At 41.7% G+C, this 72089-nt stretch overlaps 2 protein-coding genes across 3 annotated transcripts; one reads left to right on the forward strand and one right to left on the reverse strand.

Annotated features, from left to right (window-relative positions):
• Positions 1 to 321: 321 nt before the first annotated feature.
• Positions 322 to 28959, reverse strand: TAF15 (TATA-box binding protein associated factor 15). 2 transcript variants are annotated; one of them, XM_075264788.1, is made up of 16 exons: positions 28784 to 28959; positions 24229 to 24271; positions 21751 to 21802; positions 21388 to 21478; positions 17808 to 17892; positions 17235 to 17437; positions 15166 to 15283; positions 7844 to 7878; positions 4102 to 4134; positions 3915 to 4021; positions 3603 to 3732; positions 3328 to 3453; positions 2811 to 2901; positions 2622 to 2707; positions 2348 to 2441; positions 322 to 607 (listed from the first exon to the last, which is right to left on the reverse strand). In XM_075264788.1, exons 1-16 carry the CDS (start codon positions 28791 to 28793, stop codon positions 568 to 570), a joined length of 1344 nt encoding a protein of 447 aa, XP_075120889.1. In that variant the 5' UTR covers positions 28794 to 28959; the 3' UTR covers positions 322 to 567. The 2 variants fall into 2 exon arrangements, with proteins under 2 accessions (XP_075120889.1, XP_075120888.1); XM_075264787.1 differs by having other exon boundaries at positions 17235 to 17440.
• A 16307-nt stretch (positions 28960 to 45266) lies between these two features.
• RHBDD2 (rhomboid domain containing 2) lies at positions 45267 to 54079 on the forward strand. The gene is made up of 4 exons (XM_075262767.1): positions 45267 to 45504; positions 49020 to 49421; positions 50860 to 51010; positions 52997 to 54079. The coding sequence occupies exons 1-4, from the start codon at positions 45309 to 45311 to the stop codon at positions 53295 to 53297; spliced, it is 1050 nt and encodes a 349-aa protein (XP_075118868.1). The 5' UTR covers positions 45267 to 45308; the 3' UTR covers positions 53298 to 54079.
• The last annotated feature ends 18010 nt before the right edge of the window (positions 54080 to 72089 follow it).

Raw genomic sequence — 72089 nt, forward strand, 5'->3', positions numbered from 1 at the left:
ACTACAACTCCCAGCATGCATACTGGCTCTGCTGTTCTGGGAACTCCCATGGAAGTGAATGGAGCATGCTGGGAGTTGTAGTTTCACAGCAGCTGGAGAGCCAAAGGTTCCCTACCCCTGCGCTAACCCCTGATCCATAAGGACCTGTGGGTTGGTTTAGTGTCCCAAATCTACCTGACAGTTTCACCTGTCAGCTTCTCTAAACACCAAACAATGTTGTTATTTTACATACGTGTCATCTTCTCAGCCTGAATTTATAAAGAGTCTTACAGACAGGTTTTTGAGATATACATGTGTAAGAAAAAAAAAAGTCAACAAGAGTAAAAGCAAAAAGACACACCTAAAAAGAGCTTCTTTTATTGTATTACAAAAACACTTATTTGGCAATATTTTATATTCTTATGTGTCAAATTGAAGAAAGAGGGGCAAAGTTCTGTAATTTAATGAATTTTTAAGAAAAAAATACCTCACATTTCTGGGAAAGAAAACAAATCAAATAAGAGAAACTTGTAACTTAATTCTAAGCACTCTGATGCCACGTAAAGTAGAAGACACAGGAACTTGAAGCTAGTAAGGCCTGTTTCGCTGGTCACTTCTAAAGTCATTTCTAAAACAAGACGAACAAAATGAATACAAATAAAGTCAAATTCAGGTATCTTTGAACATCACTACAGATATAAAACAACTAAAAAACAAAATTCATACTAAATATAACCTTAAATATAAGTGCCATATAAGTGTTATATATACCGATAAAAAATAGAGGAAATAGTTTTCTTCGTTATATAGCTTGTATGCTTGTTTCTCCTTTAGTTTGCTGCAATTTACAAAAAAGCAAGTTTTTTCTTTTTTTTAAACTGCATCATGTCCGCTGCAGATATTTTTCTGCAATGTGTGAATGGGATTAAACAAAATCGCAGCGTTTGTTACGGGGAAATGGGGCAGATGTTCTCGAAAATATTTAGAATATCCTCTCTACAAAGTTCCTTCAAAAACTGTTTAAGGCTGGGGCACCCCGGTTCGAAAACAATGTGATTTACCTGCGGCGGACACAACCATGGCGCTTTACAGTAATTGCAAAGTGGATGGGATTCTTGTGAATCTCATTCCCACTTTGCATTAAAAAATGTAGTGCACACATGCTGTGATTTTCTGAAACCGGCACATTTTTGGAAATCGCAGCATGTCAATTATATCTACGGAAACGCTGGCAGCTTTCCCGTAGATATAATTGTAACAAAGTCCGCGGAGGAAAACTCTCTGTTCAAAGCGCTGTGGGAAGAACCACAATGTGTTCCATCAGGGGTGTTTATCAAGTAATTAATTTTTATTGATGAATATAAATACAAATTTTTATTTTTTATTATTAGTAAGAGCTCCATTTCTGTATTTTCTTTTCTCGATGGAAATATCTATCAATATGCTAATTTCAAATCCTGCAGTGAATGTCACTTTGTGCAGCATGTGGATGATATCTGAATTAGGCTGCTACAGTAGATCACAGAGTGTTAGTCGCCAGCAAGTTTGCTACTGCTAAGCTACTGCAGGCTGGGGACACATGGAACGAAGCGTTACACTGAAGTAAACTAACAGACTCACGACTAAGGGTAACTTTACATGTACACATTTCAGTGAAAATGCTATTCAACCAGAGTAATGTCAATGTTAACTGTAAATAGCCGTTATGATATAATGGGGATTTACCCCATGTACCAAAAAAACTGATCCAGTCTGCTCACAGTGCACATAGTATAAAACAGTCATTCATGTGTCACCTGTGCTTCCATTCATTCAATGAATGAATCACAGAATGAATGAATGTCCACAAAAACAGACAGGAATAGGACGTGTTCTGAGTTTTGTGGCCCAGAAATGACTTGGTCTGTGTGCCATCTGAGAAAAACCAGAGTAGCACAAGGTCACGTCAAAGGGACCTTACGCCAAATTGCTAAGTTTGAGCTATGGTTTTTGACTATTCTGGTGGTACATGCAAAGCACATGTTTAACACACCTACTGCATGACTGAAAACTGTGGCAATGTCAAGTAAAACTGGGTAGCAATTGGTGTTCGATCATCAGCCACACAAGAGCTATAAGGGTACCCAATCTTTCTAGAAAGTCAGTGCTAGAAAGATTGTAATACTTGTCTTCCTATTATTATCACTCTACAAAGATCAATTAAAATGGATTGTATTGGTTTAAATTAACCTGGTGTGCATTTAAAATACAGGTGTGAGAAGGGATTATTGGCTGTTTGCCATATATTCTAGCAAATATGACTCAATAGGGGTAGATTACTGGTAATCATACAGATGGCAAAATAGCGTTTATTTTACAAAATAATCACCTGCCACCCATCTTTCCTCCATAGCCACCTCTATCACCACCTCGTCCACGTCCTCGATAGCCCCTATCTCCACCATAGCCACCTCTTCCACGATCTGTGGGGGGAGAATGTAACAAAATGAATACAAGTCACACAATCTGTTCTTGAAGTGATTTTATGCTAAACTACAAGAGGACTGCAGTGTGTGCACACATAACCTTAAAGACAATGCACCTTATTAAAAGTCAACGTTCACTTATAAAGTTATTTCACTTAAAAAGGAATAAAAACTAACCTCCACCTTGCCTAGAATCTTCTGGTCTGGGTTCACTGCACTGGTTACAAGAATCCCTTCTCGCAAAGTTTACATTCCCACAAGAACTGTAATATGCCAACAAAGATTGTGTTAACTTGAAAATTAAAGTAAAATGATATATTCTTTGAATACAAACAAACAAAATAAAATCAAAAACAAAACACTTACGGATTTGGGCACACCCAGTCTCCACCTTGTGGTCCACCACTGCCTCCTCTGAAAGAACCACGGCCACCACCAAAGCCACCACCCCTATGACCTAAGCAAAGAATTTTTTTTTTCTAGTTACAGTATGTTAGTTGAAATTTAAATGTGAGCAAAATCTTGACAACAGACGCTTAAAATGGTTACCAAAAAATTATTCCATTACCATAATACACATCTAATATTTCAAACAAAATACTCTATTTAAAGGGAACCTGCCAAGTGTTTTTTCCACTATAAAACCTGGCCAAATCATGTGCAGGATGAAGTGCTTATCATTGGGGCACCTTTGTAATCTTTAGGGTGCAGTAAACTGAAGTTATAAATATTTGAAAGCAAAAATGTTTTAAAAAACAAAACCCTGACATGCTCCCTTTAACATCTCCAGAGATGTATTTAAACACACAACAAAGTAATAGTGAGCTTGGAAAAATCATCAACCCATTTGATAAACTATTCAAGAGTTCCTAAAATGACTTACCTCCTCCTCGCCTACCACCACCACCTCCTCCACCACCACCACCACCACCACTACCACCTCCTCTCAAAAATTCAGGCCGCCGAGTAGCAAAGGAGACTTTGATAACATTGCCCATAAATTCTTTTCCTGTGTGAAAAGTACAGAAAAAAAAACCACTGAGCAGAAATTAAGCAGGAAGCAAAATCCAGGAGTGTGTGTAAAATGCAATAGCTGAAACAATAGCAGCATGACTATTAAAAAACAAAACATGTACATACACATGAAAATTATCTTACCATCAAACCAATCAATAGCCGCTTTGGCTGAAGGAGGATCATCAAATGAAACGGTCGCTTCGCCTTTAGATTTGCCAGTTTCCTTGTCAGTATAAAGATTTATCATTGGCTTTCCAGTTTTCTTATTAGTCTGAAAAATTAAGCATAACTGTGTTCTCAAATCTGTGATGTCAACTTCTCTGAAATCCTTAGTCTTTATTAAAATGTTTCTATAACATTAACATTTAACGATACAGAGGTAAATCTTTATTCAATGAAAAAGCCCACACCCTCCCCACCCAAAAAAAATATAAAAACACCCACTACCCTCACCTTTATGATGCCAATCTGTTTGAAGAAATCTGCCACTTGATCTGAATTTACATCTTCTCCAAGTCCTTGCACAAATATAGTGTTGTTGTCAGAGTTGTCCTGATCATCTATGAAACATAAAATACACCATTAATGCCCAATACTTAATAATGTATGCCAAATCTCTAGGTGGTTTAAATCTTCTTACCTGTCTCAGGTTTATTACCAAAATCTCTGGATCCTGAAAAAGTACAAAACAAGGTATTGGGAAAATTTTAAAGTAATTCTAGGTAATACATTTACTTCCAGAGTAACTAAAATAACTAAAGCCTCCAGCTAAAAAGTTATTTAAATGACTGCAGATTATAAAACATTCATATAGCCATTTTACTGTACCAAGCTGTCTGGTTAAAAGAATATAAAAAGGGGCTTGTCCTCAAAAAAGATTTTTTTCATACTGATCTGCAGGGGTCCCACTCCACACAGATCAGCTGTTTCAGGACCTGGAAGTTATTGCAATGGACAGGAAGTAATAGGAGCAGCACATCAGCCATACCTATTACTTAAATAGTACCATTCTTCACTGCAGCTTCTTCCAATGCCTGGAGGCTGCTGAAACAGTTGATCTTTGTGGAATCTAGTTGTTGGAACTCCAGAGATCATATACTAATGCCTTATCCTGTGCACAGGTCACCAGTATGAAAAGACCTTATGCAGCCGGAAAACCCCTTTAAATATATATCTTTTAGGGACATCAGTTGTGTTTATCCCACCACATAGACTTAAATCCTACCCACAGGAAAGGAGATAAGCTCTTGATCTCTGGGGAAGGTGGGGCGGCTTCCCCAGCAATCACAAAAATAAAGGCTCACAAATTCCTCTAAGACCATATTCACGTGACTGTTCCTTTTATTTTCATGGATGTTAGGTATGTGAAAAACGGATGTGTTCATCCATTTTGAATCTTATTTACATTCCCACTATTTTTTTTTTTTTCAAACCAAGTGTATTCATGTCTCTCTTGTTGTCTGTCAAAACATCCAAAGAAAGTATGGCAAGTTTTTTTGACTACTGTATAAAAGATTCATCAAAATAACAGCCGTGTGAATATGCCCATTCACTTTCACTGTTTATAAAGAATGGCAATGACACGGCTGTTTCTCACAGTCACATGAATAAGGGCTAAGTGTTCCAGGTCAACTTGCTGGCCCCTATTCTAGTGATTGCTGAAGGACTCCCTCTAAGCCTCCTTTCCCCATCCAGCAGTGAGACACCCCAACTACATGGGGACAATCCCCTTTAGGCCGAGGTCACACATAGCAGAAACACAGCCGTTTTGGCTTTTGTGGGAAAACATGCAGTGCTTTGATGTTCCAGCAAACTGAATGGAATTTCATTTAATATCCACACTTTGAGAAAAACCACACTGCAGACAATGCAGCATCTTAATGCCATCTGCAAAAACACCATTTTCACCACAAGGGGAAGGAAAAAATGAAAATCACAGAGAAAATCTGTGAAAACACATTCAAGGTATTTATTTTCCCTGCGTTTTGCCAAGTGTGGCCTTAGCCTTCAGAAGTTTTTCAGGAATATGATATTGATAATCTTTCTTCAGGAGAGGCCATCAGTTGTAGACAATAAATGCCAACAAGCCAGCCAATAAGCTTGCAGTGCTTGGGTAAGGTCCCCTCCCTCTTCACAGGTCAGCGTCATGTCCACTAATCAAATGACCATTCAGTAACTCAGTCTCCTGTAAATGAATGGGGCTGAGTTGCAATACCAAGCATAGCCACCATACAACATATAACACTGTGCTTGGTAGTGAAGAGGCCACAGCAATCATTATCATAGTCCAAGAAAGCCGATTTAACATATTCTCCCCTTCCTGCACAATCACAAAGTTTAGTTTCTCTGGTAGTTTGGAACATATCTGAATTTACATAACACTACTCCATCCATTACAGGAATATCTTTATTATGGGGATAATGTCACTCCTTCATGAGAGACCACCTTCTCAGGTGTGTGGAGTCTTACAAAAAGCCATTTTAGCTCCACTGGGGGACTATGGGAAGAATATGCAGATCTGTTTCCCAAGATGTAAATAAGGAAACAGTGCCTCTGTTTGCTGCCCTCTAGGGGAAACCCCCTTGAAAATCATGCCCGACTTTCCAACAAGCCTTTGCTGCAATGATGCAGGATTTTGCCAAGTCAGTATCCCAGTATCCAGGGATACCGACTTGGCAAAATCCTGCATCATTGCAGCAAAGGCTTGTTGGAAAGTCGGGCATGATGTTCAAGGGAGCTTTCCCTAGAGGGCAGCAAACAGAGGCACTGTTTCCCTATTTACATCTTGGGAAACAGATCTGCATATTCTTTCCAGGAATATCTTTGTGAAAAATAAACCAGTTTTTTTCTACCACATCGCTCTAAGTCATGTGAAGACCTTTCTAAATGTACCCTTCTCTCTAGTAGTACATCGTAACTTACAAAAAGAAGTTTTATAATGTCCTGCACCCTACATAAATGAGGCCTGAAAGGTTTTTCTAAGCACTGGAAAAACTGCTATACTGGCTATAGCTCTCTGCACCTCAGAGCAGTAACAAAACCACGTCATCACTAAAGATGTCAAGCACATAGATCACATGGGCTAGAGGTTGATAGTCCCATCCTAGTAAATAGGAAGATGTAAATGGTCACGTGACACGCAGTAGGGGTGCAAAGGAGACACGCTTTGGAAAATGTAATGCAGGAGACTGAGAATGAATGAGATATACAGAACTCAGACCACAATACTCTGTCCGGAAGTGTCCTTTTATCTGCGACTCAGACTTCTCTCCTTTAATGTCATTGACACCTCCTGTGTCATCGGCAGGCTTCTCTAAATCTAGTACTTGTAGCTTATTGCCCTAAACCAGCGCTTGTACACCGGGAACTTCCTCTTGTGAGTAGGGTCTTTAGTTCCCTTCTATATATGGTAGGTGGTCTCGTTCACATACGACACAGGACAATTTCAAACTTCTCCTATAAGTTATGGGGTACAGCTCAGGACCACTTTATTGCAGTGATGACAGGTTCTATTTAGTGGCTATATATGTATATAAAATGTTTTAGGAACATTCCCTCTTCAATTAAGAGGGATAAAAAAATAAAAATAAAAATGCAGGAATAACCAGAATGATTTTGATATTGAATAAAAGTTTCGCTGTAAGTGATTCCACAGCTAAGGGCTCGTTCACATCTGCGCCCGGGACTCCATTCTGCAGGTTTCCGTTACCTGCACAAAACAGGGCAGGAGACGGAAACCTGCCGGCATCTTTCAAACCCATTCATTTGAATGGGTTTGAAAAGTGTTCGGCCATGAGTGCCGCTGAGCGTTTTGGGTAGAATCCATGTTATCTTGGATATTGGATAGCTGATGAATATGTATGCCTTTTTTTACTGAAAGTTTAAAAATTTCAAGTCCGACAGTACATTCCCAAAACAAACCTGACCAACAACTAAGAGAAGGTAGGACAAAGTGTCATGGATTTCCACACAGTAGGATAGTCTGTCTGATTTAGGCTTAAATTAGGAAGCAGCTATCATTTTAATGGGTTAGACTCACATTAGCAACCACCAAGGTGATCTTCCTATATAGAATATTATAGGATAGGATTTCATTTCTCCTTTTATTATTGAAAACCAAGAACTTGCTTTAATTATACAGTGAACAAATGTTTCAACAAGTGATTCTCAGCAGAAGTAGAATAAGTAGTAAACAAAAAAAACAAAACTGTTGTGCTGGATGCATCTTCATAGTCCTTACCCTAGAAGCAGTCAGCACACTTGCCTTTTGAAGTCTCTTAGCACAGATATAAGATAGCATTTATTACTGGCCTGAAACAAGCTGAGTCCTGTTCAATGCAACAGGAATTCCACCGAACGGATCTATTTTCTGGGCACTTACCACCAAAATTTTTGAAGCCACCTCGGTCGCCACCGCTGCGGAGGAAAAAGTGGAGACATGATTTTTTTGCCCCCCTTTACCACAAAGGGCTGCTGAACTTAGAAACCCCAAGCAGCTGTCAAGACCAGTGTAGCTTCCCTTTTATATCCCCATGTATACTAGTATTAAAAACAAAGACTTTACAAATTAAAGTTTCACATTGAAAATGAAGTCTAAAGTCCATTCTTCAGGCAGCATTACAGAGCAGGGGGAACTGAGAAGACATATATGGGTATGCGAGGGCGCAAAAGAGCAGCGTGTGTGGAAAAAAAAGTCAGTGTACTCATTCGTTGCTCTCTCTAGATGCAGGAGTTGTGTGGGTGGTCCTAACTGGTGACTGGCACACTTCCTTGTATCAATGTAAAAAGAGACAGCTGCTAATAATTGAATAGGACCACCCATACGTACTGTTAGGCTGAGGCCCCACGTTGCGAAAACGCAACTTTTTTTGTTTCAGATTTTGTTGTGTGATTTTTTTGTAGCTAAAGCCAAGAGTGGCTACAAAAGGATTGATAAATATATAGAAAGCTCTTATACGTCTACCTTCTGCTCAATCCACTTCAAGCTTTGGCTCACACCAAAATCAAACTGAGAAAAAAAAAACAAAAAAAAAACTGCATTTCCACAAAGTGGGAATTTAGCCTTACACTGAATTTTCCCCACAAATCTGCTCCGCTCCTCCTGCTTTATACTATGGAAAAGGGACTGCATTTTCAATGTCACAGGTGTGCTTTAAAGAGGTTCTCTGGGATTAATAAATTTTGTTCAGTCACCAAAACTGCAAAAATGCTGTAACACAGCAGAGATGTCAAAAACTGATTTACAAAGGATGAGCTGGGGACAGTTTGCTTTATGTATATCTTTAAAGGACATATTCATTCAAAAGTTAATAAAATGCTTACCACATTTCAAACACCTAAGGAGGATGAGCAGTTTTGTGCAAATAAAACGTAACTTGCTGTATAAGAAAAATCTATGCAACCTATTAATCTACCTTTTGGTTTTCCTGACTACTTCCACGTTCGCCACTTACTGTCAGTGAATCAATCTGTGTTTGTCTTTATGAAAAAAAAAAGGCTGAAAATGTGTTTCCTATTCATTCCAGATACTAGTCTAACCAACAATCTGCCAGCTACAATCATTGGCACAAATCCTTCCTTTCCTGGACCTACACTGTTAATTGAAACAAATAGCAGCTTGGAGGAAATTAAGTGAGGATGGGTTGCTATTCACACACAGTAAGCAGAGCTATGAAAGATGGTAAGAAACTGAAAAGCAAACTAGATAAATAGGTTGTATACATTTTCATAATACAATGCTGCTACAGTACTGCTGTAGTATCTATTATATCTCCATTTTAGTCCAGCGCTATATTAGGTTTCCTACTCTAGTTGTATTGCTTAAGGCGGCTACTTTTTTTTATTTTACATTTTAATTTAAAAAACACTTTGACCTCAATTTAAAGGATAGCAGCAGTGGTTATGGGATAAAGGAAGTAACACACTGTTAGCCATGGTCATCAAACATTAACAGATTCTATTCTGTTTCTAGGATGTAAAATTATGATGCAGGAGTTTTTCCTCCAGCAATATCATGGAGGAAACAACAGATACCTACAGACCACATAGTCAATGGAGTCCCTTTGTAATGTTTGAACAGCAGTGGTTTCAGTTTACTCTCAAACTCAGAATTGCCAGGAAATGAAACACCGGTAATAGAGATGAGCGAGTACTATTCGAAACTCCAGTTTCAAATAGCACGCACCCATAGAAATGAATGGACGTAGCCAGCACGCAGGGGGTTAAGCGGCCAGCTGCCGGCAAAGTTTGTGTGCCGGCTGCTTCCATTCATTCCTATTGGTGCGTGCTATTCGAAACGGCTGTTTCGAATAGCACTCACTCGTCTCTAACAGGTAACTATATAGTCATGTCTTTAGAGCAGGAAAACCATCTAGTATAAACTATAATGTATTAGTTTCTAACTTTCTCTGCTTCAGTATCACTCATTAATTGAACCCATAAAGGAGTTGTCCAGTTTCAGCACAAATATTGTTTATACAATGAAAATTTCTACATTATTCCAACATATTAATTTCCTCAGTTTTCTAGATCTCTGCTTGTAGTCTTTGTTTACTGCTAATAGATAAAAATCAGCCCATGGTCATGTGATTGACACATGGCAGGGCTGTGGAGACAGTAGACCAAGCCACAGGCTCCAAATCCTCTGTTTCCACAGCCCAACTCAGACTTCAACTCATCAGCGGATATATAAATAGCCGACAGCCATGGTCAGGCAGAAACCGCAAAATCTAATGACTGAACTCTTATGAAATATGCAAAACACTATGAATCTATTTATACCATATTAATAATTAGCTAAGTATAATATAAATCTTTTGACATTGGAGTATAACTCCCCCCCCCACACACACACACACACCTGGCTCCGAACTCAACCTGCACAAAGATACACAGCTTGCAACAAGGCTACTACAGACCACTGAGCTGTGACAGTAATGACTTGTCTCTGTCTCTATCATATGACCAAGGACTGGTTTGTATTCAATGGAAGAAAACAATGATGAATTAGTACAGAAAGTCTATCGGTCAATCGGATACCTTTTCATTATACAAACAATAACATTTGTTGAAACTGGACAAACCCTTTAGAGTGCACCAATTATATAACCACTTTCTATAAATGAATAGTACAAGTGACTATAAGAAACTTTGTACTATATCTTCTTAAAGAAAGGTTTCCTTCATCACCGATTAGACATTTCTGCTCCCCCTTATATTCACAGGCTATTTTTATCCGTATAGAATGTGACCCTCCCACACAAGTCTATGGATGGCAAGGAAGAGGCAGCTGCTGCTAGTTTTATCTAAATTTATCGCTTCATTTATGTGTTATCTTTAAGACACAGCAGTGTAAAAAGATATGTGCCTTTTCCAACAGCACTCTACATAGACTTCTATGTAAAGAGTCACTAAGCCTTAGAAGTGGAGAAGGAAACTTTTTTTTTAAAGAAATAAAACAGTTACAAAGTTACAAGTCCTAGAAGATGATAAAGAAAAATCAAATCAGTCAAATAGATTAGACTTGGTCAATTATTTACAGAAGAAACTGATCCAATCTTGTATATTTTGTGAGTGACAAAAGTTTGCGAACCCTCAGGATTGGCAGATTTGAATGTGAAATTAGTCAGTTATTTTCAATCACTGGAATAACAATCGTGTGAGAGGGGGACTGGATTTACTTAAATAGGACATTTCATATCCTCAGGCACTTGTGGTTTTATATACCGTTAGAAAGTCAACAGTGTGCTGAATTCATTACACTGTCAGTTTTCTCATTATGTGCCCCAGGGCTGGAGATATCTCTGGAGATACCTTGTTATAATGGCACCGATCTTTGTCCGCTGTCAGAAGGGCGTTCCTACAGTCAAGCTGGACTGAATGCTTTCCCCATGACAGTACTCATCCATAACCGTATACTGTCAGAAGGGATGTTCCTTACTGCCCAGCGATGACATTAAGCTGTGAGGAACGTCTTGGTTCTCCATCTAATTAATAGGAATTGAAAATCTGATGTAGTTTTAGGTTAAATTTATGGAGAAATATAGAAAACTCTAAAGAGATCACAAACTTTTAGGCACCACTTTATATTCACCTGCACTATTCTTATTTATGAAAAGGAAGATATGCTTTTTCTCTAAGGAAGGAGGTATTACATCTAGAAGAGTTCTCCAGTCATGTAATGCTGATAGAAAATACCTGCAAAGTCTAGGACCGCAAGGCAGGAGTGATGGAAGCAGTTGCGGCTCAGTGGGGTGCGTGTATTGCGTCATCACTCCTTTCTGTCACGTAATACAGTTTGTATTATACATATAGACGCCGCATTCTGTGTAGGAACAGGCAACTACTTGAAGGGTTTGATAACCTCATTAAGTCTCCACCACTCCTGCCTTCCGGACCTCTACTTTGCTGGTATTTACTAACCTCTTTTCATCTGAACTTTATTTTTTGGACTATCTACATTATGACATAGCTCTCATATGATCTATTTCCCCTAGTCTTCCGGCTATAGTTCTCTGCTCCTACTATTGTATACATCCTCTCTCTATTTGGCCTTTTCTTGAGTTATTTTATTGCATATACTATTACATAGGACAAGTATACATGCAATGTGCTATGTATTACCTTACATAATATGTTTTACCTTTTAGGTTTCAGTCGAAGCCCCATGCTATAATTCACATCATCCCCCATGAGTCTTATAGATTGTTTATTTTTTGCTCTATATACAATATCCTTTTTTGAGCATTCTTTATTGAGTTACTATATTTTCATCTGAATATATAGTTATAGGATTGTAATATATGCATTCTTCCCATATGTGTTTATTGCAATGACTGTCATGCTTATTTAGTACTCACCACTGTTAATGCATGGTCTTAATACTGTAGTCCATTTTACCTACAGTTTGTAGGTGAGAAAGGTCAAATACGGCCAAAATATCTTTCATAATCCGCCAGAACAATCTTACCATATATGGATGATCACATATTATGATCCGTCGCATACAATAAACTTTGGTTACGCTTAATTTGCCTATATGAATTTATGTCTCCATTTTACAACGATCTGCACATCGTTGTAAAGGCTCCTGTTTTGTATCTAATAACACAGGTTGGAGGATGTTGATGGCTTATTGCTCCGCCATCAGGACAAACAGTTTATTATCTTTCTATGTAAACACAAAGATAACGGACTTGCAGTAAACTCAGTGTTGTCTGTGTAAGTGTCCTCTCCAACCCTGTGTAATGTAATGTACATTTACAATGCACATTATTTGATCTACATTGTTATAGATTTCTAACAATCATAAATCAGGGAAGACGCGTGATTCTGAGCTCTGACAATGGCTGCTCTGATTGGAGCTCTAAATCATACCCTGTCTGACTCTATGGAGCTTAGACAGCACATAAGGTGATAAAAGTGCTGAACCAGAGGCAAGTAAGAGTCCAAGCAATGGGATATTAACCATAACTAACAAGAAACAGTAACAGTTCAACAATGAACTGTGATCACTTTTCCATTTTTCACATCAATGTACACTGTTATTTCCTTTAAAGGGGTTATCCAGTTTTTAAAAACTTTAGGCCAAACAACAGTATGGACCAATACAAATACTTCCTTATATATTCTGGTTAAATTTAGCACCATTTAGCTGCTTTACTGTCAGGTCATGTGACCACAGCTGTGACGTTTTGTATAAATGCTCAATACTTTCCTCTCATGTGAGCAGTTTAGTCAGCAAACAATACATCACAGCAGTATGTAACCTTCTTACTGCCTGAAGCCACTCAGTGACCTAGCATGTGCGAGCAACTTATTACCTGCTCAAATATGCAGTGCTTTATGGACTGAAGAAATGTAACACCATAGACCCCTGGAACACACAGGAAGTGAGTGTGTTCTGTGGTTTAATTCCAGGGGAAAGTGGAGAAGGGAGAGGTACACAAAGAGCGAGAGCAAGAAGGTGAATCATGGGAAATGTAGTTTTTCCATAGATTCAGTGCATGAAAATAATTACCAGGATACAAGGAGCATCAAGTAAAGCCAAGCAAAGGGCACACAATGTAACTAAGTATCAATGTAACAATCAAGTAACAATGTAAGAGATCACTGCTGTGGATGTATTTGCAGATAATTTAGGAAGTTGGATAACCCCTTTAACCCTTAAGTACTATCATGGTTTCTATTATAATGATATGCTTATGATAGTGGTGTATGATAGACACCATGATAGTACTTAAGGGTTAAAATGCCTTAGATTTCACGATGTAAATCAAATTTTTGATTTAGGTAGGTGGGTAGACTCGAAAAGCATAGATGGCAACTGCGGTACATATCGCTGAAACAAAGTTTTGACTGCGAACAGCCATTTATTTAGCTTGACCTATAAACATCTGCTAACATGCCAGAAGAGGTCATTATTGTGTGTGATCTGAGCTCTGATCCCCAAAGATCTGAGCCTTTTTGTTCTAATATATTTGGATCCCCAAGTCTAGTCAGAATGTTTATGTTTTTCAATAGAAATAACTGTATTACAGTTTACTACTGCAAACATGTATTTTAAATGACAGCCTTGGCTATTACAGCAAACACCACAGAGTACAGACCTCCAAATTACATCTGACATGCCAGGAGATGTATTAAAGTGAAGTTTCACTTTAAATCTGTATGTTACAAAGAGATCTTGTATTTAAATGATCATTAACCTCTGGACAAACATATTTTCCTCTGTTTTTATTCTCGTCTATTTTCAGTTTTCCATGAGCAAAAGGGCAGCTACTATTTCGTCGTTCATCTACTGCAAAGCAACTCTTTCTCAGAAGCAGTAGCAGGATCATGGAGGACATTACAGATAAGTACTAGTCTGTATTAATGTAAATAAGTCATTTCAGGTGAGAAACTTATCTGTTGCTCATTCCTGTGGTCTGTATGTGTCTCTCCATCTCACTCAGCTCCTTCTTCCCATTTCATACAGCTGGAATCTCATACAGCAGAGATTACAGCGTGAATGTCAGTTTTAGGGGTAGCAGACAAGAGGAGAAAGAGGCATATTACTCAGATAAGATATTTCAAAGTTTCTTATACTTGCCTGTACCTATTAATTTAGGCAACATGCAAATGACCATGAGTTGGGTCCATAGTTGAATGACATGGACAGCAAATGGATGATATCTGGGTGCAGCCCATGCGTAAAGTTAGTGACTACTTAAACCAAATGATCGCAAGCCAGTTTGTTTTGCTATTTAAAATGAGATTAAAGATTCATACAAGATCTGTCTAAACACATAGTGCACTGTACATACAATAAAACCCTATGTCCAGCATTAACAGATATAAAGTTATGCAGGTCCACCAGAGTGAGTGACAGCACTTAGCACTTGCATAGCTCCATTTCAGTTAATAAGAGGGGAACTACAATGAGGCTGAACTTTACTGCCATGGTTTCAAAAACTTGATCATGAAAACATCTACTGGCTACACAAATATTTCAATCTAAGTATATTAAAATTACTAAGCTTTCTCCTCCATGTGAGTACACATGAGAAATATAAGAGCAGCATTTAACTTACAAAAATCTCTCATATTTCCAGAGTTTGAGAATATAACGTGCTGATTATAATAAGGGTTATGCGGCCATGAATACATAAAAACAAAATAAAAAACAAAAACAACTTCACAGTGCAAAATAAGATTTCTACTAACCTCATTCCACCGTGTCTATCTGAGTCATAGCCACCACGCCCTCTGCCACCGCCGAAACTTTGGGACCCACCATATCCTCGATCACCACCATACCTGCCGTAATCCCGACGGTCATCATCTGCATTGAGAAATATATTGTAGAAAATGTGAAAAAAAATAGAAAAGAAAAATAGGGCACTCACCAGTCAACGGATCTAAAAACAGCAAAATTTTATTTCATCCTTAAAATACAACTTCAGCCATTTCTACCATCAGGACAGAGAAGATGGAATGATACAAAAAAGAAAAAAGCACGATCGTTTCGTGCGTCTAGCACTTCGTCAGGCTTCCTACAAACTAACACCAACACCCTTATTTAACTACACATGAGCAGGTTGACACACCTATTCGTGACCTATTACCTCAAATGTACAAAAAGCATTAAAAAGTTTTAAATACTCCTTTAAAATCCATTTGCATCATTACAACATTGGCCTTTATTTAAACTTTCAATGATACTGATTTTATACTTTAATCTCTTCACTCCAATTCTCAGGTTTTTTATTTATTTTTACTTGCGTGCCAAAGGCACTCAGCCTCCTTCGTGTCTATACACACCCGATCCCCTGTTCAAACCAGTCCCTCAGAACATATTACTGTGAGACAGAACCGGATCTTTTAAAGAAACATGCCGACATCTGAGCACGTGTATAGGCACTCAGCCTCCTTCATGTCCATACACACCTAAACCCCTGTTCAGACCAGTCTCTCAGAACATATTACTATGCACGGCTTTTTTCTTTTTTGTATCATTCCATCTTCTCTGTCCTGATGGTCGAAATGGCTGACCTTGTATTTTAAGGATGAAATAAAATTTTGCTGTTTTTAGATCCGTTGACTGGTGAGTGCCCTATTTTTCTTTTCTATTTTTTTTCACGTGCCAAATGTTGATGTATTTATAATAGTGAGCACCACCAGGGATCTTTTTCTGAGCCCATATGCAGTTTTTGCCTTTACCTGCTTATAAAGCAGTTCTGCCTCAGCTGCAGTAGTGCCACTTTTTTGCTCTTTTACATGCACTATATTGTAGAAAATACAAAGTTTATATAGAGTAAAACACCAAAAACACACAATATACATCTAACAGCAGGTAACTGTTTTATAGAAGGTGAAAAAAAAAAGAAAAAAAAAGTCTAGTGCTAGCCTAGTACTCCAGTACCATTGCTGCAATGGCCCCTACCAGCCCTTGCTTACTCTTCTGTCACTGAACACAAGGTATACACCCAAGGGATTAGTGCATCAATGACTTTATGTAGCAGTTCATTGTATAAAATACTATATAACTCTTAAGTTCAGAAGTCTGCCATCATCCTTGCATTGTCTAGCTTTTAGTAAGTTATTGCTTATTTTTTTCTAGTTATCTGATTGTGCTTGTTCGCTTATGATCTTTCCTTTTACTAAAGTCACCTAAATTAGTGCTGTGTGTATTCTTGTGCTACTATTCTTAGAACCCAGCGTAAAACACTAAGCACCCGGCCACTTAGGTAAGTGACTGGCCGCAGCAGTCACACGTGTATATCAACTGTAGAAAGAAGTAAACAAAGACCAGAGGGGAGCAACAAAGTGGTGGCATTGGAGAGGTTAGGCTTTAAACAGATATTTTTTTTCCCCCCAACCATTTCCTGCTATTAGGAAAAATATATTCTGTAACATATGCCACACAGAAGAGGCAGAAAAGCCTCTTGTCATAAGTATAGGCCGAAAAACCACCTAATTTAGATTCTTTCTGCAGAATATTTATAGATTTTTGTAGACTGTATTCAAAAATGAAACACACAGATATTACGGGAACAAATCCGTTGTACATGAAGACACTAGGAGGTGCTTGGGACAACTATCCTCGCATATAGGCAGTTTAAGCTCATACAGAATTGTTCATGAACATAACTGTCCCAAAAGTCAGGTTTTTCTTTTTCTTTTACAATTGGACTCATTCATTTTTATAAAAACAACAAACTATGCTGAGTATAAGGCTATATTTTAATTGAAAGTGCCCACTAATAGCAAAATGCGTAATAATGCTACATTACCTTGAGAAGAATGGCTAAAACCTTCTTTCCTGGAGGAGTAGGACTGCTGCTGACCACCATATCCTGATGATTCATAGGATTGATTTTGTTGCCCATAACCTGCCCTTGGCTTCTGCCCATAGTCTTGCTGGTCATAAGAATCTTGAGACTGCTGAAAAGATGGTCTGCTGTTACCAGGCTGGTTTTCTTGCGATGAACCCCTGCTACTGTGTTAGAAAATGCAAGTAAGATTATTGCAATAAACATGCAATACAATTCAGTTTTGCTTTCAGAGGGAACATTTGTTGATTTTCTAAATGTTTAAAGCTTTAGTTAATCCTCCTCTATGCTATTCTAACCATTAGCTGATGTATCGGCAGTAACTGCGGAGTTTCTGCCCCTCTTAAAGGGGTATTCCCAACTTGCCTGTTCACCAACTAGCAGGCTGTGTACTTTTCTGGAATTGTAGTTGTACATGACCCCTATATAATGGAACACAAACTTATACAATCAAAGTTGGAGAAAATTATTCCTGTGGTGGGGGTGGGGGGGAAGCGCATTACAAAATCAGTTGGAATTATTTACAAATCTCACCCTCCTACTGACGATTCAGAAGTTTGTCCATATCCGCCATAAGACTGCTGACTTTCATAGGTGGCCTGGGAAGATTGGCCATAACCTAAAAAAGTTCAATAAATAACACTATGCAAAAAATATATCTCATATATATAAAAATTAGTTTGTCTGTTCTTTACGTGCGACCAAACGATTGGACAGATCTTCACCAAATTTGGCACACATGTACATTAGGTGTCCTGGAAGGTTTTAGACCAGATGTCAGATTTCTTGGATGTACCGTTCTTGAGATACAGTATTCCCAAAAAATTACCAGCATCAGCCAATAGAAGCCTGCAAGTCTCTCATATTCCATATGCCATACACACAGTCACATGTCCCTTATCAGGCAATAGAAGCTCACATGTGCTTAGTCTCCACAATCAAACAGCTTTACTCCAGGTAACCATTTGTCTTCATTGCTATAGGTTAGCTTTAAAAGGCACAGGGCGCTGTGGAAGACACTGTTACACAAGTTCACATACACACAACTTTACTCCAGGTAACCAAGTTATTAATGACCTGTCCTTAAAAATTCAGTCCTTGACATGTATCAGTCAACTTCACATATAATTTACCAGATTTCCATAACACAGCCATAAATAGACTGTACTTATACTGGACTGCCATCCTGGATGTCAGCATTCTTAGAAATTGAAACTTATTTAAACTACATACAAGCAACACACAAAATAGACCAGTGCCAATTTGTATGGGGCCACTACACAAACAAAAAATGAGATATACCCATGCAAAGTGGGGCTTTCTACTGGTATATAATATATATTACATTTTGAGAGTTCAAAGTTATAAAATTCTGTTGAGCATTAAAAATATCCGGAAAGTGCATTAGAACGAGCCTTGTAGGACAGACATAAGATTTGTGTATTTAAATGTAGATCTAGAAGGTAAGGATGGTCAACATTTGGACAGAGAATGTGGTTTACGTGTTTAGGGGGTGGCAGCCCCACATACATCCAGAAAAACAACAACTGATTGTCACTCCACTAATTTGTAGACACAATTAATAGTGATTTATTCATATGGAACATAATTGTGATGTGTTTTTGCTGTAAATTAGGCCTCCTGACTGTTATAAACCACAATTATAGACAAAGTGTCACATACAAATTTCATGTATATAAATCACTGAATTAAAGGGGGTCTGTCAGTATAAAATTGAGATCTGCACTAACCACAGTACTTAGTAGGGCTGTCAGCACAGTTAACTATATTTCTTTTTCAGAAAGTATCACTGCGTCATTCTTGTACAAATAGCCTTTTTACCTCAGATGAGGCAGACGTTGGCAGCTTCTTTCAATTCCGGGTGCAGTGTGTCATCAGACATGCACAGTACAGTTAGTGGGTGGAGCTGAGGAGCAGTCAGCAGCAGCAGAAAGTGAAACTCCTTCATAGATACGCCCCAAAAGCCCTTATCTGCTCATTTGCACAGGGATAAGAGGACGATTTTTTACAAGAACAGAGCAGCAGTCCTGAAAACAACATTGTAAACTGTACTTGTCTGTTGCCACTTTTTGTATTTGGGTGTAGTTCCCCTGTGCCGCTTGAAAACTCTCCAGCGCCGCCGCCTTGTTCTCCACCTCTTCTCTCCTCTTCGATCACTGGAAAAAGGCCAACTGCGCATGTCCGTCGGACAATTTCCTATGGCCTCTCCTGTTCGGCCATGGGAAAATGGCTGACTCGCGCAGTGAGCAGTTGGCCATTTTCCTGTGGCCAAACAGGAAAGAGAAGAGGCGGAAAAACAAGGCGGCGGCGCTGGAGGGTTTTCCAACACCACAGGGGACACTCCCAGTGCTGCAAGAAAAGTCATTACCATAATGAAGAAACCGGGAACATATACTGAATGGCGGCGCAGAGAAGACTTCTAAAAATAGGGGAAGATTAGCCTTTCTTAAGGCTATTCCGATGTGGATTTAACTGAAAACTGGACTCTAATGATAGAATCTCTTTATTGGCAGATAAATTGACAGTTACACCTTAAGTGAATTTTAGAAACTGAAATGGAGTTTTCATACTCATGACCCATCAATAGGATAGGTCATTAGTATTTGATCTGCAGAGGTCCAAAACCCGAATACCACACTGATCAGCCATTCCAGCAGCTTCAAGAAATTGGAAAGCTTGTGGACAGATAGCAAGCTTCATCTGATCACATTCAAGTAATACTGTTATTACTTAGATAGCAGTAGCTTATTCACGCTCTCCATCCACTGTACAAGCTTCCAGAACACCTGATCTGTGTGGAGTTCAGGTGTCAGACCCACACTGATCACATACTGATGACCTATCTGGTGGATAGGTATATCTTGTAGATAATGAACCGTCACTCGGTGATTTCTGCTGGTGCCCGGAAATGGCTTCTCACGGCCATATCAACATAGTATAAGAAATTTCCGGCACTCTGGGGATATGCTTCCAAGTGAAATTTTTATTGACAAAGAAACGTTTCGGTCCGGAAGACCTTCGCCAGTTTGTCGGTGGGAAGTATGAGAAATAGGAAGACAAAAACGAGATGTATAGGACACACTTCTTGCTGGACCTCCTATACATCTCGTTTTTGGCTTCCTATTTCTCCTACTTCCCACCGACAAACTGATGAAGGTCTTCTGGACCGAAACGTTTATTTGTCAATAAAAATTTCACTTGGAAGCATATCCCCAGAGTGCCGGAAATTTCTTATACTATCTGGTGGCTAGGTCGCGAACATGAAAACTCCATTTGAGGCTAGAAAACCACTTTAAGCTAAGGTCCCATTGTCGAAATGCAGGTTGTTGTTTTTTTTGTTGTTGCATTTTTCTGAGCCAAAGCCAAGAAGGACTATAAAACGAAGGAGAATTCATAGGAAACTTATAATTCTACTCAACAGACTCCTACATTTGGCTCAAAAAAAAAAACGCAGAAAAATCAGCAACGTAGTACTTGACTTAAAGGGGTTGTCCCATCTCAGTCTTTCTCCAGGCTGCATGCAGTATCTGCATCTCACTTCCTGTATTTCTCCTCTCTCCCCCTGCCTCTTTCTAAATGGGTTGGAGAAGTCTCACAACTCGTATACAGATGATATAATATGCAGATTCTTGGACAGTATGATATCTGTGTGTTTACATAGATAAACTTGGCTTTATCAGCAAAACTGCAATTAGCTGAACTATTGTTCTGCACTGAGCAAGTGAAGTCACTCGTCCTATCTCCAAGGTCCCTGGTTATAGCAATGCTGTGTAAACAATGGGAGGAAAAAGGTCACATAAACAGGAGAAAAGAGCAGAATTTCTAAAGCAATATATTTAGGAAAAGTCTTCAATTTACATAAGCTACCAATATACATAGGATCCTTGAGATGGGTCAACCCCTTTATTAAGAGAACTGCCTTTTAAGAGATGCTCTCATCCAGCCAATTATCCATACCACTTTTGGTTGTTGTTGAAGTTGCTCAGATCCTGACAAATGCACACTTTTTCAGTTTATCACCCCAAATGTAATACAGTTAACAGCTGACGACATCTCACCACTCGCTGTTTAGAAAAGAAATTTAAGAAACTACCTTGCTGACTCTGGCCATAGCCTGGGTTGTAAGCTCCATAGCTTTGCCCGTATGCTGCAGACTCTGGTGCTTGTCCATACCCAGAATAATCCTAAGTATAAAATACATTAACTTTAAATAAGCTAAATTTCTACTAAAGTCTTTAGAAGTCTGCAATAACATCATATTTAATTTATAGCGATGCAAAGGTTGAAATCTAATGCAAAATTTGTGACAAAAAGGTATACAATATACAAATAGTCGGTTTTGGGTCATTTTATAAACTGACCTACAACCATCAGAATCCAAACGACAGATTTTACAGTGTACGAGTACATGGATGTTACTAAATTTGCTTTTAAGAGCTGCATTTTGCCCATCTACCTGAGAGGTTGGTCCAGCACCTTGACTCCCTGGATTACCATATGCTGAATAGCTGCAAAGAGAAACACAGAATATATGAAATATTATGGTTATGGCAAGGAATTACAATTGCATACAAGACTAGCTATGCCAATTCTTTTTCTTTCAGCCATATTCAAAAAGTGTTATGTTCCACAAAATGGCATCAATAAAAACATCCAAAGCTGCGAAAAATAGGCCGTCTCATGGGTTTTAGAAAGTAGTGCTGAAAAAAGATGACAAAAGAGGGTTTTTAACGTTAAAAAGTAGTTAAACTATTAAAAAAATAATGAAAATACAAATTTGGTATAAATTTAATTGCATCGACCCTTTGAATGAATTTATTAGGTTATTTAAAATTTCATGGATTTGGGCACACGCGGTGTTATATACCGCTGGAAAGCCGACAGTGTGCTGAATTCAGAGCACTGTCGGCTTTCCCGATCTGTGCCCTGGGTAAAGAGCTATCGGTGCCGGTACCGTAGCGCTTCACAGTCAGAAGGGCATTCCTGACAGTCTGTCAGGAACGTCCTTCTGCACAGCAGCGGCTATAGTGCTGTACTGTGTGAGCGGGGAGGAACGCTCCCTCCCCTCCTGATAATACTCGTCTATGGACAAGCACTGTGAGGAGGCGTTCCTCCCCGGTCTCAGAGCACAGCGCTATAGGCACTGCTGTGCAGAAGGACGTTCCTGACAGACTGTCAGAAACGCCCTTCTGACTGTGAAGAGCTACGGTACCGGCACCGATATCTCTTCACCCGGAGCACAGATCGGGAAAGCCGACATTGTGCTGAATTCAGCACACCGTCGGCTTTCCAGCAGTATATAACACTGCATGTGCCTAAATCCATGAAAGGTCCTCTTTAAGCCAAAAGGTAAACTGCGCAAAATTTACAGCATAAGTGCAATGACATTTTTTTCTATTCCTTCCCAGAAAGAGTTAATAAAAGTTAATCAATGAGTTATATCTATCCCAAATTATGCAATTAAACACTACCAATTGTCTTTCAAAGAAAAAAAAAAAAGCCCTTACAGCTACACTGAGAAAAACAAAAACAAAAAAACATTATAGGGCTGTGTATGTAACGGCAAAAAACAAAATGGATGGTCAAGGCCAAGAAGAGGCCTGTTACTGTTTACATCAGCATTTGGGGAGACCGCTTGGGGGCCCCTCTGAACGGAAACCTATATGCTTTAAAAAGCAGTTACCTAAAGAAACCACATGGACCCCAAAGACTATGTCGAGGTCCGTGTGGTGTCTGCATGAAACACGCGGAGAAAAAAGTGCTGCTTGCAGTACTTTTTTTCTTCGCATTTTTTGTGCAAAAACCACATGGACCTCATTACAGACTAGGGGGTATGTTTGTTTTATGGGGTTTTTTTTTCTCCTTTCAATTCAAATTTTTATTGCAAATTTTCCAACAAATCTTATCCATACAACAGGGTCTGAAACTGACCCAGATACAAAAAAATATAAAAACTACGATAATTCAGACAAGACAAAAAAAAAAAAAAAACACTGGACCACCAAGGAAACCTCTACAGTAGCCCAGTTGTAAAGGGTGTTAGAGGGTAGAAGAAAAAGGAGGAGAAGGGACTAAGGCAAGGGAAAGAGGGGAAGAAAAAAAAAAGAGGGGAAGAAAAAAAAGGGGGGGGGGGGGAGAGTGAGCAAAAGGCAGACCAACTAGGAGGTCTGCATCTGGTGGACCATTGGTCCCTTATCAGGAGGGAAGAGCAACAAACCCGTAGGAGTAAAGATACATCCGCCCGCGGTAGTCACGAACCGAATGTTCCCCCCAGAAGTCTAGATCCAAGATCCTTCTAGATCCAAGTCTAGAAGGGAGATCCACACGAGAGATATCCGAATTCGCCCTCACATGGCGAAGAAAGGGTATTAAGGTCAGGACAAAGATGAGGGGTGACAGGGGGCAACTCTGCCTGGTGCTGTTCAAAATAGAAAAAGATTGAGAGAGTAACCCATTAAACCTAACCATCGCCAATATAGAACTAGGATCCAGTTCACCATATTCTCTCTGAGGCAGACGTGTAACAAGGTTTCCCAAATAAACTGTCAATTAACCGTTGAAGGCCTTTTCCACGTCTGTAGAAAGAAGCACAAGAGGCTTATTCAACAGCCTGACCCCATGAATGAGATTGATGGCTTTAGTGGTGTTGTCCCTAGCCTCATGTCCAGCCATGAAGCCAGCCTGGTCAGGGTAGATAATGTCGCCTAGCAGGGAGGGATAAACGTGACTCGAGAATCTTAGCTAGAATTTTAAGGTCGACCTTTATGAGAGATATGGGGTGATAAGTCTGAGTGGTTTCTTTGGTAACTGCTTTTTAATGCATATAGGTTTCCGTAAGGGGGGTCCCCAAACGCTGATGTGAACCGGGCCAAAAAGGTTAAAGCCATAGCCTGTTGAATAAGCTGCTTACACGTGTTACCAACTTGATACATACCCTTGTTGACTTTGCCCTCCATAACCGCCATAGTTTCCAGGATCTGAAAATAAAGAAAAATATTCACTGAATTTGTTGCAAACATTTTAATTCCTATTCAGGTAGACTGCATTATCATCATCATCCACTGTAAGCAAATTCTTAGGCCTGGTTCACATCTGTGTTCAGTATTCTGTTCAGGGAGTCTGCTTGGGGACCCCCCCAAAAGAACACCGAATGCATTAAAAAGGGTTATCTAAGAAAGGACACGGACCACATAGACTATAATGGGGTCCGTGTGTTTTCCGCAAGAAGCATGCGGAGAGAAAAGTACCGCAAGCACCACTTTTCTCTCCCTATGATTCATGCAGACACCGCGTGGAAAACACACAGACCCCATTATAGTCTATGGGGTCCGTGTTCTTTCTTAGCCAACTACTTTTTACGGTATCCCATTTGGGGGGTCCGCATGTAGACTCCCCAAATGAAATACCAAACGCAGATACGAACCAGACCTTACAAGATTCAGATAGGAGCATCAGATATGATTAACCTGAAGTCTGTATTGAATGGGGGGGGGGAGGGGAGTAGTATTTTCAAACGCTGTATTTTTCAGACTATGAGACGCACCAGACTATAAGATACACCTAGGTGTTAGAGGAGGAAAATAGGGGAAAAAAATTTGAAGCAAAAATTGGCAAAATATTTAATATATAGGAGTTGTAGTTTGCAACAGCTGCAGGGCCACTTTGACAGGTGTTCCTGCAGCTGTACGGAGATGCATTGGCATCTGTTTTTGCGGGGCCAGGTGAACTTTTTAGTTATAACATTTTGGGAAATGTCTATTGCTTTGATCACTTTTTAGTCAAATCAGAAGCAAAACAGTGAAAAAAAAAACCAAAACACAGTTTGGCACTTTTGATTCTTTTTCCCACTATGACGTTCACCCTAAGGGTAAAATATTGTATCTTTTTAGACACAGGAATACCTAATGTGTATGTGTTTAACATTAATTTTCTACTTTTATCTGTATGCTTGGGAAAGAGGGTGATTTAGAACTTTTGGTTTATTTATTTTTTCCTATTTTTACTTGATTCCAAGTCCCATAGACCGCAATACAACTGTGTTGCAATCCATGGCATATTCTGTACATTGTTGTTGAGGCTGGTTGTAGACCAACCTCATAGTAATATTACTATGACAGGCCTGGGAGCCTTCATTAGGCTCCCGGCTGTCAAAGAAACAGGCCGGCTCCTGTGATCTACCTGCCCAGGAGCCGGCCTGCAACTAACAAGGAACCACTGGGCCCCGGGCAAATTTAATATCTTTGGGGGGAATTATAGGTTGTAATGCCTGCAATCAGAGTGAATTCTGTTTTAAGCATTAGCTCAGTGCCTCTGCTGTACATTACAGTAGAGACATGGCAGCTATAGTGACTGCTCTGCAGCAGAGTGGCCACCATTATCTTTACAGATACGGCATCCGCTGTAATAGCACATCTGAAGCCAGGAAGGGGTTGTGCCACCAGGGCAAGCCCAGAGCCTGCAGCATTGCCCCACTCCTGCCACTGTAGGAAGCCCCGCTGCTGGAAGCTGGCGGCAGCAGGTGTGGGGCGATGCATTCAGACTATAACATGCGTATCTCCTTTTCCTCCCAAATTTGGGGGAAAAAAGGTGTGTCTTATAGTCTGAAAAATACAGTACATGCTTAGAATCACTACCTTTCCAAGCAGAAGTGTTCAGATAAACCTGCAGGGATCTGGAAAATAATCTGCTCTGTGAATGTCAGGAAAGTGCAGGGACATACAAACATTGTATTGTAACTGGTGGTTTGCGACTTTTTAAAGCCACTTTTTGCACTGTCCTTACCACTTTTCTCAAAGTGAATGGGAGGGCCCTTTTGTGACACAAATGACGTCAGAAATCTACGTTGGTCATAATAAATCCCCTTTTCATTGTTCCAGAGCATTCAATGTTGTTACTTTTGGAGTCTGATATGCTATTTAGACTCTGTGCTGTCAGGAGGGCGGTGTCAAGCAGGAGCAGACAAGTAGTGTGATTCTGAGCTCTGACAGCGGCTGCCTCTGACTGGAGCTGTGAATCACAACCACTTGCCTGACACCGCCCTTTTGACATTACTGAGCTTAAATAGCACATCAGGAACCAAACCTATCTACACTTGCTGCTCGGAAAAGGTGAGGGCTACAGAGGAAATTCTGACTGTGCTGGAATCAGTGCAGTGACACCTATTCATAAATGCTAAGCGCTTGAATTGGGAGTTGATAACCAATCATTTTAAATCCAAAAGATATTGACTGATTTCTAAAGTGCATGGAGAAACATCAATGTCACTTAAAGAGGACCTATCATCAGATTGGGCACAGGCAGTTCTATATACTGCTGGAAAGCCGACAGTGTGCTGAATTCAGTGCACTGTCTGCTTTCCTGATCTGTGCCCCGGGTAAAGCGCTATCGGGGCACTGCCAAAATGTTAAAGGAGACGTAGAAAGAATAGTCTTTATTTGTGATCCCTATTTGTAAGCACCACTGTGCTCTGTATGTATATGGGCATATTCCTCCTATGAAATAATTAGTTGAGGAAGCTCTATGCTACATGTTTAGTGTCAGTTTAGTCAGGTCCCCTGAAGAGGGGTGTAGACACACCCTGAAACGCCGCGTAGGGACTGTAAGAGTAATATCTAGGTTCAGTTTGGGAGTGCCCTTGTTAGGGCGGGAGCTAATGGGGTATGAGGGACAGTTACCCAGGGACATCTAGGGTCTGTCATGTTGCTGATATCAATCATAACAATACCTCACCTCCTGAAGTTAAGGTAAGATCGATCCATTTTTTCTTACTGGCTTAATATCGTGCGTTGTGGTTTGTGATCTATTTACAAGTAACGCAGTGACAATGTTACATGCTGAAAACATTGTTTCCAACTGAACCAGTGGGATCCTGTGTAGGTGATTAGCTAACAATTTTGTCAATAGTTTATTTACGTATGCTGACAGCATTTTTAAGGGGTAATAATTAAATATTAAGGTTTAATATTTTTGCATCAGTGCTAATTGGTACATTCCTGAGAGTCAGTCAGGAATGCCCTTCTGACGGTGAAGAGCTATGGTACTGGCACCGATAGCTCCTTACCTGGGGCGCAGATCGTGAAAGCCGACAGTGTGCTGAATTCAGTGCACTGTCGGTTTTCTAGCGGTATATAAAACCCCATGTGCCCCACTGATGAAAGGTCTTCTTTAATGTTGGAGGAGAAAAAAAACCCATGAGAAGTTTAACATTTTGAGTCCCAACATGACAAGGACACACAGGCAAACATCCTAAAGATGTAGGATGGTTGCCTTGTATAGCTGTTTTTTTCCACTCCTGATATTTCAGTCAGGAGAGAATACTTGGCCAATCCCATTAACCATGACCCATGTCAGGAGAGGTGAAGGGTCTTCAAATGAACAGGAAAAGCTGAGTTATCAAATACTGCAACACATACATGGATTAAAGAGGTTGTCCAGTCAAATGGATACATTTTATAGAGGCCAGGGGTCACGTGACCTGTGAGCCCAATCAGCGGCCTGAGGAACAGACCTGTGATATCACAGGCAGTGACATCTCCGGTCCTTCGCCGAAGCTGCTGATTGGCCTTAGCAGTCACGTGTGGTTGGAACTTCCACCACATGTCAATGCTGCACCCGAAAACCCGGACTGTGCTGCAAGGCAATGGGGAAAGGAGTTTTTTTTTTTTTTTTCTTTTCTTCACTGCTCCCAGCCTATTTAAAGATTAAATTTAATATCCAGTTTTGCGTGGCCAACCCATTTAAGTACTACACTGAATTTCACTTATGGTCTCACCCAAGGATTGTCCCCAGTGTAAAATCCTGAACATACACAGGTTTGCTGTATTGAACATGGCTTTAGGCCACACTCACTTGTAACATATTTGTTGCAAATGTTAAGTGCTGTGAATGTAGACTTACTGATACAACACATATATTCCAGAAATAGGTAACAGAGAGGAATATGACTAGAAGATCACACAGCACAATAACTGATTGTAATAGCACTGAAGCCCTTAGGTTAGGCATACACACCGTAGGCAAAACAAGACCATTTACAAAGTTATAACAGATATTTCCCCTCAAAAGCAGTGAAATAATAGGGTATCTGCATATCTGCTGTCTATTTTCATAGTGTATGCAAGTGACTGAAGTAAGACTAGCAGCACTGGTGGTGCACACCCTCACCAAAGCTTTCCAAGGGGCCACATAGAGTTGGTCATGTGATCTGACCACAGCAGTGCTGTTTATGCTCAGGAATCGGCATGTATTACTGGTGTATGAGAGGTGATAGAACAAGAGCACAAGCAAGTTGTTTACAGCCTGAGAAGCTACTCAGGCAATACACGTGCTCTATACGACCCTGCCCCATTATTAGGCTAGACGCCGCGAGAGGGACCCAGTCACCCGCCTCCTGCAATCTACTTGTTATGCACTGCTGCGTCACTCACTCCACATCCTCCAAACACCAGGCCTCGGTGACACTTATATGGCAGAGCGCACAGTCTCCCTACCTGAAGACATGATGGCGCCGATATGGAGGACACACAGGAGCAGCAGGGAAGGGAAACAGCACTGCGCTCAGCTCCGAGAATCACGTCACGTCGGAGAGCGTAAGAACGGCGCGAAATGGACGTGCGTCCACACGCGAGGAGGCTCGGCGCTGAAACGTACAGGAAGGAAATAAGTGACGTAAGCGGGGTCTGTGGTCACGTGGGGGGAAGTTTTACGTGCGTCGCAAAGTAGCGTAAAGCGAACCTATGAAACGGAGGCGGGCAGTCCGGAGTTGCTCCCGGTAGGGGCGCTCTACCGAAACTTTACTCTAGAGCGGTCACCGGTAAGGGAACTCTATTAGGGTGCATTCCCACGGAGTAAAATGGAGTGTAATTTGGAGCGTTTATGTAAACGCTCCGTATACGCTCCAAATTACACTCCATTTTACTCCGTGTGAATGCACCCTTAAGGGTGCATTCAGACTACGTAATGCCGGGCGTGTATGAGAGCCGTACACGCCGGCATTACGGCAGACTGCCGAACACTTCCCATTCACTTCAATGGGAGCGCTCGTAAACGCCGCTGTTACGAGCGCTCCCATTGAAGTGAATGGGAAGTGTTCGGCAGTCTGCCGTAATGCCGGCGTGTACGGCTCTCATACACGCCCGGCGTTACGTAGTCTGAATGCACCCTTAGGGTGCATTCACACTGAGTAAACGCTAGCTTATTTTGTAAAGTAAAATTACACTTGTAAATTTTGCTATCCCATTGACTTCAATGACATTTTACAGGCGTATTTTTACAGGCGTATTTTTTACAGGCGTATTTTTACACTTGTAAAAAAATATCATTGAAGTCAATGGGATAGCAAAATTTACAAGTGTAATTTTACTCTACAAAATAAGCTAGCGTTTACTCAGTGTGAATGCACCCTTAAGGTGATACACGCCCGGCGTTACTCAGTATGAATGCACCCTCAAGAGTCACCTCACTAGTGAACGCTCTAGAATAAAGTTGCGGGCGGGAGCCCCTACCGGGAGCAATGCCAGTCTAGAACATTTCTTGGTGAGTTGACTAGCTTGGAGTTGATTGGGCTAGAACCAACACCAATCTAGACAGCTCATTACTGAAATGACTAGGAATGGAGTTTCTTCCAGGAGCTACCACAGAAAATCCATTCAAGCTCTAGAGCTGCAGAAGGATTATCATTAGGAATGAGGAGAGAAACACATTCCTGGGTATATATACAAGTTTTATATTATGTAGGGGTGCTATGTACTATATTTATAGATCTCTCAACTTTTGGAGAACAGAAAAGGGAGAAAATGTGTGGTAAATTTAGCTCCGCCCACTTTACATTGACGCCGCCTTTTCATTTTCCATACGCCCCCGAACAGTATAATCCGCCTACAGTCACCTATATTATATTCCCCCCACATTATAATGTTCCCTTCCAACTGCCCCACAGTATTAAAGGGGCTCTATCAGCAAAATCATGCTGATAGAGCCCCACATATGCGTGCATAGCCTTTAAAGAGGCTATTCAGGCACCGTAAATGTTATATTAAACTACCCCCCCCCCCCCCCCCCCCCCGTTTTAAAATAATAACCTAAAAAAGAATGTGCTCTACTTACGGATCGTGCACGCTGGGCGGGCATTCAGGGTGTGTCTTCATCTTCATCCACGCCTCTTCTTCCTCCGATGTCCTCTGGTCCCGTTCTCCTCCGGACGTTGATAAAAAAAAAAAAATAGCCTGGGCGCATGCGCAGTAGTATTATTTTTATATCAGTGTCCGTTTGCGAGCGCCGGAGGAGGACGGGACCAGAGGACATCGGTGGAAGAAGAGGCGTGGACGAAGATGAAGACACACCCTGAATGCCCGCCCAGCGTGCACGGTCCGTAAGTAGAGCACATTCTTTTTTAGGTTATTATTTTAAAACGGGAGGGGGGGGGGTAGTTTAATATAACATTTACGGTGCCTGAATAGCCTTTTTAAAGGCTATGCACACATATGTGGGGCTCTATCAGCATGATTTTGCTGATAGAGCCCCTTTAAGTCCCTCTCCTGGTGTCCCAATTTAAACTGGGGGAAACTAGAGGGGACATTAATCCGTAGAGGTAGTTGGAGGGGGACAATCAATTAATGGCAGCTGAAGTGAGACATGAAACTGGGGGCAACTAGAAGCGGACATGAAACCATAGGGGTAGCTGGAAGGTGACATTAAAGTGGGGGCACCTAGAGGCAGACAGGTCCCCCTCCAGCTACTCCCACAGTTTAATCCACCCTCCAGTTGTCCCGTTTCATGTCCCCCTTCATCTCTGCTCCCAGTTTAATGCCCTCCCTCATCTCTGTCTCCAGTATAATGTTTCTCTTCCATCTCTGTCCCCAGTATAATGTTCCCCTTCCATCTCTGCCCCAGGTTACTGTAGCTCCTCAATTTGTCATCGAAGTTTAACATAAAAACACTGATACTCCCCTTTCCTCAATCCCCTGTCTGCAGTCTGTCTGTTCTGGAAAGCTGCGGGCGCAATGTGAGTGACATCATCACATCGCACCCAGAGCCAGAGCACAGCGGTGAAGCAGGAGCTGTGACAGCTCCTGCTTCCTCCAACACTATATTCAACTCATCTGCGTCTGGAGGACGCAGATGAGTTGAAACTGGGACATACATCCCGCCGACCGCAACTGTGGAACATGACCCTGAATCCAGGACGGTTGGAACGTATGCATATACTCCAATGTAATTTCCACATCCCTGCACACTACACATGTACCGCTTCACTTTTTCCCTTCAGCTGCCTAACATGCAATCTCATGTCGCATAACCCCTCTCCCTTCACCCACCTTCAACATGGAACTGCATGCAGACAGCATTATCCTCTCTCCCTGCTTCAGCTCCATCCAGCAGGCAGTCCCACAAATACAGAAGCCCCTCCAATTTATGCAGTCCCATGCATTTATAATTAAAAAAAAACCATCCTCTCCAACCTTCAGCCCACTACAACATGGAGTCCCATGTAACTTATCATTACAATTTCTTCCAAAGTTCAGCAAAATGCAGTTACAAATAAACAGCACACCCTGTCTGCCTTTTCCCCTCTAGTGCACAGATTGCAGGTTTGTGAAGCATTAACACTGGACACCCAGTGATTCATTCACCCCACACAGACATGTTACTACTTACAGGAAACACTTTGCTTTACTCTGGACTGGGCTGTAGAGGAGGAGGTCCATAGGTCACAGGAGTTCAGTCTACTCTCCTGGTTTAGCTGGATGTTGTGCAACGAGTGAGTGGTGGGGGAGGAGACGCAGCAGAGAGCTGGTGGATCGGGCAAAGTGAGTTTGTTAAGGAGAAAACACTCAGGGGAATAGCGGGACAAGCTCTAAGCCATCTGGGACAGCGGGACAGAACTGTAAAATTGGGACTGTCCCGCCAAAATCAGGACGGTTGGGAGCTATGTATGAGTATGGTGGACAACAGTGATCGGATTGAAGGAACATACCATGGGGGATTCAGTCTGATCATGTAGTTTTACTTCCAGATTAATAAGTGTATTTTTACTTTTATGTAAAATAACTATTTATTTGTTTTTTTACAGGAGTGACATACAAATGAGGTCTAATAAGAGACATACATGGACTGCCATATGTCTTCATACATGGGACAGCGGCATCACAATCACTCCTGACTCCATCTCACATGTGAATTGTCTTAGTGATTTGGTGGACCAGCTGCACTGCCTTGTACAGGAGGAAGACAACGGGCTTTCATTTTTGTATCAGTATATGTTTCTATGTATTTACATTAAAGGGATAAAAATATTTATGACCTGCATTAAAAGATAGATCATCAATATCAGATTAGTGGTAGTCCAACAACCAGAACCACCATCAATCAGTTGTCGTCACTGCTTTACATGAAGGAATTCTGAACCCATAAGCTTATTCCACTCGTTAGTACTGCCATAAATCAATATTATTAAAATGGTTTTCATATCGCTGACCTGATTGACTCGTTGACCTTGGAGCTCAGGCCCTTTGATTATTTTGTGTCCGATCTACACTTACCTGCCTCTGAGAGGTTGCATTATCAGCAGATTGCTCATTTTGTCTTTACCCAGTTTGGTTCCCTGAAGGTGTCCCCACCGTCTGCTTTTCAAAGACTCTGTCGTGCGGGCACCTCCACAGCTGGCCTCATATCTGGCATTTATGGACTCCTCTCCTCTGGGAAGCGGGCCCCATCTTATATAAGTATATGGAGAAGTGGTCTGGGGCATTGAACAGGCAGATCTCACCGAACCATTGGTAAATTATCTGGTCTCGTGTGGCTAAGTCTTCCACCTGTGTTACGTCCTGCGAGACCTAATACAAATTACTAATGCATTGGTACCATAACCCTGTCTTGCTTCATTCCCTTAATCCTGGCAGTTCTCCCCAGTGTTGGCGTTGCCGGACAGGGGTTGGTACTTTCTATCATATATTTTGGGACTGTCTGGAGATCTGCCCCTTCTAGTTGGAGGTCAAGTCCTTTATGGACGCTCTATTTATCTAAGGGATCCCTTTGGATCCCCTCACTTACCTCCTCAATCCCCCCTATAAACAGTCTTCTAAATAGTTTCTTTATCTTAGTACTTCCGCTAAGATGCTCTTCGCTCTCCGTTGGAAGAGAGCTTCTCCTTCTTCTTGCCCAGATCTTATTGCCCAGGTAAAGGACGTGCGCAGTGTGGAGAACTTAACGGCCTCGCTTAATCATATTGTTGAGGCTTTACAAGCTATATGGTCACCCTGGGACGCGTATTGTATTTTAAATGGCCTCTGACTCCTTCCCCTCCCCTCCCCTTCCCTTCCATCCATACTCATGTTTTTGTGCTGTGTATGCATTTACGGATTCTTTGGTGGTGTACGCACTGCTACCTTTTGATGTGTTTTATGGTTTTCATTACTCTGTTGTTCTGTATTTTACAAAAAAATTTCAATAAAAATTACAGTTCAAAAAAAAAAAAAAGGTTTTCCTTATAGATACACATCCAAACTCTGGGACCTCCATCTATCTCACGAATGGGGCCCAGTCAATTTCCTGTTAGGCTGTTTAGGTACCTCTCATACTCGTGTGACTTCTTCATTTTTGGCGACAGACATGGCCCCATTCTCGAGATAAATGCAGGCCCTAGAGATGTGACCTGCAACTATCACGTTTTCATGACATATCCCATGCACATAGCCATAAATGTGGAGATGGGAAATTCCCTTTAAGCTGCATATGGTTTAGAAGATCCATATCTTGGGAGAATATTGGATTTTTATTTCAGAATCCAGTTCTACACTTATTAATATTGCTTTATGAATTAAGTTGAAGTTTGTGGGTTAAAATGTATAGCTAAAATAAACCATGCAATAGTTTAATAAATGTAATGAACCTTAGTCCCTGTACACACAGTACTTCTATACATCCAGAAGCGAAATCTACTGCACATAGAACATTATAGATCCACAGTAAGGATTTGTACTGTACTTAATGTGTTAGTGTTTAGTGCAGTCATCTGGCAATGTAATCTCCCCTAGAAGCAATGTATACAATAATATTGCCTGTGTAATGGTAAGTCATCTTTTCCCATGTAATCTATAAGAATAAAACACAATGTAAAATGGGCCTTATGGGTCACATTCACTTATGCTACTGAGCCTGAAAAGTGGCCAAAAATACGCTTTACCTTGGTGAATTTTTGCCATATAATGGTGTAACTCAGCTGCTGCACCCTGCTCGCTCCTCTTTTAGATATTGGATGGAACAGGGCAGGACTCTAGCAAGCTCGGGATGCCCTGGATCATCAGAATTTCTGTAACTCAATTCTTATGCCTGACTGGCATACGTTTGAGTTCAGGAGAACCTACATGTGCGAGAATTACTAACAGGATGTCATTTTGGCGCGTCTTACGTTCAATGGAGAAAGAATTAAGACTGATTAAGATTCACGAGTCTTCCCCCCATTATATTCAAGATACATGTGATACAGTTTCCAAGTAAGATCATGAGCATGAAACTCTAGTAAAGTGAGGTAAATATGGAGGCTACTGAAAACATATGAGAGGCTACTGAGAACATACGAGAGGCTACTGCGAACATATAAGAGGCTACTGAGAACGTATGAGAGGCTACTGAGAACGTATGAGCGGCTACTGAGAACATATAAGAGATTATTGAGAACATATAAAAGGCTACTGAGAACATAAGAGACTACTGAGAACATACGAGAGGCTACTGAGAACATAAGAGACTACTGAGAACATACGAGAGGCTACTAAGAACATACGAGAGGCTACTGAGAATATGAGAGGCTACTGCGAACATATAAGAGGCTACTGCGAACATATAAGAGGCTACTGAGAACATATAAGAGGCTACTGAGAACGTATGAGAAGCTACTGAGAACATATAAGAGATTATTGAGAAGATATAAGAGGCTACTGAGAACATATAAGATTATTGAGAACATAGAGGCTACTGAGAACATATAAGAGACTACTGAGAACATATAAGAGGCTTCTGAGAACATAAGAAAGTCTACTGAGAACATATAAGAGACTACTGAGAACATATAAGAGGCTTCTGAGAACATATGAGAGTCTACTGAGAACATATAAGAGACTACTGAGAACATATAAGAGGCTTCTGAGAACATATGAGAGGCTACTGAGAACATATAAGAGGCCACTGAGAGTACAAAGTCTTTCTCAATATACATTAAAACGATTGTTCATGGTTTTACCGTCTTCTATTTGTACATCTTACTATCAATTCAGGTTTGATTTGCGATCTCAGTTGACTGTTTGATAATATAAAATAATAACAATAACTAGCCAAGAAAATAAATTTCAAAACTGGGGTAAATTTATTTGGCTTTGGGCATGAAAAACTTGCCCTTTCGCTGCTAACAAAATTTATTATAACCAATACTGAAGTTAAAGTGAAGACAGAATGGATGGAAAAAGAAAATGTAAAATTGGAATGGATATTAATATAAATGAAGAATATTTCTTGTGTGAACATTACAAGTCAGCTATCATGCCCAGTGGCATGCGGCAATGTGAATGTAGAGACTGGAGCAGCAGTTGGCAGGTGATAGTTGGCGGCGACTGGATGAGCAGCGATTTTATGGAGCAGCAATCAAGAATGGAGAAAAAGACTGGAAGACGAGAAGAGAAGAGGAGAAGAGATGTCATGGACTCACTGATATATGAGACGACATCTATGAAGAAGGACCAAGGGAAGGAGATGAGAAAAGGCTATTCGTCTCTTACCTTTAGACGTGGCTAAGGCTTCTGCTTTAAAGGGGTTTCCAGGATTTTAACATTTTGATACTGATATCCTACACACAAGATGGATCATCAGTATCATATTGTTTGAGGTCTGACATTCAAGCTGATGTGGCTGCCAGAAGCTATATACCAGGTATATGGCCTGAAGCAACCCTGCTCCATACACCATATAGAGCTTCAGGTCCATCAACTGTAGTTACTATTGTTATTACAAACTCACAATGGTATAAACATGGCGCATCTCTAACGCAATGTTGTACATCTGGTTTTGAATAACTTTTTTTATTTCCAAGCATTGTGGGTGTGGATTCTCAGAAAAAGGTAGTGTGGCTTCAATGTGCCACAGTGCACCAAAAATATGCCAAAATTCTGTTGAACTGTGAACTATGTCAAGACAGTCTAAGAATACATCAGATTTATTATGCAGCATAGAAAGTGATAAATCTGCCATATTTTCAGACTGGATACATTTGCAGTGTCTAACTATTAGTACATCTGGGACATGGTGAGTGTTTCTCCAGTAAGAAGCCACAATGCTTAGAATGATAAGGATAAAATGATAATTTCCACATCTCAGCCAGCAGGTGTCAGTGTATCCTAAACTCTTCTCATACCCAGGAGTGTGTATATCTTATAACAGCCACATACAGTACATTGAAGGCTTAACTTAACTCCCATATTAAGGGGTTTGTACAACTCTCCCAATCTTGCATATTTGTTCAGTTTAAGAAAAGGAGATAAGTGAACACCAGATATCTGTAAAAACGTATTATCTCATAGATGAAGTGGTCAAAGCAGAATCAACTAAGTAATATCCATCTTGCTTGATCCATGTTGGCTACCATACATTACGCCACAGTTGCATGAGAGCTCAATAAATGACAGCTCTCCTTGCAGTATACATCCCCACACATATAGCCTGCACATCCAGTTCCCTAGGACAGATCCTCTGCCTGGTTAATATTAGACAGAAATTCCCACATAGATGCTTCCGGCAATACTTGAGCCAAGCCGAGACACATGTAAAGTGTATTCCCTGCTGCCCTATCCATCCCATTCAGTAGGTTGGCACCTGCATATTTATATACATGCTGACTAGTTTTCATTCTTCGGTGCTCAAGCTTGCAGTCAGTCTTGAGAATTTATCTTGTCCCTTCACTATAGACTTTAAGGGGTATTCCTACAATCGTAATCATTTCACATTGTCCCCTAATGCTAAAAAAAAAGTCATGAAACTTCTGCATTTTCACTCCTCCTTTCTCCCAGAGTTCCCAATGGTACCAGTTTGTGTCTACTACGGATTGGCGAATCGGTTTATAATAAGTATCAATATCAATTTGGGTTTGCCCAAAATATTTCAAATTGTTTGGTTTTCTACAAAACCAATCAACTTGAGATTTGTCTAGGTGAAGCCCAAGCTGCTGAACCTGAACATGAAACAAATCGAGAGGTTTTCCCATCTCTGGTGTCTACCTGTTGCTCCGGGCTGCATCCTCCACAATACTGTCTCTGGCTGCTGCAATCTCCGGTTTAATAATATAATTTACACCCTTTATGTTAATAATGGGTTATACTGGGTTCAGGGAATGAAGGAATGGTCAATTGTGCAATATTTCCTGAATTTTGGCATAACCTTCACTCACTGGTGTTGCAGCCCAGCCATCATTATGATTTGGCTGGTGAGGCCTTGGTAGAAAACATTTGAGAAGCCAGACTCCTAAAAACCCTGAGATGTTACTGCTAAGGCCTCCTTCATATGAACGTATTCAGTGTATGGGTCAGTGATAATGACATGAATGACAGACGGATTGGTACGGTGTGTCATTCATGCTTTACCTTAACCCATACAATGAAGGGAATGGACTGAGCCACAAATATGGACAGGTATAGAACTCGATCCATATTTTGTGGGTCTTCAGTAGGGTCCCACCGCATGTGACTGCTGAGGGCAATCAGCGACCTCTGCAAAGGATGTGACACACAGGAACCGCTCAGAAGTTTTTTCCAGGAGCCATCTTGTTCCGGCTCCCAGAAAAAGAAGCGAAGTGCTCATTCTTCAGGCTGTTTCGCCTTGTGATTCGGCCTGAAGACACACCCTCCTCTGGACTAGGCCCATTCACTGGGCCTAATCCCGAGCGGAGTGCGCAACTACCTGGTTTTCGGACTGGAACCTGAGGCAGCCTCCACCTCTGGTTCCAGTCCAAAAAACCCTGTCTCAACTTACCCTAACTGTCTGTGATGTCTTGAGTCCCTTCCAATCAGCAGCATCAGCTGAAAGGATCCGGGACATCTCAGAAGGCGAAGAAGCCAGTCCAGACCAGCAGGACTGGACTGCGTGGGAGGGCACCGCAGCACTGCAGACAGGTGAGTATGATTTTTTTATTTTTTCACCTCCCTGGCGTATTTTTAAAAAAAAGTACATTTTTTGCCACTCTTTAAGGGTAAGGGCTCAAGGGACGTCCCACAGCAATAAAGCTCTTTGGGAAAAACCGTGGCAGCAACGAATCGTGGTTCTCCCTACAGCGCTTTAAACAGAAAGTTAACAGAGTTTTCCTCCACTGACTTTCTGTTACAATTATATCTATGGGGAAACCACTAGCGTTTCTATAAGTATAATCGACATACTACGATTTCCAAAACCGCGCTGATTTTGGAAATCGCGACGTGTCCGCACGGCGGTTTTTCCCACAAATTGGGCATGGAATTTGCTAGTATCTCATCCACTTTGCCTGTACTGTAAAACTCCGAGATTTTTCCCAGTCGTGGAGTTTCTGTCCCGTGGGACCCCGGCCTAAAGGTGTTTTTCCGGGCAGAAAATTTATTAAAAATAAATAAAGGTCTGTTGGTGCTAGTGATGGGTTAATAAATACAGCCATATACCTTTAGCAGTGTTTGGAGTGATTTCTGAGTGTCTCTTGCAGTTGTTGCATCCTCTGCCTTTGTTTATTTGGTGTTAGCTTCCTGCTGTAGCCATCTATATTACAGAGCAGATCCGTGGATGAGCACCGCAAGCAGCACCTCGCAGACATGGGACTGGGAAAGGCATAGATAAGTATCAATACTCATAGTGTGATGTATACCTCATTACAGATAATACAAATACCCGGCAAACATACACATTATAAAGAAGGAGAAAGCTTATTAAAGCGGACCTTGTATGTTCTGAGGCGCATGCGGTTTTATATATCGCTAGAAAGCCGAGAGTGGGCTAAATTCAGCACACTATTGGCTTTCCCACTATGTGCCCCAGTGGAAGAGCTATTTGTGGCGTTACTAATAGCTCTTCACTGTCAGGGTAAGTTCACACGGGGTTTTTTAGACTGGAACCTGAGGCAGAGGTCGCCTCAGGTTCCAGTCCAAAATACGGGTAGCTGCGACTGGATACCGATGCAGTGCACCAGCATCCAGTCCGTGCACTCCGCTCTGGATTAGGCTCAAATGATTGGGCCTAGTCGGGAGGGAGTGTCTTCAGGTGGATGTCGTGAGGCAAATCCGCCTGAAAGAAGGAACATGTCGCTTCTTTTTCCAGGAGCAAGAAAAAAGAACTGACTGGCTCCCATTGAATTCAATGAGAGCCGTCTTTTTGGTCAGGAATTTGAGGCGGATCCCCAAAATCCTGACCGAAAAACCCCATGTGAACTTACCCTCAGAAGGGCGTCACTGATAGTACTGTATGTAGTGCTATACTGTGAGGGGGCATTCATTACCGCCCAGAGATGACGCGGAGCGGTGAGGAATGCCCCTTCCTGAAAGTACTAATCCATAGACTAGTACTAGGAAGGGGGGGGGCGTTCCTCACCGCTCAGCGTCATCACTGTTAGACTGTCAGGAACGCCCTTCTGACAGTGAAGAGTAACGGCACCGATAGCTCTTCCACCGTGGCACATAACAGGAAAGACGACAGTGCCATGAATTCACTTTCTAGCGGTATATAAAACCACATATGTGGTGTGTGCATATATGATAAATAGCAATCAAAATGTGGATTATGCATAATTACCGATGATGAATAATGATAATAAAAGGGAAAAATAATATATATGTGTGTGTGTTTAAAAAAAAAATATTTAAAAAAAAAAAAAAGAATTAAAAATTTGAATTATTCCCACTTTCACTAGAACACATATGAAATAAAAAAAATTACTGTGAAACACCTACCGTATTTTTCGGACTATAAGACGCACTTTTTTTCCCCAAAAATTTGGGGGGAAAAGAAGGGTGCGTCTTATAGTCCGAATGTGGCGCCTGGCATCCGCTGTACTAGAGAGACGGATGCAAGCAAGGGATAGACGCCGGGGCCTGAGACATCGCTGCGCTCCTCTGCCCTGCATGAAGCCAGCAGCGGGAGGAGTGATGCTATTCCGCTCCTCCGTCCCCCCGCCGCTGGCTTCATGCAGGACAGTGGAGCGCAGCGATGTCTCAGGCCCGGCACCTGTGCCAGCGTCTATCCCTCCCCGGCATCCGCCTCTCTAGTACAGCGGATGCCGGGTCAGTATCAGCGGCCCCTTCTCCCCCGGGGCCGGTCCCCACCGGCCCCGTACCTGTGAAGTTGCAGGCCGGCTCCTGCGTGGCGATATCGCAGGAGCCGACCTGTTCGGGTGACAGCCGGGAGCCTAATGAGGCTCCCAGGCCTGTCACTGCTATATATTAGTATTGCGGCTGGTCTCTATGACCAGCCGTAATACTAATTGACAGAATGTCCCATAGACGGCAATACAGTTCTATGGGGTCCATGTGCTTTCAGTGCTCACCACTTGTCAATGCATTTGGTATTCCAATTAGGCCAGGTATTCCAAACCTGGCCTAATTGGGTTGTTAGAGAACACTAGTGAACAAATCGACAAATCGCATCACAAAGACCAAGGAACTCACCTGTCAGAGATAAAGTTGTAGAGAAGTTTAAAGCAGGGTTAGGTTATAAATACAATTTCCAAGCTTTGAGCATCCCAAGGATCACTGTTCAATCCATAAACCAAAAATGTAAGAAGTATTCTACAATTGTAAACCTACCAAGACACGGCCGTCCACCTAAACGGACAGATCAAGCAAGGAGAGCACTAATCAAGAGAAGCAGCCAAGAGGGTCATGGTCACTCTGGAGGAGCTGCATAAATCCACAGTTCAGGTGGAAGAATTTGTCTACAGGACAACTATGCACTCCACAAATCTGGTCCTTGGGGAAAAATGGAAAGGAGAAAACCATTGTTGAAAGACAAGGGCTAGTTCACACAAGGACAGGTGGGACGGATTTTGGCACCGGAAGTGACGCGGGGAGCCGCGTCACTCTCGGTTCAAAACCCGCCTGCCACGACCGTCGCGGTCATGGCTTCCCCCTCCGGAGTCTGCTCAAATGAATGGGCAGACACTGGAGGCTTCCGCCTGAAGAAAGGGCAGCTCGCTTCTTTTTTTCCGGTATCAGCAACATGCCAATAGAGGAAATAAAGAACGCTAGTGGTCTCCATAGACCTCCATTGTATGGAGGCGGATTTTGAGGCGAAATCCGCTGTCAAAATCCGTCTCCTTTCCTCCGTGTGAACTAGCCCTAAGGCTGAGTTCACTCGGATTTTTTTGGTCAGGAAACTGACTCAAATTCCTCCTCCAAAAAACACCTCACCATAGGACTGTATGGTGAGGCGTTTTTTGGAGGAGGAATTTGAGACCGTTTCCTGGCCAAATTCCTGACCAAAAAACCGTGTGAACTCAGCCTAAGATGTATTCAAGTGGGTATGAATACTTTTGCAAGTCACTGTAATTAAAAGGAAAGGGGAAAATATAAGTTATGGGGTTTGGAAGGTAGGGAGTCAAAAACGAAAATCAAAAAATGCCAACCGTGGGAAGGGGGTAAAACACGTACTTCCCAAGAGTCCAACATAAAATCGCAAAAAGTGATCATTTTTTGTGTGACTCAACATAAGAATGGGAAAAGCGAACTGAGTGACTTAAAATGTGGCAAAACGGTGATGGACTAGCTGGGGAAAGTATTTCAGAAACTGACAGCCTCGTGGGATTTTCTCATGCAACAGTGTATGAAAAAGTGTGGTTTCTAGCAGGTTACACAACAGAACAGAGTTGGAATAGATGGCCATTCAGGGGAACATGCCCTGAGAACTTTCACATGGCTGAGGCCCAACGTTGCATAAACACTGTTTTTTTGTTTTGCTGAAGTTTCTTGAACCAAAGCCAGAAGTGGATTGAGCAGAATGGAGAAGTGTAAGCGCTTCCTTTATTTTTCCTATTCCTTTTGTAGCAATTCTAGGCTTTGGCTCAAAAAACCGCACCAAAATCTGCAATAAAAAAAATCTCTGCTTCCGCAACGCAGGGCCTTAGCATTACTCAGGAAACACATTTGCACCTTTTCTGGGAGTGCCTGTTTGTACAAGCCCTGTTGGATGCCCTGAAACATGAGCTCACAGACTATTTCCCTAAGTGCAGTTTAGAATTCACCGCAGTGCCCTATGGATTCTTCCCTGGGACCCACAGCATTAGGGTTACCCAGGGTATGGCCTGCTCAGAGACCACTCCACTGGATGTTGATGAAGTAAAGGTTTGATATCTTTCTCCCCTGAATTATGAGAATTAACTAAATGAATAACAAACCAACTTAAGCATTGTCTTCCAGAGAGAGTCTCCACATCCTCTGTTCCTGGCTGCTTTCCCTCCTACGCCCGCTTCATCACTCTCCAGGGAAATCTTCCTGCCATATTGTCTGATAAGTAGACTGCGGGAGAGAGAGACGGAAAGAGACAGAGCGAAGCAGAGAGACATCTGGACTTAAAGAGGTTGTCCGCGATAAACAGAAATTCACTACACTAATTTTAACATTCCCACACACTTTCTAAATTACAAAATTCAGCAAAAACGTATATCTATCCATATCCCTAAAGTGGTCACGTGACCACCCCAGGGACATTTTTTGATTATCTGGTGGTAACATGTTTTCAGACTTCCTTCTGTGGTGAACGGCTTCAACTCTTTCTGTGATATCTGCCCACATACGAACCTGCGTTCAGGATTCCATACAGGGGGTCCGCTTGGGGACCCCTAATGGAAACTTAATCCACTTAAAAAAGCGGTTAGGGTAAGTTCACACAGGGTTTTTTGGTCAGGATTTTGAGGCCGTATCCGCCTCAAAATCCTGACCAAAAAGATGGGTCCCATTGAAGAATCGCGACAGCCGCCTGAAGACATTCCCTCCCGACTAGGCCCATTCATTTCGGCCTAATCTGGAGTGGAGTGTGCACTGCCCTGGCATCCAATTGCAGCTACCTGTATTCATACCTCCCAACTTTTGAAGAACCGAAAGAGGGACAAAATGTGCGGCGCGGCAAATTTAGCCCCACCCACTTTTGTGTTGACTCCGCCCACTCGTTAATTTTCATGTGCCCGCACACAGTATAATCCTCCTACAGTCACCCGTAAATTATATGTCCCCCCTCTATCTCTCCCCCAGTTTCATGTCCCTCTTCCATCTCTGCCCCCAGATTCCTGTCCCTCCATCTCTGCCCCCAGATTCATGTCCCCCCATCTCTGCCCCCAGATTCATGTCCTCTCCATCTCTGCCCCCAGATTCATGTCCCCACATCTCTGCCCCCAGATTCATGTCCCACATCTCTGCCCCCAGATTCCTGTCCCTCCATCTCTGCCCCCAGATTCATGTCCCTCCATCTCTGCCCCCAGATTCATGTCCCTCCATCTCTGCCCCCAGATTCATGTCCCTCCATCTCTGCCCCCAGATTCATGTCCCACATCTCTGCCCCAGATTCATGTCCCTCCATCTCTGCCCCCAGATTCATGTCCTCTCCATCTCTGCCCCCAGATTCATGTCCCCACATCTCTGCCCCCAGATTCATGTCCCACATCTCTGCCCCCAGATTCCTGTCCCTCCATCTCTGCCCCCAGATTCATGTCCCTCCATCTCTGCCCCCAAATTCATGTCCTCTCCATCTCTGCCCCCAGATTCATGTCCCCCATCTCTGCCCCCAGATTCATGTCCCCCATCTCTGCCCCCAGATTCATGTCCCCCATCTCTGCCCCAATGTCATGCCGTCCTCTCCTTCATCTGCCCCCAGATTCACGTTCCACCTCCACATTAAACTTACCTTCTCCTCCGCTCCCTCGCCGCTCTCTGCCCGCCTCTCTCACTGACACATGCGGCTGAAGGAAGGAGCTGACACAGGTCAGCTCCTCGCTTCGCCGCTGCCCGCCTCTCTCCCTGACACATGCGGCTGAAGCTGCTCGCGTGCTCGCTTCGCTGCTGCGTCTCTCTCTCGCTGACACATGCGGCTGAAGCGAGGAGCTGACCTGTGTCAGCTCCTCGCTTCGCCGCTGCCGCCGGCTCCTGGCTTGTACATCGCGTCTACAAGTCAGGAGCCGGCGGCAGCGACGAAGCAAGGAGCTGACACAGGTCAGCTCCTCGCTTCAGCCGCATGTGTCAGCGAGAGAGACACGCAGCGGCGAAGCGAGCAGCTTCAGCTGCATGTGTCAGGGAGAGAGGCGGGCAGCGGCGAAGCGAGGAGCTGACCTGTGTCAGCTCCTTCCTTCAGCCGCATGTGTGTTCAACTCAGATCTGCGTCCTCTGGACACAGATCTGAGTTGAAATCGGGACATACCTCCCTCCAACCGGGACCGCGGGACATGTCACCCAAATCGGGACTGTCCCGCGGAAATCGGGACAGTTGGGAGGTATGTGTATTTTGGACTGTAACCTGAGGCGGACTCCGCCTCAGGTTCCAGTCAAAAAAACCCTGTGTGAACTTACCCTAACGTGAGGAAACCATAGACTATAATGGGCTCTGCCAGGTTTCTGCCCAAAAAGGGCAAAACATAAGGAGACAAAACCACTTTTCTCTCTGCATTTTTTGAACAGGTTTGGGGACAGTGTGAAGTATTACTAGTCAGCCACTCAGTACAACAACACACGTACAGGGCATGACAACCAGTTCACTAGAATAAAAGTAACCGCACATCACGTTTTTTTTATTGTTTTTTTTTTTTTTTTCCGCTATTGGGCGTTTTTGTCGCGCAAACAAACTCCGCAGTTTGGGAAAAAAAAAACCCCGATAGCCTATAAAATACAATAAGCGCGCCCATTCCCCTCCAGAGGAACAGATCGCTCAGTACATTATATAGGATTCTAAGCAGCAGTGTCACGTGACCACCATGCACCACGTGACGTTCCGACATAGAAGGCGCGGTAGGTGCTGCTGTCTCTACTGGTCTCCAAAACAATGGAGGAAGCGCCGACTGAGAGACGACCGTGGAGTAAAGTTCTGGTGTCATGGCTGCCGGACTTGCACCTCACCCCCGGGTCTACTCTTACTATAGTGTTGTCCCTGGTGATATCTGTCCCGGGAATGAGGAGGGTGGCATCTGCTGAAACTAGTAAACTGGATCTGGAGGCTGGCGTTCTGGAGAGTGCTTCCTGTATGTCTGTATATATGTCTGTATATATAGAGTCTATCAAAACTCAGGCTAGAGAAAGTGAAGTAGTTGTGTATGACTCCCAATAGGTTTTTGCTTTTAGTTCTGAAAGGGTCTGCAAAATAAGAGATCTGATTGGTCGTTGCCATGGGCAACTGCTCCACTTTCCCTTCAACCTGTTGTAATAACCCACACTTTTTTCTTAGTGCTGGTTACGTTATTGATCACACTGTATTATTGGTGACTGCAGTATGTGACTGCACTGTGTTATTATTGTGTTTATTTTTTCATCAGGAGGGTTCATAGTACTCAGCCATGTAAAATGTTGTGTCCAATGCTGTGTACAAGTCATTCTCAGGGTCCATTCACACTGAGTTTTTTGGCACTGAATCCATGTCAGAATCGGCATGGAAAAAAAAACGCCTCCCCATAGAGTTCTATGGGTTCCGCTACTGGAGAAAAGCTTACTTCTGTCGGATTCCTCATGCAAAAACCAACACAGTCAATGGGAGGCGGAAAATCCATGTGGAATTGGCAAAAATCTTTTTCAAGGTCCATACACTGTGCTGGAGGAAAAAAAACATTTCCTAATTCCTGAAGCAGATTTTTTGTCGCCAAAAACTCCGTGTGAATGGACCCTCCAATTGGCTGAAAAATCTGCCCAGCTGCTCTAGCGTCTGTGGTCCGCCCAGGGGTTTTTCGTCTTAATCCCTGGAGAAACTGGATAGGGGACGGCTTGCTGGCGGTCAGTTTTAAAAACCCATTCATTTGAATGGGTTTTTAAAGTAAACCGCCGGTGTCCGTATGCAGCCTCTCTGCGGGGAAACTTTTTTTGCAAGGACACAAACTTGAACATGTAGGATTTTGTGTCCGCCAAAAACAAAAACCTGGTGTCCTCGCAGAGAGGCTGCATACAGACACCATCGGTTTGCTTTAAAAACCTGATCAAATGAATGGGTTTTTAAAACTGACCACCAGCAAGCCGTCCCCTGTCCAGTTTCTCCAGGGATTAGGATGGACACCCCTGGGTGGACAGCGGCCGTAGCGTCAACGCCGCCTAACTGTACAGTATCCAGTCAGGATTGATATGACATATAAACGGGGGACTTGGCTTGTAAAAAAAAGGGGAGTGTCCTAAAATAATCATTAATAGCAATTGAGGTCAATGTTTATTCAAAGAAGACCTTTCATGTCCAATAAGATAGGTAACACACTTAGGGCTAGTTCACACGTGGGCAAAGGGGAGGTTTTTGACAGCGGAATTCGCTTCAAAAACCTCTCCTTTAACATGGTAGTCTATGTAGACCACTAGCTTTTTTTTTCCTCCTAGCGTTTTCCGCCTGAAGAAGCGACATGACCTTTCTTCAGGCGGAAAACGCCTGAAGAATTGCATAGAAGTGAATGGGAGGCGAAAACCGCGCGGTAAAAAACCGCGCGGTTTTTTGCACAGAAAACCGCGCGGTTTTTTGCAAAAAACCGCGCGGATTTCGCCTGCAGTTTCTATAGCACATATAGGAAAAAAAAACCCTAGCGAAAACCGCTAGCGAAAACCGCGTCAAAAACCTCGTCAAAAACCTCGTGGAATGCAAAAAACAGCGTCAAAAAAACTCCTCGAGGTTTTTTACCTCGCACAAATAAGCTAGGCGGTTTTCACGTGTGAACTGACCCTTAGGCAACACACTTTCAGCTTTGCCAGTATCTTCTATGGTTGCAGAGAGCAGTGCCGTTTTGGTACCAACATCACCGCACTAGGAAGGGCTGATCTCACAGTTGTTATGAATGGGCACTTAGGAACACTTCTATAGTCCTGTACAGTGAAAGGGGTGTTCCTCCCCGCCCAGTGATGACACTCAACTGTAAGGTCAGCCCCTCTGAGAGTACGCATAATATTGGTGGATGAAACAAACAGCTCTGATATGTCTGGAACGGGAGAAGATTCCAGTAAGGTTGAGAGAGTGCTGAATTCAGTGTACATCTTATCGTATATAGCACACTGTGTCTTTGAGGACGTGAAAGGTTCTCTTTTTAATAGTGATTTTGATTTTAAAAGCGCTATATCACACTATTACTTAAAGAGACTGTCCAGGCAAAAGGAAAATATTTTTATTAAAAATAAGCTGGGAGAGGTGGAAAAAAAAAATCATACTCCCCTGTTCCTGGTGCTCCAGCTTCCTCTGGTCCTTTTGCTATCCTGTCTTCTCAAAGTGAAATTCTTCCCCAGTTTTCACATCCTGGATCCCTTCTGCCGATTGGCTTCAGTGTGCATGTGACTGCTGAGTTAAACCAGTGGCATTTGGAAAAGACCCCGAGACTTGGCCTCAGTAAGTACTTCTGCCGGAAGACGGTAATAGACCGGCAGTACCACTGGGAGGCACCGGGAAAAGGCACCCTGGCCTATTTAAAATATAATATTTTACCCTGGACAACCCCTTTAACATCATTAACATGTCTTTTTTTCAATTTTTTTGTATATTTTTTTTTCTGTTCCCCTTAATTAATTGTGGCTGTTTACGTGAAAAGGGCCCAGATCGTCGATACTAACTATAGAGAAAATAGTCCAAAACATATTTGGGTAAAAAAATCACAATTTTGTTTTATGCAAAAATTTTATTTAAAAATATGTCAATTGTGCTTTCAATAAAAAATTTTTTGCTGTTTCGGACAATGTTACGCCATAACCGTTACAATGATACCAAGAACTCCATATCGACAATGTGGGCCCTTTTCACATAAACAGCCACAATTGAAAACCAGGATGGTAGGGGCAACGCGGTGGCTCAGTGGTTAGCCTTGCAGCACTGGAGTCCTGGTGTTCAAATCCTGCCAAGGGCAAAAAAACATCTGCAAGGAGCTTGTATGTTCTCCCCGTGTTTGCATGGATTTCCATCCCATATTCCAAAGACATACTGATAGGGGGGGGAAATGTACATTGTGAGCTCTATGTGGGGCTCACAATCTACATTTAAAAAAAAAATAAAAAAATATTAAGCATTAATATTATATATTAATTCCTTGATGGTATATTCTAGAATTAGCTGGTGTCCCATGCTATCTGACTAGTCAATGTTCATTTCCCTCATTCCTTCATAAAGCAATATCTAGCCAGGGGTGTTATACCCACACACAAATACTGGATACCCATTGTCCTACTGAACCAGACTTGCTAGGAATCTGTAAAGTTGTTGTATATTTTTTTTTAGTAATACCACTGGTTGCCCATCTGAATGAGACCTACAATGAATGGACCAATGTAGTGCATGATCACCAGCGGTACTCCAATGTAGGGGGTATTTATTGCCGTGACTCACAGCTTTAGCTAACAGAGGTGTGTGCTAGTTTAAAATAGCCCAATATTACCTCTGCTATGGAATGGGATCAGCAATGCAGACAACCCTATAATGTGCTTGTGACGTCGGTAGCTTTTCTGCATGTATTTCTTTACACAGAAATTACTTTTCATCACATGCAGAAATGTTAATAATGGAGCTTTCATAGCCATAAGATATTCTGTTTTTCAGTCCACAGATTGGTCACGTACATTTATTTCCATGAGGATCTTCCAACATTAGCTTGCAGTTGCTTCATCGTTTGGTACTTTGGTGGTGGCTTTGAGCAGAATGTTGGCACTGTGAAGTTCTGCATCCTCACACCTCTATTTGCTGTATGGAATGGGCTTTTATACTTGGTTGTTATTGCCACAGGCATCAGCCCACAAGGAGATGGAAAAGTCCAAGGATTTACGTCAGTTGCTTTTTCAATGATGAGTATCTTCATAATACGCTCCAACCTGCGGCGATTGATATTATTAGGGTTTATGGTACCCACAAAAGTGATGCCACTTTTATTTCTTATTCCAGCTCTCTTTATACCACATGCCCCTCTCCTTAGTAATTTATGTGGTATACTGGTGGGAGTGATTTGTATCCTTTTGCAAGTAGTAAATGTAGGAAAATATCAATACATACATGAAATGGCAAGTTGCTGTTCAGAAATATTATACAGCTAATGTCTGTTGCTGTCATCCATCACAGGATAAGAGCAAAGGACATTAAACAACAAATATAGACAGAGACCCCTCTGTCTGGTGTTCATCTGTGGTCACCCCCATGTAAAAATAAGCAAAAATGACAGAGGAAAGTATCTGTCATGCTTTTTATGCATTTTAGACAATGGGATCAGACACAGATGAAAGGGCGCTTCCTGCACCTGTCTACTGTTCATGTCCTTTGCTCTCATCCTATGACTGTAATAATGTTAATGTGAATATGTCCTTACTGTGCTAACTGATAAAAAATAGTGGAGACAGTATTTATTACAGATTACGTTGCCATTAGCGCTCTATTGTTTCCCATTTTTTTTCATTTGTCTCCACCATTTTGCATCACCACCCACCTTGTGGGATGGTGTCCGGGTAAGAGCTGCAATTGGCCTGGTGGCTCTGGACTGGAGTCTATTATTTCCACCAAACGGGCGCCAGGTCACCATTTTCTCTTCTCTCAACTGATAAAAATATTAGCAAACTAAGGGTAATATATTTATTTAGCTTCCTTGTATTGCGCCATCATATTCCACAGCGCTTTACAGACCTTGTCAGTCACTGTCCCATTTAGGGTTTACAATCTACATTCCCTATCAGTATGTATTTAGCGTGTGAGAGGAAACTCATCCCAAATACTTTGCAGGATTCGAACCCAGGACTCCAGTTCTGCAAGGATACAGGGCTAAACACTAAGCCAACATACAGCTCATTTTTCAGGGAAAATTATACATGTTTCTTGTGGTAATTTCTATAACTTTTTTTAGGTAGTTCAGAAAACCAAGCAAACAAATTGTACTCTGTCACTCAACAAAAGTAACTTTTCTTCTAGGGTGTCCCCTACCTCCCAGCGAACAGAGTAACCACCTACTTTAAGGCATTAGGTGAGATGTGCCGCAAAATCCTCTAGATTTATGGTAAATAAAATAAGTGTATTAAGGGGACTTTGTCACTGGAATTCACTATATTCACCCAGACCTGAAGTTAGGTTAGGGTTACTGGAATCAAACAGTGTTTTACCCTTGTGGATCCTCTATTACCAAATATTTCTGTTTTCATCGATCTGCATGAGTTTTTTGGGGCAGTGAGAGCATTGCTGTTGATCCAAAGAGGTAAGCATAACGCCCTTGTTGCTCCAAAGATCTTATTTACATATTGACATAAACAGTGATTCCTTAACAAGAGGAAAACACTTCCATTCAGGTTGATATGCTGGGTTCAGGTGACAGACTCCCTTTAAACTTTGATATGATTGTACTATTTTGCAATATTCCTGAATATTTGGTGCTTTTTGTGTTGTATATTCTTTAACTTGAACACAGATGGTATGGGAGTCTGCTTTTTCTTGGAACCTTCAGAATCATTACTTTCACGAATGGATCAGATGGTGCCATTCAGGCTAATAAAAGGCATTCCAGTTTGGAGGTACATTCCTGCAACTTCAGCAGAAAGGAGTGCGTCTCAAACCAGAAAGTAAGTCACCTGTATTAATGTGCACAATGGCTGCCTCTGCTGTAAGAAGGTGATATTGTAGACTCGCTACATCGTAATGGACAGTAGAAGTCTCATACTTAATATATTGTGTACAACCAAAACCTGTTATTGACATTTGATGTATTTTTACTACGTCGGCCTTTATGAAGTAACAGGACCCAGAGTCAGGGTCCTGTAAATGTCGGTTTTAACCGCACATCTTTATTTCTCTTGGGGGGAGGGGGTGTATCCCTTATTTGTCTCCTGAGGATTTATGCACAACTAGCAATACTCGCGACTTTGTCTGCGGCCCCCTTCCCCCCTAGGCAAGACACCTGCGGTGCGGGCCAGGCCCCCCCCCTCCTGCCCTGCGGCCTCGCACACCTCACTCGCCACCCCGACTTGCCTTGACCTCCTGAAAGGCGCCCCTGGCCTCCCATCCTCCCTCTCTCCCAAATGGGACTCCACAACCCTGTGCTCCCCCCCCCCCCCCCCAACTGTGAGGCCCTCGCGAGCCCGGTCCCCACTTCGTCCCTCCGTGAGGCCGGCCTCCCACCCCCCCCCCCCTTCCACCCCCTGTGACTCCTGGCCTAGATGTAGTATATAGTGTCTGCAGTGTGATGTGAGGACTCTATACCTTTTGTCCTCATTTATCTATAATCAGAACTGCAGTCTGAATTTAAAAAGTAATCTGTCTTAGGGTTGTCTGACACTCCTCACCCTGGAAATCTGCACTTTTATCTAAAGCAGCTACCAGGTGTGTTTTTCTATGTACACCCTCATAGATTATAATCTTGCTAAGGGCTGGACACTGCCCTGATACTTTTTAAATAATTGTAATAAAAGTTATGCTTAATACCAGAGATGAGCGAACACTGTTCGGATCAGCCGATCCGAACAGCACACTCCCATAGAAATGAATGGAAGCACCTGTGACGCTGGCTGGCCGCCGGCAAAGTCAGCGTCACAGGTGCTTCCATTCATTTCTATGGGAGCGTGCTGTTCGGATCGGCTGATGCGAACAGTGTTCGCTCATCTCTATTTAATACAAATACATTTTCTTTTGGGGGGCGCTTCTCTTTGGTTGCTTGTTACTGGTTAGTAGTCCCAGATCCATTGTTTGATATTTTTACTATGTGGCCAAAGTTTCTTTGGCCTCCTCGGACCATAACGTAAATTTTCACTGGTGCCACTACATAATATAGTCTTATTTTATCATAATTAATTATGGTCTTTTACTCTGTAAAGTGGACGTCTTTATCTCTGTCTACAACTAAATTAACCCATTCTTTAATAATGATGCTTTACCGAAGTCCTCCTACACAAGCTAGGATAATATTGGTATTAAAGTAATAATCCTATTTGGTACGGCTGAACCTGTCTGCTCTGCTATTCTCGATTTCCTATAGAAATGAATGTAGAGAGACACTCATTCAAGGTCATGTCTATATCCACAACGAGAGCTGTGTGTTTCTAATCACAATGTACAAATACATGAAGGTCCAGTTCAAAGACCCTTCACTAGCATCATAGATGGGGATTCTTTACTGTCAGAGCAGTGAGGTAATGGTGCGAGATAATTTATACAAGTTCAAGAAGGCCCTGGATGCCTTTGAAAAGGCAACACGGCAATTTAATCTTAATACTGTGCAGATCCACAATCTCCCCCACAGTGGCTTCCACACAATACAATCTGCTGCAAAGTGGCTCCCACACAGTATAATCTGTTCCACAAATGGGTACCCACAGAGAGGGCTCTGAGTGCCACCTCTGGCACATGTGCCATTGGTTCGCCACCACAGATCTAGGGTTTTATACTGATTGCCAGATTTAGTATTGGAAAGGATTTTTTCCCCTGACATGGGGCAATTGGCATCATTATTGAATGAGATTGGTACTAGTTCATCATTTATGATGTGTGGAACTGACTTCTCTTTCTTGGTGACATTTACATTTGACTCCTAATCAGTTTTGTTTCTCTTGAAGGATCAACCCACCTCCTGGATCCTATCCAACCCAGCAGTATTATGTTCCACCTCAAGGCCTCCCTGATGCCTACTCTCCATATCGTCACACAAAGCCAAATGGGACTTGGCCTCCTGCTAGTGCCTCAGTGTATCCAACAGGAACAGCGCCTGGACAACCATGCAGCAGCCATGGCTGCCAAGGATCACACACACATAGTAATGACGCTAATATTTCTTTACCACCTATGCACTTGCATTCCCAAAAAGACCTTGGGATTTCTTCTGATCAGCTAGAACTTCAGCAAGTCCAGACGCAGTGAACAAATGGTGTTCTTGTTTAATGTTCTAGTTGAAGATGGCAATGGGGACAGTTTTCTGTTTACATAATCTATCATGGTTAGTAGTCTTGAGTGTGCCTTACCTATTATACTCTGACTCAAGCCTTACAGATAGGTACAAATATCAAACTTATTCTTTTATATTGTGGGCTATCACTGTGGTATTCTCAGCAGTAACAATCAAAATAGACTTCTGCTGAATGACTTTCCTATTGACTGCGTGGCCTTTACCTTCTCTGCTGAAACCTTTAAAGATTAGATTTTTTTGCACTGATCGCTTCTACTTTCATGATGTATTTGTTTGGATTTGTTCTGTCTGTCTTCTTAAACGATGTCACCAGACTCTCCTTTTTATTTTAGAGCATATCTCTTTTTCTGCAGCATAGCTCTTACTCACCTTTAGAAAACTCCTAGCGAATATGTTCTGCAAAACCATAAACCCTCAATCACTGAATGACGACAGATGTGCAAAGAATTACAGTTTTGTCCCATTCAAGTGAGTGACACAAAGCTGCTGTGCCCTGCAAAGCTGCTACAGTGTAGATGGCGTGCATATACACAATTACGTCACATCACGTGTTGAGGCAGCTGATTGGTTGTATTGAGTCAGATCTGATATTTATGACCCATATTCTCAATATCCTAAACCCCAAAAAGGTTGTCTGCACCCTGTTGGCCAAGCAAAAGCATAAAATGGCTTATGTGTTAGCTTGAGGCACGCTGACATTGAGAGAGATATTTAGCAGATCTAACAGATGCAAACTGCTGGCTTTTAATTTTTGGGGGGATTATCTTATACACCCTCTGTGTACCTGACCTGTATGTATACTGATTGCGTACATTTTTTTGTATCTGTTAAACAGATCTGGGAAATGAATGTAGAAAAAATATCATGTTGTCAATGAACCCTTAATCCGCATTCACGCCACCAAGTTTCACCCAGGAGAGAGACTCCTAGCATGATGGATATCTATGGTGTTAGGAATCCCTGCCTCCCATTGACCTACTGTCCAGTACTATAATCAGTGCAGGATGGTATATCGCTGGGAGGCAGGGACTTCTAGCATCATAGATATCTATCATGCTAGAAGTCTCTCTCCCGTCATACTATTCAGGCCAGTAAATTCAGCCAAAAAACCCCCAAACAAAAAAAAAAAAACCTGATGCAAACAAATATCATGGAAAAGACATCTATTTTATTAATTTTATAATCCAAAGATATACATAAAGGAAATTTAAGTACTGTATATACTCAAGTATAAGCCGACCCGAATATAAGCCAAGACCCCTAATTTTACCACAGAGAAATGGGAAAACTTATTGACTCGAGTATAAGCCGAGGGGGGGAAATGCAGCAGCTACTGGAAAATTTCAAACATTAAAATGGCGGGAGTTTTTGGGTGCAGTAGATGCTGGGGAAGGGGAGGGGGTGTTTTAGTTGTCTGTCTGCCCCTTCCCTGAGCTTGAGGATTGGGTTTTTTTCCCCCCACCTGGAATTCAGCCCGATTTTTCCCCCCCCCCCTCCCCTGAGCAGTGCATGTTACTCTACATGTCACTTGTATACTGCTGACCAACAAACCACAGGCTTTCAGTTTAATGGTAGTTACTATACAGGTGCAGTGCTTGGAATGCTACAATTGAAAAACTGCATTCAGTTATTCAGCAAGAAAGCGCTGCATAAATCCAGCCTCAGAGGAACATTGCCTATCTCTGTCTATAAAGGAAAAGTAGGAATTTACAAAAAGTTGTTAAAAGAAACAAAAATTACCTTGTATGTCTTACTCTGCATCTCACCTGGATGGTAAAAAAATTTCTGGTGCACTGACATCATACAGGTGAGAAGTAATAATGTGCTATTCATTACTGCAATTAAAATATGCATGTACTTCTTTAGCAAAAAAAAAAGAAAACTGCATATAATCCCAGTCTAAGGCCGGGGCCCCACGGTATGTAAACGCCGCGACTTCCCCGCAGCGGAGACGCTGTGGGAAAAATCGCTGCGTTTTACAGTGCAAGCAAAGGGGATGGGATTCATGTGAATCCCATGCTCACTTTGCGGAAAAAAAAGGCAGCGCGGACACACTGCGATTTGCAAAGTCGTTGCGGCTTTGCAAATCGCAGCATGTCAATTATATCTACGGAAACGGCGGCGGCTTTCCCGTAGATATAATGTTAAGAGAAAGTCCTCAGAGGAAAACTGTGAACTTTCTCTTAAAAGCGCTACGGAAAGAACCGCAATGCGTGGGGCTTTAGCCTAAGGCATTTTGTCTTTTGACCCTGTCTTTTGGCCCTGTTTAGTGATTGGCATGGCTTTATACTAGCTGCCATTTATTCCACTATATCCTACCCTTGAAATAGGGAAAACTGTGCTCTCAGGGAAGATTAGGGTTCGATATAGGGCATCTGATAAGGTATGCTATATTTCTATTATTATTATAGAATGTTTTATTTATCCTTTAAAGATTTTACATAAAAGACATTGAGCGGAATTTATCAACCCAGAAAACAAGCGAAGAAGGGTGACTATGTGCTGCATCTTTGGCACAAGGGTCCCTCTTGCTCCAGAAATGCGACACATACCCGGTCTCACACATAAAATATAAATATTCACACCAGTTTTCTGGCATGAGTTATACCCCAAATCTATACCAATTCCTAACTGGTAGTTCTCATTCTAGTGCACGGGATTTCTCCTGATTTATGAAAAGACCGATATCTCTTCATAAGTCACTTGTTCCTTGCACCTGTCAGGGTCCTTTATTAAAGGGGTTGTCCCATAACAAGGATCCTATCTATACTGCTAGTTTATGTGGATATAAGACTTTTTTCCTAAATACATTGCTTTATCAAAACTGCTTTGTTTGGCCGCTATCTTATTTTATTCACATCATTGTTTACACTGGCCCTTGGGTTTATCTGCTCATTTGTCAAGTGATGTAGCTGCCTGCTCTCAGGGGGGGGGGGGGAGGGAGGGGCTGACAAGAAACAGAGCTCCTCATATAGGGGAGGGGGAAGGTGAGAGCTGCAGGATTACTGTGCTGTCTATCTTCAGCTTTCCACTTATCAGCCGATTTAATTGTATTTGGCTGATAAGTGCTGAGATAGGGAGGACGGTACCTCTGTATGTCATGCAAGCTGACTCAAATCCAGCTCTGCTACATCAGTTTCCACATCAGCGTCATACTGTGGATCATAGCAGAGCAAGTGAAATCCTGCCCACCAATGTGCGAGAAATCCAGGAAGTGAAGACAGTGCAGAGCCTTCAGGCTAAAGAACAAGAGTTATGGGAATACCCCTTTAAGACTGGTGTCCAAAATGCTGGTTAATAAATCTGGGTCACTATTTTTCTGCAATTATACAGGTCTCATGGAAATGCATGACAGTTGTATTCTTCATCTATGTAATGTAATATAAATCCAAAATGCACCTGAGAACAGTAGCACCAAGACAGGGCTGTACAAATTCCAGGAGCCACATAGCTAGTGTGCCTAAAATCTGATTTTGGTTATTTATCCATTTATTTTCTATAGATTTCTATGAAGGTTCTCTTTGCCTGTCATATTAATGTCTCCTGACTTGTTCCAACTCTTAACCACATGAGGACCGCCGTACGTAAATTTACGGCCTCATGTGCTGGTACCTAAAGACCGGACTATTGCCGAAATACGTCCGGCCTTTAGGTACCTTTCTGGCGGGGGGAGGGGTGCGGGGGGGACAGGGGTTAGGTGTTACTAACACCTAACCCCTTCCTCCATAACGTCCAGTCGGAACTGAGTCCGACTGGACGTGTTAACCCTTTCGATCGCGCCGTCAAACATCACGGCACGATCGAAAGGGATCCGCCGACAATTGAAAGGGATCGGCACCCCCCGCGGCGAGATCGGGGGGTGCCGATGTCAGTAAAAGGTAGTCTGGGGTCTGGCCAGTGACCCCAGACTACCGGAGCCCCACATACCTGGTGATCCTGCCAGGCGGTGGAGGAAGTGAGCGATGTGTCTCACTTCCTCTGCAGCTTACAGGACACGAGCAGGTTCATGTCCTGCTCGTGTCCTGTCTGCTATTGTGCAGAATCAGTTGATGCTTTCATCAAAGCATCAACTGATTCAAGTGTCCTAAAGGGACAGATGAAAAAGTTAAAAAAATAAAAATAAAGTGTATGAAAAAAGTAATAAAGTTCTAAAGTCCAAAAATCCCTTTTTTCTATACAAAATGAATTATATAAAAAAAAGCACTAAAAATTAAAAAAAGCAATGCATATTTGGTATCGCCACATCCGTAACAACCTGTACAATAAAACTGAAATAATATTTAATGTACACGGTGAACGTCGGGAAAAAAAAACGGAAAAAACTCGCCGGAAGTAATGATTTTTTGTCATCTCATCCTACAAAATATGCTATAAAAGTGATCAAAAAGTCATATTCACCCCACAACAGTGCCAATAAAAAGCGCACATTTTCCCGCAAAAAATAAGCCCTCAGCCAACACTGTCAACCGAAAAATAAAAATGTTACGCCTCTCAGAAGATGGCGATGCAAAAAACATTGATTTATGTCCCCATATGTGTTTTTGTTCAGCAGACTTAGTATTGCATAAAAAAATAACATAAATGAGGTATCGCCGTAGCCGTACTGACCCGCAGAATAAAGAACACATGTCACTTATACTGTACGCTGCATGGTGAAAAATTTAAAATGTAAAACTCAATGCAGGATTGATTTTTTTTTTTTTTAATCCAGCAAGAAAGAGTTAATAAAATGTATTCTATAAGTTGTAGGCACCCAAAAATGGTGTCATTACAAAATGCATTTCATCCCGCAAACAACAAGCCCTTATATGGCCGCGTCACCAGAAAAATAAAGAAATTATAGCATCTAGCAATGTCAAGGCAAAACCCCCCAAAAATCGCCAAATTATTAGAACACAACTGGCTGCGGCAGGTAGGGAATATATAAGCTGTGCGAGCGAATATCAGGGGACACCCCAGATTTACAGCTTATGAGGGAGAAGATACCAGAAGTGACCCCCAATGTGACCCTCAGAGTGACTCCCCCAATCATAGGAGCTACTGGGACATAGTAGGGAATTTGGTGTTTGCAATGTTCTCCGCACAGCTTATATATTCCCTCTTCGCCATCCGCCGTGCAGTCACGCCTGCAATACTAATACTCACTACACCCCCTGATAAATTCTTTGAGGGGTTCAGTTTTCAAAATGGGGTCACTCCTTTGGGGAATCCGCTTTCCTGGTACCTTACAAGCTCTACAAACATGACATGGCGTTCAAATACCAAACATCCAAATCTGTGCTCCAAAAGCCGCATAGCGCTCCTTCGCTTCTGCGCCCTGCTGTGCGCTCAAACTGCAGTTTATGCCACATGTATGACACGTGTATGACACTGGTGTACCCAGGATAACGGACGTAATGTCATATGTGGGTATAAACTGATATTAGGGCACAGCTGGACGCAAAAGGGAAGAAGGGTCGAGCCCAATAGGTTGGTAAAACTATAAGGCAGTTCTGGAGGCACATCCAGGATCATATCAATAACATTGAGAGACATCATATGTTGTGTCATGGTGGAAAGCGCAAGTAAGTATCATTCCAGGATATTGAAGTGGTGTCACTGTCGCCTAGAGAAGGCGATTTTGACAAGTGTTACAAATGATTAAACAGCAGTTCAGCCTCCTTTTAATATGGTTCATTAATAAATATTGTATTTAAATAAGTGTTTCACCAGGTTGAATCCTATTAACTATTGCTTGATAGAGGAAACACACCATATATCTTTTCATTTATATTGTTTAGAATTAACCTACATTCAGAGTGCCGTTTCATACACCATGTTCGTGCTGGAGAAGCCAGTCTTTGGCTTATCTTCCTTAGGCAAAGCAAATAAATTCAGTACAAACAATGTTATTTGAGGCAGGTTGTCAAGATTTCTAGAGAGAAATTACATCAAATCAGTATATCCTAAGTTCTATATTGGATGGCTTCAAAATAGAATTTTCAACCTATCTCTCCGAAACCGTAGTACTTTCATCTCTTCCATCTCCTACACCTTCATTTGGCTCTAATGGAAAGTATCCAGAAGCTTCTGGACATGTAGATCATTTGTCCTGTTTTTCCCCGCAGAGAGAGAAAAAGCCTCAATTCTGATTTCTTCATGGTGAAAAAACCAAGTGGAGGGTATAGGATTACAATAAATCTAAAACCGTTAAACAAATGCATAGTTTATTGTTGCTTTAACATGGAATAAGTAAAATCAACAATTCTTCTATTAGGGTAAGATCACTTCATGGTTAAAATCGACCTTCAGGATGCCTCTTTCCATATTTAGGGGGATATCGTCACTCCTTGGGGAAAGACCACCATTTAGGTGTGTGGAGACTTATTAAGCCTTTAGCACTTCACTGTGCAAGGGACCATGCGAAGAATATGCAAATCTGTCTTCCATGATGTAATTAGGAAGTCAGCTGCTGCCTCAGTGTTGCAAACCAATAGAGGGCGCTCACTGGAATGTACAAGCTTGTCTTCCCTGATGTAATTAGGAAGACAGAATCTCAGTGATATAGCCCAATAGAGGCTGCTCCCTTTAACATCATGCTCGACCTTCCTTGAGGCCTTTGTTTTGCAATGATGCTGGGATTATTACCAGGTATAGTCTCAACCAAGGACGGCCGTTTCGATGTTATTGCATCTCGTCAGCCCAGTGTAGAGAAGACTAACCTGGTAGAGGTGAGCGGCTTAGACAGGGTTAGAGGGATATCGTCACTCCTTGGAGAGAGACCACCATTTAGGTGTTGCAATAACGTCGAAATGGCCATCCTCGGTTGAGAGACTATACCTAGTAATAATCCCAGCATCATTGCAAAACAAACGCCTCAAGGAAGGTCGAGCATGATGTTAAAGGGAGCAGCCTCTATTGGGCTATATCACTGAGATTCTGTCTTCCTAATTACATCAGGGAAGAAAGGTTTGAACATTCCAGTGAGCGCCCTCTATTGGTTTGCAACACTGAGGCACCTGACTTCCTAATTACATCATGGAAGACAGATTTGCATATTCTTCCCATCTTTCCATATTCTAATACATCCTGTCTATGACAAATTTCTAAGGTTAGCAGTCCAACAGGACGAAGAAACAGTACACTTCCAATTTCAAGCCCTTCTTTTCAGTATATCCTCAGCTCCAAGAATTTTTACTAAAGTAATGATGGAGTTAGCTGCATATCTCAGAAAACAGATGCTTACCAGATGGTACCTTGTTTGTACAACATGTTGGTTGTAGCAAACTCCTCCATATACTTACATCACCTGGTAAATTTGGTATGTCAAACCCTTCAGACATATAACAATGAACAACAGTAAACAATAAAGTGAGGAAAATCCAACATACCCCCAGTAAAAACTGCTAAGTATTTCTGGTATCCTACTAGACTCATCTTCAGATGTCTTTTTTTTTTTTTTTCTTTTTTTTATGTAGCTTGTGAGCCCCATATAGGGATCACAATGTACATTTTTTTTTTCCTATCAGTATGTCTTTTTGTAGAATGGGAGGAAATCCACAAAAACACCAGGAGAGCATACAAACTCCTTGCAGATGTTGTTCCCGGTGGGATTTGAACCCAGGACTCCAGCACTGCAATGCTAACCACTGAGCCACCGTGTTGCCGCAGATGTCGTTTTTTTCCATCCAGACAAGACAACATCTCTGATATTCAAAATATCGATATTCCAGACAAAAAAAAATGGTATTTCATATAAGAAAACTTCAGACTCATCCTTTCAAAATAGGACAAAAACCATAGACAAGAAGATTTCTGAAGCAGATCCCTTCAGTGGTGGAAGCAGACTTCCAACCTAGAACAGGACATCCATTGGAATCCCTTTCCAGTACATATCACTACGGAGGCTAGGGGGATGGTGGAACCTCAAGTTCTCTCAGCCCAAATATTCTCTTGAATAATTAAGATCCATCTCAGTTCTTCTTTTGAAAGAATCTTCAAGTTGCCAAGCAGACTACTAGAGCAGGAGAATGTTAAAGTGTAACTCAACTTTCAGACAACTTTTGATTTTCTGGCAGTATTTGTGTCATTAATAGATTTTGTAATATACTTTATTAAGAAGATTTTGGATAACTTCTGTGATATCCTTCATTTTTTATTCTTTCCCTTGTGTCTGTATGGAGAGCTGTTCCTGCCTCTCACTGAATGTTACTGTGTATGGGAATATGGGTAGAGAAAATGAAGGTGGGGAGGGACACTTCAAACAGTTATATCTTGGACATTATAAAACATACAAACTTGCTTCTGGTTTCATATGAAAGAGGAGAGTTTGTTATGTTATTTTTACTTTTGCATGTTTTTTCTTTTTCATATATCTGGGAAAATGGAAACACAAATAGCGAAAATATGTCTGTTTTTCAAATGTTCCTTGTTTTTTTTTTGTTTTTTTTTTTAATACCTAAAAGTGCTGCTAAGTTTTTAAGGTCGGGGCCCCACATGGTGTATACGCTGCGGAAAAAAACATGGTGTTTTATAGTCACTGCACCCTCACGGTTTTGGAAATCGCAGGATGTCAGTTATACCTACAGAAACACCAGTGGTTTCCCTATAGGTATAATGAAAGCAGAAAGTCTGCAGATGAAGCCTCTGCGGACTTTCTGTGGTGAAAAGCATGATGCATTGTCGCCACCGTTTTTCCCACAGTGCTTTTTGGCTGTGGCCCTCTACATGGAGTCTTACCCTAAAATAGTTTCTGTTAAGGTAATTTTTATTTAGTACTGTGTCATCGGGGTGGGGCTAGAATCTGTGATGTGGGAGTGGTATTAGCATATTATTATTATTTTTTAATTAATTTACTTAATTTTAATTTTTTACTTATTTATTTTACATTATGTCCGCATAAGGGACACAATAATAGGCCATTTTAATAGTATTATTTTGGTGAGGGGGCTGATTTCTTCTGTAACTGGGGCTGATACATTTGGCCCCAGTTACAAGAGGAATGCAGTGTCCTGTCCATAACTGCAGAGCTGATCTTTGTGCTCTAGGGCCCAGCAGCTCTAACGGGATCAGAGGGAAGCCGCATCATGGCAGCTCCCATAGCTGTAATACACAGTGCTCATTGAGTGCTATGTATATAGCAATTGGAAAGGCAGGGACGGTAATAAATCACCCTTCCTTTTCTAGAAGAGCTCCAGCCGTAGTAACAGTCAGGTCCCCAGGGTACAGGTATGTCCTTATAGAGTTAAGAGTGGACCACAGACATATAGTCTATGGGTGATCCGTAACCGGTTAATTTAAATGGTGGCACCTACTGAAGCTGTGTCTTGCAGCTAAAGCTTACTTACAGTATGTGCTACTGTAGAGAAGAGACTTCCCTCCTTCACTGCTATAATTCTGATAACTAGAAGAAATGGGAAGTCTTACAGTATGTAATGGAAAATGCTGACCTACATGTCAAAACATGGTCTGCCAATTCAGATCCAGTGCCTTAAAGTAAATTCACAAGGTTCTAGGATCACAGTGTACTCTAAATAGTCTGAAGAATCAATAGATGGACCGAATGGAACAATATTGTCACCGACCAATTATACTGTAGGTTTGAATGTATATTGCACATTTCCAATCAGTTTATAATGTAGGAGGAGACCCAGCCTATTGTTTGTCCAATACTAGTAAAGCTGAGACAAGGACTAGTTGAGAGACTGCTGCTGGAAAGAATACCCTGAAGATAAGCTGTGCCATCTGCTTTCATGCACACCAGTGCAATTCCTGGGTCAGTCTGTAACGGAAACAATGGAAGATAAAATGTTACCATGTTAATGCTGTATATACCGTAATTTGATGCTAGTTTTACTTGTCGATATCTAGGTCATGACAACATACTGATACACAGTACACACTAAGGGAGCGTTCACACTACCGTCGGTGTCCGCTCCTAGTGTCCGCTCAAAATCTGTCACGGACATTAGGAGTGGACACTAGCTGTGTCCGTGACACCTGTCATTCATTTCAATGGGCATCGGGTGCGTTGTTTTGCACTCCGTGCCCGTCCTTCCCTGTCCGCAAGTGAAGATGTCCGACTTCTCAAGCGGACAGAAGAACCCTGCATGCACGGTTTTTCTGTCCGCTTGAGAAGTCGGACATCTTCACTTGCGGAAAGGGAAGGACGGGCACGGAGTGCAAAACAACGCACCCGATGCCCATTGAAATGAATGACAGGTGTCACGGACACAGCTAGTGTCCGCTCCTAATGTCCGTGACAGATTTTGAGCGGACACTACCAGTCGGACACCGACGGTAGTGTGAACGCTTCCTAAGATACAAGGGTTTACAAGGTTTTGCCCACTCCAGCCAATCAGATTACTTTTCTTTTTGAAACCTGCTATGGAAAAAAAGTGCAACCTGGTTGGCAACAGTAACATACTTAGATTATTTTTATGATACGGGATCAATATTTGGTGTATGCCTGTCAGCTGATACCTTAAACCCTATCTGAGTTTTCATGAAAAGTTTAAATATATGTAGGGTCTTGCTGGGCAGTCTGTTCTATCGCTGTATAAGCCTTCATATAGGGTGTCATATAAGTTAATTTTCTGTCTCATTATGGCTGCAGCACATTTTACATTTCTTTCTCAGGCAGGGGGTGTGTACAATAAGGAACAGTCTGCCCCCTTTACTATGCATTACTAGTAGAGATGAGCGAGTACTGTTCGGATCAGCCGATCTGAACAGCACGCTCCATAGAAATGAATGGATGCACCTGGTACTTCCGCTTTGACGTCTTGACCCCCCGCGTGCCGGCTACGTCCATTCATTTCTATGCGAGCGTGCTGTTCGGATCGGCTTATCCGAACAGTAGTCGGTCATCTCTAATTACTAGTACTACTAGTTCTACATGTAATTCTGCCAGGAGTAACTATAAAATAGCAAAAATCTAGCTGAGAAATGCCTAAATGACCATAATGTAGGAGATCTAGGGACACTGGACCGCAAATACAGGGCATGATTTAGCTAAAAAGATCCCTGACACAGTCAGGAATACTGCATTTCAACAGCACCAATTTTTTTTACTATGCCTCATCATAGGGCCTCTTACCATATGTTTCATTATCACATAAGCTGTTATACTGTTCATGATACAGAAATATTAGGAAATTAAACATGAAATTAAAACAGTAATAAGCCCCACAAGCAGCATGACGATCACAATCCAATAGCAGACTTATTTACCTGGTTATATGAAAAGTTTGATAGGGATGGCTGAAGATACAGAGTCCCGTATTCAGACTTTTGGAGGCATGTTGTTCCAGATGTCATAGTTCCAGTCAAACCTGATAAACTACCTGTTGAGAAAAGTTGTATGTTGATATAAGATACTTGGAGGTCACTTAAACTATTATTTGGCTGTTGATAAATTTACGGTACATTGTTTGAAGATATTATATTTTTTTTGTGTTGCAGCTAGAAAATGCCATCATTGCTGGTTCATTCACATGGCAGCCACTTTAAGGGGTATCTGTTACCAGAACACAGTATATCATCCAGGCTGCACAGTTAGATAGGTTAGGTTCACGCATCATATAATGTTTCCCCCTTGTGAATTGGTGCCTCATTGCTGAAATATCGCCATTTTTAATACTAATAAGCTCTTTGGCCTAGATGGGTGTGGTCACTTACCTCTTTGGAGCAATGACAATGCCTTCATTACACCAAAGTGCTCATTTGTACATTTACAAAAAGGTGATATCTTGACAACGGAAGTGCCAATTCACAAGAGGAAACACAGTTCTATTCAGGTGACCTTAACTTACAGATTTAGCAAAATATTTTGCCAATGACTTCTCATTGTTTTTGTTGTCTTCTATGACATGTTCCAGCAGTTTAACCAATTGTAGAAGTTCAGGTTAACTCTGCTACATCTGTATCTGTCTGGGGACTGGGTTGATATGTTGGGTCCTGGTGACAGGCTCCCTTTAAATAGGACTGAGCAACGGCCTCCTGACTGCCTATGTCCATCACATATAGAGAGCCTATGTGCCTTTGTCCCTTTGTTGGACAAGCTAAAAAAAAAAAGCAGTTAAGAATAACGAATAAAAATATATTAAATATACTTTTACATTTAAAAAACACAAATGTAACTAAAACATAAACAAACAAGTCCTGACTATCCAAAATTTGTGTTATTTATCCTGTGCGGTGAACAGCGTAAAAAAATATATACTGCAATGTGCTATATAACATATTTTGGTCACCCCACTTTCCCCAAAAAACAGCAACAAAAGATGATCAAAAATTTATACATGTCAAACATTGGTACCAATAAAAAGAACAACTTGCTATGCAAATATACAACCCTGTCAAATGACAGCAAAACAGTAAAAGAAAAAAAAAGTTATAGCTTTCAGAAAAGGATGCATTCTGTAAAAGCATTCATTTTCAAAAAGTGACTTGCGGACCCAACCAGTCAGAGACAGGGACACAAATCTTGCAGCAAAGTGGTTTATTTAAGAAAAACTGCAAAATAAATAAACCTTTCCGTCACAAAAAAGAGCAAAAATACAGCTTTAACTTCAGGCAAAATAATGTCAAACAAACTCCTGCCCGTCTGAGCACTAACTAAACAGAAAATACTAACTGTATGTGTGGCTTACTACCAGCCAGACAAATCAACCAAAAAAAACCCCTCTGTACTGTACACAAAGCTGTCAGTGTCAGGACAGACCCAGGCACTTCCTCTCCTCCCAGGATCTGTCCTGAAGTGCAAGCTCTGCAGACTTTTATGGGTCAGTAACGAGCTCAGGACCCACACCTGGGGGCTGAGGCCTATTGCAGACCCGCACCGGACCACATGTAAATCAGGAATCTGGGGCTGATATAGCGGGACTCCAGCACTTTGCCTGTCACCTTCTCACACATAATAAAATCATATTAAAGGGGCTCTATCAGCAAAATGATGCTGTATGAGCCCCATATATGCATGAGTAGCCTTTAAAAAGGCTATTCAGGCACTGCTAATCTAATTTTAAACCCCCTTCCCGTTTTAAAATAAAACTATAAAAACATATATGTAAATCATACCTGAACGTGCATGCTGGGCTCTCGTGTACGATCCGACGTCATCTTCGGTCCCTCCTTCCTCTTCTTTCTTCTTCCACCGACGTCCTCCTGTTCTGGCTCTTCTCCGCCTTCATCTTCTTTTTTTCCGGGGGGTTGTGTTCAAATCCCGCGCGTGCGCAGTAGCACTCCCTGCGGAGCACTACTGCGCACGCGCCACAGCCATTTTTGTTGTAGTTCTAAGTATCCTTAGAACTACGCGAGCATGGGCAGTACGCTGGCAAACGTCTTCATATCCGGAAGAAAAGAAGATAAAGGCGGAGAAGAGCTAGGACAGGAGGACGTCGCTGGAAGAAGAAAGAAGAGGAAGGAGGGACCAAAGATGACGTCGGATCATGCATGATCGCCAAGCGTCCATGTTCAGGTATGATTTACATATATGTTTTTATAGTTTTATTTTAAAACGGGTGGGGGGTTTAAAATTAGATTAGCGGTGCCTGAATAGCCTTTTTAAAAGCTATTCACGCATATGTGGGGCTCATACAGCATAATTTTGCTGATAGAGACCCTTTAAATATATATTAAATCATATTAAATGGTATCATCGTCATTGTAATAACCTGCCATGTCATTTTTAATGCAGAGTGAATGTTGTTAAAACAAAATGCAAAAAATTATGATAGACTTGTGTGTTATCTCACATAAGCCCCCAAATGTTAATCAAAACATTATTTGTACCCCAAAATGGTGCAAAATTAAAGTAAAACCCCTCTCACAAAGAATAAGCCCTCAAATAGCTATGTCAACAGAAAAATAAAAAGTTATGAATTTTAGAAGGCAGGGAAGGAAAATATGAAAAACTTGCTGTACTTTAACCTGTGTCCAACCTGTACAACCTACCTTGTGTCCTTAAAGGGTTAAGAAAAGATGTTCTATATCGATAACTGTACAGGTAACCAAGGAACCTGTTAAAACCAGAAAGTTCTCTTGTGATAGTTACATTAAAGGAAAACTGGTTTACTTACCAGATAAGTCTTTCCAGACCATGCTGCCACATACACTTCCTATTGCTGGGTCCTGTGATGTCTGTGGGAGGCAGATGGGAGTAATGAAGGAAGTGAACCATGCTGGTCTTGAAAGGCGGATCAAAGCAAAGTTGCTTAATACAGGCGAAGATGTGAAGTTTGGGTGTTGGATAATAGTGTCTACAGTTAAAGAACTACGTCCATCTCCCAGTGATATAGTGAGTGAGGCAGGATCCCTAAGAAAAGATCCAACAGATGCTGTTATATTTTTGGGGGTCAGACCCCCACGATTGGCATTTGAGTATGTTCAAACAAGAATACAATCTGATCATGCTTAATCTGGAATTGTGGAACCATGAACAACACTTAAAGTGGGTTTCCAGGCAGAAAAATCTTTTTTTAAGAAAGGCCTGTTAGTGCTAGTGATGGTGTGTGTCCTTAACTGTCCGTTCCCAAAGATGTCTGACTTTTCAAGCGGACAGTAAAAATCCACATGTCGGGTTTTGCTGTCCGCTTGAAAAGTCGGACATCTTTGGGAACGGACACTTAAGGACACCCACAGACAGTAAAAGAACGCACCCGATGTCCATTTAAATGAATGCAAAATGTCACGGACACAGCTAATGTCCTCTGCTAATGCCCGCACGAGATTTTGAACGGACATTAGCAGCGGACACTAGCTGTCGGACACCGACGGGAGTGTGAACGCCCCCTAAGTATTGATGGGGATAAAGAAGATGGAAGAGTGATGGTGATGTTCCGTTTCAGAAGTGGTGAAACAGAACATCACCAGATTATCAGAAAGTGACCGCTCCAAGGAATTTGGGTAATTATACGGGTTTTTTTTATTGATGTAAATTAGAAGTTAGGTGGGAGGAGGGGATAATTATCAATTTATCATGGACAACCCCTTTATGGGAGAATTGTTTGATTGTTGGGAGTCCAGCTACTGGGATCCCTACCGATCACAAGCATGTGGGAAACAGAGGTAGGACATTTTAACTGCAGCTCCATTGAACTTTATGGGACTGCTAAAGATAGGCAATTACTCAACTATCTTTGATAGTCCCATAGAATTGACGGGAGTGGCTGCAATGAATCCCACTAATCTAATATTTAAAGCTTGTCCTTGAAGTTGCCCATCCATATTTATAACTCACAATAAAAACAAGGCTGTATGTTGCCCTAGTCTAATATATAAGACCAACATACTTGAGGACAACACAGGCACTGTTTTTATGGTTGAAATTGGTGGTCTGTTAGTTAGAAAGACCTCAAAAGACTGCTATAAAACTTTTGACATTTTACTGATAACCGTTCTTGAGTAAGATAACTAGTTTTAATTTTTATAATTTTTTGTTGTACATCAGCTTTTGGAACTGTCTCAGGACTATTGGTTTGGTAATATGAAAAAACATTTTTATTTAATAAAGGGGTTTTCAGAAATTGTAATACTGTATCACCTTATTCAGTGCTTAACAGGTATACTACAGTGCATTGTGGAGCAGCTGTGCATGTTATTACCCTTTAGTCTCATTCTCATGAAAGGGACTGAGCTGCTAACAGGTCATGGGACCAATAAAAGTGATGCCACTGACCTGTGAAGGTGAAGCAGGGCTCACCTAGGCACAGTTTCTGCTTCAAACAGTCAACATTGGAGGCGCCGGTTGTCAGACCAACACTGATCTAATACTGAAGAGGTACCTTATACTTCTATCTTTTGCTCAATCTATTCTGGGCTTTGACTCAAAAACACGCCACAAATAAAGCTGTGTTTCCACAACGCAGCCTCAGTTTCCACCTCAGCCTTAAAGAGGTTGTCCAGCCGAAATTTTTTAGGAGAAATAAATTAAAAAAGAAAAATACTCACCTGTCCTGGTGCTCCGATGTCCCCCTAGCACGGTCCGGTCCTGCTGCTCGGCTGTCTTCTTTTGCCAGAAGTCGCTGGTTGTTACATCTGTGTCCCTTCCACTGATTGGCTTCAGTGGTCACGTGACCACCTAGATCAATCAGTTGCCTAAGGAAAGGACTCAGGAACATCGCAGGTAGTGACATCCCACCATGTCTATCACTAAGCAATCATACGGACGGTGGGGACTTCTGCCAAAAGAAAACAACAGAGCTGAAGGACTGGACAGCGCTGCGAGATATCGGAGAAGGGTGAGTTGTTTTTTTCTTTTTTTACTGCCTAGTTTAAAATAAAACAAATATATAGTACAACCCCTTTAAGTTTAGGGAAGCCATTTTTTGTGAATGTGTGTAAACTCACCAGTCTTTTACACAGCTAGCTGAGCTCAGTATCCAGAAACTACTCAATAAGCTGCCAGTGCACAAAGTCTTTTGGTTTCCTTGCAGAACAACTCGCCAGGGCCAAGACTGACTTGAATTAAAAAAAGCTGGACATGGTGCTATCCCTGTAAAAATAAAAAACATATAAAACAATTATAAATTTACAATGACAAGATGTTTCACCCTGGAGGACAGTGATATGTCTTGCTACAGTGACCATATGTGTCTCTAGCCTACAGAAATCTGCAATGGTCTCATGTTTCAGGCAGCTGTGGGTGCTGAGGGAAGTTACAATGTCTGACTTCCTATAATTGCAGCTTTGTTTCGTCAGTTATGTTCTGCATATTTCCATTGTTATTGTCAGCTCTATTCTAGAATAGAAATATTTCACTGGAACAAAGTTTTACTACAAGCTGTGTTACTTTTTCCTGGAAAATATAAAAGAAAATGGGGCAGAGCCTCAAACAGAAATGTGAACAGAGCCTTAAACTGTAATGTCACATCATGCTTAATCTCATGTCCCATAGGCTAGATTTACACTACAGTTTTAAAGTTCATTGTTTTGATCCAGCTGAATATAAGAACTGTAAAAGGCTAAGTTTACATCTGTGCCTGGAGTCTCGACACTGCAAAAATCGACAGAGAGAAAAGTCCTGCTCGGAGCTTTCAGTATGAAAATGCCAGACTCTCAGGGGACCCCATTATAATCTATGGGATTCACCGGGTTCTGCAGGCTGTATTAGCGATTTGGGGGACCGGAACAATGGAGAGGCCAGTGTAAATGTGAACCAATCCTGATACACATAGAATACTTTCTGTTTGTATTTGAATATGAACTAACAAGTTCAAAAACTTTGTATTCAAGCAAATCCTTATGACAGGTGGCAGACAATCATGAGGAACCATAGGTCAGGGGTCACTGATGATTACAGGCAGTGGAAAAGGCCCTGGAAAAAAAAAGTGGTAAAAATTTTGTGGAGAGATGTTAGGAGCATCTCACACAGACTGAGAAATATAGGATAATACACGTATGGTAAAGTGTGGGGATTCTGGAGAAGTATAGTGTACTTAGGACGGGGAAGAAGACTTTGCTATAATTAATTAATTAATTAAGATTAGAGACTGAGTCACTCGGTTTGTGTCTGTCTGTCAAATCAATAATACAATATATTGTATGCATTCAAAACCACACAGCTCTCGACAGAGTTTATATGCCGGACTCACTGTATTCTTGAGTCTAGCAGTGATTATGGATACTGTTTATGGGAAATCGCTACAGTACCCACAACCAACACTATCAAGAATATAGTAAATGGTTGTTATGTAAACAATAGTGGGAGCTGGCACTCTGATGGATTAACCTGCTGGATCAATAGTAATTACGGCATCCAAGTTCATACTCTTCAGTTCCAAGGGATTGACATGGCAGCCAGGAGGTCGAGCAATGGCCTTCTGATTGACGTTCCCTGTTTACATATAAGTAACCTTTTGCCATAGGGAAAAGCCAATTTTATTGCCTTTTTTTTCAGCCAAAGCCTGGAGTGGGAACCTTTTACCATAACCTATGTATGATGAGCTTCAATACTATGTACTAATGCAGTACATTGCACAGAGGATCAGAGGTACCAGGTTCGTGTCCTGGGGGAATATTTATAAAAAATAAAAAAAAAGTTTCAAAAGTTAAAAATAAAGAAAAAAAATAAACAAATAAGAAGTAAAAAAAAATCTTTACATTTTAAAAAAACACTTCCATGTGCATATAAGCCCCCACCATAAACACTTTAGAAACAAAAATACCGCAATGCACAAAATAACATATTTTGGTCAACTTGCTTTCATCAAAAAATATTAACAAAAATTGATCAAAAATGTCATGTGTACCAAACAGTGGTACGATTAAAAAGTACATCTTGCCCCAGAAATAAAAACTTTTTACTTATCTCCATTAACAAATCATTAAAAAAGTTATAGGTATCAAAATACGGTGACCCCAGGAAAATCGTTCTCAAATTTTCAAAAAGTGACGTTTTATTTGTAAAATCGGTAAAATCGAATCAAACCAATATAAATATGGTAACACCATAAACGTAATGACCCGCCGGTCAAAGTTGCCATTTCATTTTTAATAAACAGTAAATGCCGTAAAAACAAAATTAATAAAATAATGATAGAATTGGGGGTGTCACATGGACCTCCAAAAGCCGTTAATAAAAGTTAATCAGAAGATTAGATGTGTCCTAAAATGGTTCCAAATGAAAGTATAACTTGTCACACAAAACATAAGCCCCCTATTGGCTATGTAGACAGAAAAAAATATAATTTATATTTAAGACTTTATATAAAGAATTTTAGAAGGCGTGGAAGGAAAATATGAAAAAAGTCAATGAGCGTTAATGT

The sequence above is a fragment of the Leptodactylus fuscus genome, chromosome 2 (genome assembly GCF_031893055.1).
Source record: "Leptodactylus fuscus isolate aLepFus1 chromosome 2, aLepFus1.hap2, whole genome shotgun sequence".
In the NCBI taxonomy this organism is placed as follows: Eukaryota; Metazoa; Chordata; class Amphibia; order Anura; family Leptodactylidae; genus Leptodactylus; species Leptodactylus fuscus.

Bases quoted from the DNA above. Each gene is read 5' to 3' on its own strand.
- TAF15 (XM_075264787.1), bottom strand. The intron at 21,479-21,750 runs GTAGATGGGCAA...TTTTATACTTAG, and splicing joins GTGCTGGACCAACCTCTCAG to GATTATTCTGGGTATGGACA. The intron at 4,022-4,101 runs GTAAGAAGATTT...TATGTTTCATAG, and splicing joins TGGTAATAAACCTGAGACAG to ATGATCAGGACAACTCTGAC.
- RHBDD2 (XM_075262767.1), top strand. From the start codon at position 45,309: ATGGAGGAAGCGCCGACTGAGAGACGACCGTGGAGTAAAGTTCTGGTG. The intron at 45,505-49,019 runs GTATGTCTGTAT...TCTGTTTTTCAG, and splicing joins CGTTCTGGAGAGTGCTTCCT to TCCACAGATTGGTCACGTAC. The intron at 49,422-50,859 runs GTATCCTTTTGC...ACTTGAACACAG, and splicing joins TATACTGGTGGGAGTGATTT to ATGGTATGGGAGTCTGCTTT.